This window comes from Phyllostomus hastatus, unplaced genomic scaffold, assembly GCF_019186645.2.
Source record: "Phyllostomus hastatus isolate PE091 unplaced genomic scaffold, TTU_PhHast_1.1 phas_scaffold_12, whole genome shotgun sequence".
NCBI lineage: Eukaryota > Metazoa > Chordata > Mammalia > Chiroptera > Phyllostomidae > Phyllostomus > Phyllostomus hastatus.
The window spans coordinates 22,397,849-22,467,139 of record NW_025334007.1 but is presented as its reverse complement, the minus strand read 5'-3'; the positions used below and the strand labels follow the sequence as shown (position 1 = coordinate 22,467,139).

The 69,291-nt window shown below is 60.6% G+C and overlaps 1 protein-coding gene across 1 annotated transcript; it reads left to right on the top strand.

Moving 5' to 3' along the window:
* The first annotated feature begins 57,651 nt into the window (after positions 1 to 57,651).
* Positions 57,652 to 67,219, top strand: SHOX (short stature homeobox). The gene is made up of 5 exons (XM_045856126.1): positions 57,652 to 57,928; positions 61,144 to 61,352; positions 65,351 to 65,408; positions 65,516 to 65,604; positions 66,974 to 67,219. The coding sequence occupies exons 1-5, from the start codon at positions 57,652 to 57,654 to the stop codon at positions 67,217 to 67,219; spliced, it is 879 nt and encodes a 292-aa protein (XP_045712082.1).
* Positions 67,220 to 69,291: the final 2,072 nt, after the last annotated feature.

The window sequence follows — 69,291 nt, the reverse complement described above, 5'->3', positions numbered from 1 at the left end:
GTCCTCCTGTCCAAGGTGTGAGGGGCCAAGGTGGGCAGCCAGGGCTCAGCCGGGGGTCTGGGGCTTTCCCGGGAGCGGCTCACCTCCGGGACCCCACACACCCACTTCCTGTTCCTGTGGGTGCCTTCCAGCAGCTCCTCCTTCCCACCTCAAAAGGGTGAGAGAGGCCACACACACACACACACACGACATGGTTCTGTGGTGTGGATTCCGTGTGTGGGAGACGTCCAGAGCAGGCAAACCTGTGGGGACCGAGAAGGGGTCAGTGGCCATCAGGGGCTGGGAGAGGAGATGAGCTGACTGTTCGTGGGGTTGGGTTTCCCTGGGAGCGAGGAGAATGTTCCGGAACCAGACGGGAATGGTGGTGGCACGGCGTTGTGAAGGTCTGAAATGCCATGAATCGTACACTTTCCGGAGTGACTTGTACGTTACCTACCTTTCAACACCCCCCCCCCAAAAAGACAGACAATGAGCATCCCGTGTCCCAGGTCCGTCCACGCTGCAGCCCGAGTCAGAGCCGAGCTCCTGTTCAGGGCTGCGTACTATTCCACCACGTGCGTGGGCCCCACTCTGTGCCTCTGTTTATCCAGCACATGAGTTTGGTTGTCTCTTCTCGGCAATGTCTTCTCTGTGGCCCCTCTGACCTGCCTTTCCCACCTGTCTGTGCGACTATTGGTTATTTTAAGTCTGGAAATTGGAGACCGCCCGGGAACCAGCAGGGATGCTGCACCCACCTGGGCCCTCGGAGGGAGCCGTGCACCCCTGTCCCACCGTTGCCAGCTGCTGCCCCACTTGGTTCCTCGTTGGACTCCCCCACTCCCCTCCCCCGGCCCCCTTTCCTCTTTCCGTTCGGACTTCCTGGATGCTTGTGTCTTTGATCTGCGGCCAAACGCCCGTCTTGATGCTGCTTCTCATTATTTTCACGATCGTCTTTCATTGCAGTGCGTTCCTCCGTCTGCTGGAATGTCACGTCTTCCCCACAGGTCACCTGCCTGGGGGAGGGGCGGGGGAACACCTTCCCGGCCGCCCCTGCAGGAAGAAGTGGGCGGGTTGGGGGGCCTCCCCGAGGACATGTGGGGCGCTCTCCCCAGACTCACTCTTCAGTGAGACGAACTCCCGGCAGAGTCTGTGGTTACAGGGGTGCTTTCACGTCCCTGCGTCGTCCGTCCGTCCCGACGAAGGTGGCGTCCGGCGTTCCGGGGCGGGGGGGTGGGACTCACGTTCTTCCTTCTCCCTGGTCTTCCCCTGCACCCCGGGCGCTGACTGAGCGGGAGGCTGCCATGGGCTTCAGAAACAGGGCCGGGAGCCTTCATCACAAAGGGCACTCTTCGTCAGAGGGACAGGAAGGGGCTGGAGCGGGGACCACACAGGTGCGTGCCGGCGTGGCTCTGTGGTTTGAGTAGCAAACCGCCCCCCCCCCATCGATGGCTGTGCAGAGCAGCCCTCGCCTGGGGGCTGGCCCCCTGCTCTGATTTTTGGGGCTCCCCTGTCCTGTCTCCTACCTGTTTTTCTCACCGTGTCTCCCCGTGTCCCGGCTGCAGAGAAAGAAAAGGCCACCCACTCCAGAAACGCCCCTGGGGCCTTGACACGCCCCGGCCACGCTCGCTGGCGGCCACCTGCCTGCAGCTATGGGGGACATCCCGGGGGCGCACGGCATCGCTGCCTTTCGATGCAGCCGAATCCTTCTTTTAGAAGCCACCTGAGCTGCGTCTGGGAGCCTCCTGGAAGATTCTTTCCTGCTCTGCAGCTGCACAGCGTCCCAGCACATTTTCTCCCACGGGTTCCCGGTTTCACACCACACAGTCAGGTCTTTAACTCCACAGGGCAGGCCCTCCCAAGGAACGGACGTGATGGGACCTCCAGGGACAGAAGTTTGTGGTTTTTATTTTTTTCGTCTGCTTGGAAGTGGGAGGGATGGAGGTGCCCATGTTCCCCATTCTACCCCAGGGTAGAAACACAGATACACCCACAGCACGGACACACACACACACACACACACACACATGCAGGGCATGTGGGAGGTTCACACGCTACCCACGGAGGACAGGCCCACGGAGGACACGCTGGGCGGTCTCCCAGGGTGCAGGTGCTGGGAGGAGGTGGAGAGGCCCCCGTGGAGGGTGAGGACACAGAGTCTCTGGTGCCCCGGGACCAGCTGCACTTTAACACAACACACAGAAAGGGGGGCGACCCCGTGCATTCTACGGCCCCAGGGGAGGGTGTGAAGTTCAAGGTCGGCTTGTCCACCGCCGGACCACGGAGCAAGGTCATCCGCTGTCCTGGGAGCCGTGAGGCCCAGGGTTCCCGACCCACAGGCTGCGCACAGGTGAGAATGTCCAGCTTCCTCGGAGACTCGGGAATTGTCTGCGGTGCTGAAGCGTCGGCGTGTCTTTAGAGGGACCTGAGCGATGGCGAACCAAGCTCTGAGAGGCGGACCTACTGGGCGTCCACCTCGCCTGGTCTTCACGAAGCTTCCCGGGCCCTGGCCAGGTGGGCAGGGCGGGACCCCAGTAGCGGTCGGAGGTTAAAAGGCAAGAAGTGCGTCTTGCAAAGAGCCGTGCAGTGCTGCTGTGAGGAAGCTGTGTTATACTTGACATGTTAGTGGGCGTGCATAAAATATACCCAATATTTACAGACATACACGGAACTGTTTTTTTAAATTTTCTTGAATTTCTGTTTTTAAAGTATTTTTTAGACTTTATTTATTTTTAGAGAGGGAAGGGAGGGAGAAAGACAGAGAGAGAGAGAGAGAAACATCCATGTGCGGTTGCTGGGGGCCGTGGCCTGCAACCCAGGCATGTACCCTGACTGGGAATCGAACCTGCGATGCTTTGGTTCGCAGGCCGAGGTCAATCCACTGAGCTACGCCAACCAGGGCTCTCTTTTGGGTTTGTTTTTAATAATTGCTTATCCTATGTAAAGTGCTCACGCATACTTAGCGTCTTTTAAAAGACGTCTCCGGTTTCTTCCCATCTGTTCATCCCTATTCTAATTCCATGCTGTCCTAATTGTTGTCGCTTTAAAATAAAACACGCTTTACCCTTTGAATGCACGAGTCTTTTCATCATCAATCTGGTGTGACACACAGACAAAAGATTTCCGAGCGATTCTCACAGATTCATTTCTCCGCATGAGCTGGGGATGCATTTTGCCAAAGTTTGAAAGAACTCCGCTTGGATTTAATTGGAACCATGCGACGCTTAAACAGTGATTATTAAAGAATCGGTGTCTTCCGAGTATGTTGGCTCCCTTTCCGGGAACTCGGTCTGTTTGTGGATTCACGGCGTCCTTTTTTTTTCTTTCTGTCTCTCCATAAAACTTGTTTATGGGCTGCACACTCCTCCTGGGGAGTGGATGCATCATCATTTTCTCTTTCTGCTGCTACCGCCAAGGGCGTCCTGTCCTTGGATACTTTGTAACTACTCGCAGTTACCAGTTCCGAGGTAACTCCAACTCTCGGGGCTTTATTTTGTATCCAATTCCCTCCTTCCTTTTGCTGATGGCTGGGATGGGTTCACGGACTCGTGCTCTTGGGTTTTTATTGGCAGCCTGTCGTCATCGCCTGCAGACGAGACACTTGCTTCTTCCCACACGTTCCCGCCACGGGTTCCCGTGGCACCGACTACGTCCTCCGGGGACGCTGCCGGGAGACAGTCGGCGTGACTCGAACGAGAGACCTTTGGGGGGGAGACGGTAACACTTCGGAGAAGATGTCTCGTTGGAAAACACCAAGTCCTAAGGGCGCTTGGGACGGGAGCCTTTGACGGGGTGACTTTTTCTTTGAGTCCTCCCCCGAGGGTCTGTTTATGGACGTTTCCGGAGAAAGGAGCCGGGGAGAGAGAGTGAGAGACACAGAGGTGTCGGCAACCTCCGTCGGCAGCCTGCCTCCCGCCCCGGCCGGGGATCAAACTGGCAGCCCAGCTCCGCTGCCCGGATCCGCTCCCACCCACCCAGACACCCGGCCACCTGGCTGGAGCTGGAGTGAACTCTCTAACGGAAACTGTCATGGTCCTGTCTGTCTTCTCACGAAGCCGGGGTCTCCTGGCCATGCCTTCCCGCTCGGGGCTCCCCAATACCCGACATGGACACCCCCATCTGAGAACTGGCCCTTTTCCTCCAGACGCTGGGGGTCAGGAAGAGGGGGGCCACCTCGGAGAGGAAAGAGGCAGGTGGCACCCACTTTCAGTTCTGTGCATGTCAGGTCCCCGGCCACGCCTCTGTTCCACAGGGTCCTCCCAGCTGTCCTCAGGGGGCTGTCCCCACACCCCAGCAGACGCCCCAGCCCAGCGTAGCTGCAGACCACAATGTAGTGGGGTTTTCCTTCCACAGACACGGCCAGGATGAACTTTAATTTATAAATCCGGGGTGGTACGGAGTAACAACAGTACCTGATGACAAAAGGCAGCAAATGCAACAATGGGAGGTGGAGAGATTTACGTGTGTGTGTCTCTCTCTGTGTGTCTGGAACCAGTGGGTGGTCTTGTCCTCAGCATTTCCGTCTATGGAAGCCATCTATGACATGTCGTTGGTGCGTTGAAACTCCTGGCGTCACCGCCCTTGCGTCCTGGGGACGTCACTAAGGAGGGAAGATGAGGGTGACAAGCGCAGAAGCACCGTGCGTCCTCGGGAGTCGATCTCATCCCCCGCGCTGGCCGGCCGCTCCGGGACTCTCGGGCAGGAGGGGCATCCATGGAGCGGAGATCCGGGGAAAAGGGGAGATGCGCCTCGTGGGCGGGGTGGAGCGGGGTGGTCCCCTGGCCGGTTCCGCCCCCTGACCCAGAAGGGCGCACGGTGCAACCCCTACGCAGTGTCCCTTGCTGGAATCTTCCGTTTGGTGTTTTTGGGCCCTGGCGGACCCCGGGTCACCGAAACCTGGAAATCGAATCGGTGGAGGAGGGCAGAGCCCTGCTGTGTGCAAACGGAGGCAGGAGACGTGTCCATGAATGACGATGCTGCGTTCCGATAAAACTTTATTTGCAGAAACAAGCATGGGGCCGGAGTTGGCACGTGGACCCAAATGCTTGCCTCTCCTGGGAAACCTTTCTGCCCAGCAGCTGCCCGACACCGGGGTGTGAGCCCAGCAGACGCAGACCCCGGGGGACCCCGGGACCCAGATGTGCACGGAGGCCGGATCCTCAGCTGGCGAGTGCATGTGTGTGAGTTCCGAAGTTCAGTTGTGCCAGGTGCAGACAGTCCCGGCCTCGGTTTCCCCCTCGATGCCCACCTGCGTGGGCTGTTCCTGGGGCGACCCCAGGTGTCTCCCTCGACGTCCTGTCCCGGGGCACAGAGATGCCCTGGTGGAGGTGACAGCAATGCCGAAGCTGTGTGTGGGCACCAGGGAGGCAGCCTGGTCAGTCGCCAGCCGTGCGGGTGCGTCTCAGAAGGTTCCCGAAGCAGGTACGCGGGACCCTGCACCCCAACCGGCAACCCTAAGGGACTCAGGGAGCAATGAATCCTCCTCCGTCCTCTGGGGTCCCCGAACAGGGCAGCTGGAAATCCCGGGTGTTGCTCAGGTGGGGAATCTGCTGGAAAACATTTATGCGTGAAAGGGGAAACGAACCCAAAACACCTCGGGGAGCGTTGGTTCTGGGAGATCCCAGGTCCAGCATCTCAGACCGAGTGTCCTCGGCCCTTGGATGGGGTCCTGTGAGCTTCCACGGTCATTTCTGGAAACTTCCATCTCCCCTTCTGGGTGTTGCACCCAAGGACGACGCCTGTCGGAGCCCCGCCCAGCGGAGGCTGTGGGCCGGGTGGGGGCCGCGTCCAGCGGGGCGCTGGGTCCTGAGGACCAGGCCGTGGGCCAGGCAGGGCGCACGTGGCGTCCCTCTGAATTCCGCAGCCCGAGGCCCCGGGCAGAGGCTGCGTGCCCAGCCCTCGGGGGTCCCGCGGCGTCCGATGGATTTCCTCTTCTTCCTCGAGGCCTGGCTGACTTCTGTCCTATTTCCCGTCATCCCGAGCTTCTTCTTGCAAGTGAGCAGAAACCTTCGTGACGCGAGCCAGCGCCAACGGGGCTCCCGTGTCTTCCTTCAGTCCCCCGTGAACGTGGGTTGTCTCCTCGTGTCCCCGGAATCAAGGTTAACCACAGCGCATTTCGGTGGAGACGCGGGGCGGGCCGCAGCTGCGGAAAACGGACCCGCCGGCCGGGAAGTTTCCCTCCCGTTCCCCTCCGCGGGCCGGCCGGCGCTCTACCCGGGCATCCGGGTTCAGGTCCCGCCGCCCTCATTAGGAAAAAAGCAGGGCCGGGCGGGCGGCCGTCTGGCCGGCCGAACGCGGGGCCTCGGAGGGCCTGCCGGATGCTTCCCGGGATTTAAATAATGAATACGCCACCTCGAGCTCCGCATGCAAAAATTTAAAAAAAAACACACAACAACAAAAAAGCGAGACTGGGGAGCCCGCGGTGGGGTTTTCCAGAAAGCCTCGGCGGGCGGCGGGCGGAGCCGCGCGCGAGGCGGGGACGCAGGCGGCCCTTTGTCATGCTAACGGCGCCTTTGTCCGCCCCGGCCCGGGTCCCTCCACCCCCCACCCCCGCCGGCCCCCGGGAAGGGACCTCCGGGGGCAGCCGGGCTGCGGCGGGACCGACCGCCGTTTAATGGAGTTTAATCCTCCTAATCCGAGCTGGATCGGCGGTCCCCCGGCGCCCCTGTGATCCCCCGAGCGGCGGAGGCGGCGGCGGCGGAGGAAGCCGGGGGCTCAGGGAAACCGGGCCCCAGACGCCGCGGCCCCCTCGGCAGGGCCTGGCATTGTGTGGGGCTGCCCGGCGGCGTCCCGGGGCCCCGTGACGCGCGCGCGGGCAGCCGCGTGAGATGGAGATCGGCCTCCAGTCCCGCGTGCGTCCCGGGAGGGGCCGGCCAGGCCCGAGGGGACCCGGGGTTCCTTCCCCTCTGCGCTCTGCACCGCCGTCCCCCCCCTCCCCACCCCAGGCAGCGCCCCAGCGCTGAGTCTTGGTGAGGCGGGCGGCGCCCCGGGTCCAGCCGCCCCCTGTGGCCCGGGTCCTGTCCAGGCCTTTCTGCTCAGTCCAGTGGAACTTCGGAGAGCCGGCTGCTGCCGCCCGGCGCCCGGCAGGAAGAGAGTGGACGGCTCTAGCTGGATGGCTCGGTTGGGACGAAAGCAAAGCCAGAATAAAGAGCCCGGCCCACGCCGTGCGTCTGGGGGCTGCGGGAAGGCCCCCACTGCACCCTGTAAAGCGGCTGGTTTTGCTTTCACGTGGGTGCTGCGGGAAGGGAAAAGGGGACAGGGTTTGGGGCCCCCCAAAGTACACGTGAGGGGGAGGAGACAGGAGAGGGGGCAGCCAGGTCCTGGGGGCTGCTCTGCTCTGCGGGCGGCGTCTGCGTGTCCCCGGCATGTTCCGTGGGCGTGTCCCGCTGTGTCAGCGGCGGCCCAGGTGCAGAGGGCCGTGTGGCGCGGCGGTGCTGGGCACGGGAGTCCGACGTGGGACACAGATGTGTCCCGCCCTGCCGTGTCCCCTGCCTGTGAGCAGGGGCTCCCTGGGGTCGTGCCCGAGCGTGGCAGTGGGGGCACACACACAGGGTGCAGCACACACACGTGTGCACACTCAGGGCACACAGATGGCTATGCACATGTCCCCACACGGGGCACACGCACGCACACACACACACACACTCACCACACGCACATAAACACTGTCCATCACGCTCACGGGATACACACATAGACAAACATACCACACAGTACACATCATACACAACATGCTATAAACACGCAGCACGCACAGTGCACACGGACCCACGACAGGCACCACGCGGCGTGCACCCCGCCCGCCCACCCCAGGCCGCACCCTCGGGCCCGTTCACCCCCTCCCGAGGCGGTCTTGTGGGAAGTGGGTTCCCGTCGTCCGGACGGGCTCCTGCCCTCGCCGTGGGGGTCGCCGCGTCACCGACACCCGGTGGGTGTCCGTCGAGCCCCAGCGAACGGCCGGACGGAGCCATCGGTGCTCTGGGGACACATGCGTGCCGACTGGACAGGACAACGTGCCCGCAGGGCTGGCTGCAGCGGGCAGACCCGGGTCATCACGCTGGCTCCCAGCTGTGCCCGGGAGCGTTGCCCCCAGTGACAGAGGGCCAGTGAGGACAGGGGGTGTGCGGAGGGGTGGGCAGTGGATCCCCGGCTGCTGGCCCTCCTGCCCCCCCCTGGGGTGTGGGGCGTGGGCTCCCTCTACACACAGCGGGGGTTATGGGCTCATGGAGGCCACGTGGGCAGGTCACCACGGCTCAGCCGTTCTGGCTTCATGGCACTCCCCACGGCCGGTCGGAGACGGGGGTCCATAGACTGACCCATGGGGCCCACATTGCCCGCCTCCATCTTGTGCCCTGCTGGACGCCTTCCCACAGGGCCCCCCCCAGAATGTCCACCCAGATGTGTTCCTAGAAGAGGGGACAGGGCCTGGCAGGGTTCTGAGCCAGGGGCACAGCCGGGGACAGCCAGGGGTGAGGTGACCCTGGACCTCCTGGTTACGGGGGACAGCCAGCGACACGGAGAGTCACAGGGAGAGGAACAGGGACAGGTGTCCCCGACGTCCTGGGTCCAGCCACCTGCTAACTGTCCCTTGTCACTCAGAAGGGGATCACCCCTGCTCAACATCATGGGCTCCATGAGCCCCCCCCCCCCCCGGGGGACACTTGGGGCCTGCAAGCCCACCTTTATTGGGACTTCCGGACAAATCCGGAGCCAGACCCAGTAGCACAGGATGGACAGGGATTTCCTTCCACTCCGCCCTGCGGCCCGCTGCCCTGCACCTCAGCCAGACTCAGCAGAAGTGACTGCCCCTCTGCCCCGGGTCCCCGGAGGACTGGCCCTGGGGGGGTGGTCAGTCCGGAGTTCACAGCTGGACACGCAGGATGGACAGAGCAGGCGCGTGGCTGCCCTGGTGCTGAACACCCACACGACACCTCATTCAATTAGGCTGGTGCTACCTTCCCGTGGCATTTACCTTGCTCCCTGAAATTGCTTTTTATTCCAATTACAGATTTCTAGGGAGAAACTGTTTGATAATAGAATAATATTTGCCCGCGCCGTCCCTCGGAGGGTGATTATGAATGTTTAATAAGACGCCGAAGTTGGCGCGGCGGCCGGAGTCTCTCCGAACTGAGGTGCCGTATAAATTAATCATGGGGATAAATTATGCAACCGCATTGTGTAAGGAGGGGAGAAAAAAAATCAATCGGAATACTTTCCACCGCCGCCGATCTGTTTTACATGCAGGGCCTTGGAGGTAATTAATTAAGTTACGCCCGGTATTAAAAAAAAAAAAAAAGAAAACAAACATGTCAGCTTTTTGCAAATTTCCTTTTTCCTGCACAAAAAAACCCCCTCGGGTTCCCATGGGCTCGGGTCCCCCCGCCGCCAGCCCTGCCCCGCTCTGATTGCAATGTGCCGGTTCCTGATGACAGTCGCCGTTCTGATTAGAAGGACGTGGGCCGCTGTCCCAAGAGGCCATGTGTCCAGCTTTGGGCAGCCTGAACGGCTTTGAGAAACGCCACTGAGGTCGCGTCCAGTTTGCGTGCTGGCCAGTGGGGGAGGGCTGAAGTCCGTTCTGCCCCCACGTGCCCGGGGGTGGGGGGGCTGCGTCCCCTAGCCTCGGTTTTCTCCCCGAGCCCCGAGTGCACCCCGGCGCTGGGGAGGGAGAGGGACAGCGGGATGCTGCCCTGCGTGTGCCTTCCTCGCCGGGGATCATTGAGAGGAAGACGGAAGCCGTGTGAGCAGAGCGGCTATTTCCCGGGACACTTTGGGGACGGGTGGTGGGTCACGTGTCCCGTCCCACCTGGCAGCTCCAATTTTAGGTCTAAGTCCCTTTTCTGTCCGCATTGTTCTAGTTCTGGCTGTGGACGGTGGCTGTGATGGCCGGGTGAGCAGCAGCCACATTGCCACCTTGAGGAGGCACGGGGTAACCGGGGGGGAACAACTCAGTGTTTTCGTGATGTCCGGCTGAGGTGGCCACCGTGTGCCTGAGGACCTCAGTCCCGGTGTCCGTGGCACCTGTCGGCCAGACCTGTCTTGGTTTATTGGTACCTCATTCCGTTTTTTTTTTCCTTTTTCCAAAAAACCAGTTTTGAATGAAAGGAGAGAGGGAGAGGTGGGATCGGCTACCACAAAACATCAGTGAAGATGGTCAGCACAGGGCTGGGCACGTGCGGAACCTGGTTAGGACGTGTTGTAGCCGAATGTCCCCCCTGGCTGAGCTGCCCTGAAAAATCTTACTCTTTGACAGAGTTGGGAGTGGCAGCCGCCGCCCCTTTGCTCTCCACGAGAATGTCTCACTGTGCTTTACTCTGTGAACTTGAAGCATTTCCATGGAAGCATTTATTTTAAAAAAGTTCTGCACCATTCTGCACCCTGCCGTGGCCTCTGTAGGGGGCTCTCCCCACCCACTGCTCTGAGCACCCAGGACGGTGTCCCACGGGGGCTGGGGACCCGTGTCACCCAGAGCAGGCACATGTGGCCGCCGGGACGTCAGGGGACTGCGGCATTCGAAAGAACAGTGATGATCATCATAATAACAACAGTAATAACAATGAGGGCTGTCCCCAGGGTGGGGCGGTGAGGTTTGTTCTAACGTAACAGAGGCGGCAGGCGGTCACACGACCTTGAGCGTGACCTAGGAAGCACTCCTATGCACACCTTCAGTGGGTGAACAGTACAAATGATATCTCCTTGAAGCCTTCCATGAACGTGCAAACTTCCACTCTGCAGCCGGACCGAGGTCCAGCGCCAGCCACACAGGCCTGGGGGGACGGTCACCGAGCCGTGTGGACTCTGGGGGCAGCGGAGATGGGGCCCCGAAGACACTGCAGGCCGTCCCACCACGGCAGCGTCTGCCCCGCCCTCCCCGGGGCCCGGGCGGCTGCTGTCACCTCAGCTGCGGTGGCCAAGGGGGAGGGTCCACATGGGGCCCTGTGAGCCCTGCTGCGGCCATTGTTGCAGTTCCTTATTTTTAAATGTTTATTAACGACGATGATGATGATGATGACTCTCCCCGAGAAGCCGTTTAATTGATCTGAGAGAGCGGGGAATGGAGAGAGAGGGAGAAACGTGGAGGGGAGAGAGAGACATCGGTCGGTAGCCTCTCGTCCGCACCCTGACCGGGAATCGAACCTGCAACCTTTCTGTGCACAGGACGACGCTCCCACCCACTGAGCCGCCCAGGCAGGGCTGGTGTGGGATTTTTTTTTAAAAACAGCAGTGGTTTTAGGCTGCAAGGTCACCGCAGGCTGGGCTGCTTTTCCCGCTCAGGTCTCCTGCACCCGAGAGCCCTGTCCTCCCTGCCGCCTCCTGGAAGGTGGGGATTCGGTCTGGTCCCCTCTGCAGGGACCAGCATGGGCGCCAGGTCCCAGTCCCCGGCCTGTGCAGGCGTCTCAGACCCGGAGGGGAGGGGACAGCCGGGCGTCTGCACAGCCGCCGCCGCCGGGATCTGTGTGGGGCAGCGGCAAGAATCCCCCAGCGCCGCCGGCTGAAGGAAGGGTAATCATGGTCCCCGGGGATCCCGAGCACAGACCTCCACGGGACCAGCTGCTGCCAGCTCCTCCGAGGGCGCAAATTAAATTAAATTCAATTACATGTGGCTGTGACATCGGGGGCCGCGGGAGCGGCGTCGGGTGGGCTGCAGACAGGGTGCAGGGGTGAGCACGTCGCCGGCCCCTGGGGGGGGGCTGGGGAGGGCTGAGGGGGGCGATGCACCCATCACGCGGCGGCCCGGGCTCCGGGTGGGGGCGCAGCTGCCCACCCCTTACAGGGGTGCATCCGGGTACCTCTGCGTGGGGTCTGGTTTCCATTGTAATGTCTCCAGTGCTCACTGGAGAGTCCGTTTATGGACTTGAGCTGGAGAGACAGACAGAGAAACATCCACCAGTTGCGCCCCGTACGCGCCACAAGCCGGGAATCGAACCCGCGACCTTTCCGTGGACGAGATGACGCGCCACGCAAGCCAGCCACGCGGCCAGGGCGACATGCACGCATTTCCGAGGAAAAGTCTCGCAGGGAGAAGGCCTGTCCAGAAACCTGGGAGGGACTCGGACGGAGGTGCCTCCTCTCACGTGCCTGGGTTTGCTACTTTTACATTTCTGGAGAGCGGGGGCGGGGAGGGGGGTGAAATGCCCGGCGCACAGCAGCAGACTCTCGGCTGTGGTTGCGGAGAAATTCACGAGGGGGAATCACTCGAAAGGTTTGTATCTGCTTACGTGTGTGCGCGCCGTGAACGAGACAATGTTTTCTTTTAATATTTTATTCAATGTTTTGAGGCAACGTGGGTTAAGAGGACCACACGGGGCTCAGGGGAGCATTTCTGGGAGGCTGGTGTTGGGAATTGTGCTGTGAGGCCCCCCCCCCACTCCCCGCCACACCAGGGCCGCCTGCTGGGCCCCCTCCACGCCCCCCTGCCCCTGGTCACCAGCTCACCGCCTGCGGTCTGTGCCTGCACGTCCCGGCGTCGTAGTTGTATCCCACACACGGGTGGCAATGTGCGCTTCTGACCTTTTTCCCCTCTGACCTTTTTCCCCTCTGTCTGTTTCCCCTGTCTGTTTCCCCTCTGTCTGTTTTCGCTCAGTGAGCTGTTCTCAAGGTCCGTCCACGTTGTCCCACACGGCGGCGTTTCGTCATTACTTGTGGCGGCGGCGTGCTGTTCCGTTGTGTGGACACGGGCCGCGGCGTCCTGTCTCAACGTGCCCCGTGGAGGACGCCGGCCTTGTCCCCACGTCTCGGCCACCGCGCGTGACGCCACGGCGAACACAGGTGTGCGTGGACCTTTGCATGCAGGTGTTCTCGAGAGACTGTGGGGCGCTTTAACCAACGCTCCAGCGCCGTGGCGAGACGGCAGGTGTCGGCGGTGCCTTCTGCACCATGTTTGGGAGGACGCCGCGTCACGCAGGTGGCCGGCGGGAAAGCACCCGTTTTGTGCTCTCGGTGGAATTGGGGTCCCCCCACCCCACCCCGGGGTGAGCAGGGACCTGCTGCAGCTGAGGGGCCAGTGCTGGGTTTCTGGGTCCAGGCGTCCAGAAGTGTGGAGCGAGGTGGCGGGAATGGGCTGCCGGGGTCGCCGTCCTCTATGGTCCCCCGTGCTGGACAAATCCCAGCTCCTGAGGTGGACGCTTATGGTCTGGCGGGGGCCTGGCTCCCCGGGAAAGACCCCCTGAGCAGGGGCACTGGCTCTAGGGGGCCCTGTGGTCGGACTTGGGTGTGGGCTGGACTCGGGGTGCTCCTTGAGGGACCCCCGGGGTCCCCAGCCCCGAGCCACCTGGGCCGTGACGCCCTGCTGCTCGCCACCCTGTGGCAGCCACCCCGCCCCAGTGGCAGCCCCTGTTCAGAGCTGCAGGCCCAGCGCCCCACCCCCGACACCCACCCCTGCAGGCTGAGCTGCAGTTTCGGGGGGGGGCTCAGGCTTGGGGGACGAGGGGGGGACCCTTTCTCGGCACCTTCACAGCACACGTCCGTGGGGGTTTCCCTCCGTGGCGGGCCCCCTCAAGACGCACAAAGCCCCCCCGACAGCAAACGGGGGGAGTGGGCAGAGCAGGCGGTGAGTTTACACCTTCTCCATGTCGGAAGCATGGCCGGGGGCGGGGGGGGGGTGGCAAGCAGGAGGAGCTCGCCTCTTCCGGAAACGGCAGCGCGGAATTGCAATTATATTTCATCCTGCGTGGCTCAAACAGGAGGGTGTTTGCACGGAGACCCGGTTCAGTGCGTTGCTGCTGCTGTACGTGTCATGGACATGTCGACGCCGGCTGTGGGGGCGGGGAGCTGGCCTGCGAGGGGTCCCCTCGCCGTAGAGCGGCCCTCCTCGGAGGCCGGGGCCTGCCCCCCGCCCCCCACCCCCCAGCCCTGCGCTGGGCCGCTCAGCATGCAGCAAGCGCCTGCCGGCGTCTCTTCCAAGGCGCCCCAGCAAATGAACACGGGACACACTCCCCCAGACAAACATGGTTTGTGCAAAGCCCGCCCGGGAGCGGGGCGGCCGAGGGCACCGCAGGGTGGTGCTCATTACCCGGATGATTTGCAAGCTGCCTCGCCGTCCCGGGCGCGTGTGGGGAAAGTGTGAGAGGGATGCGGGCGCGGAACGAGACGCCCCCCCCACCCCCGCCCTCCAGCGCCGTCTGGGTGGGCGGGTCTCACACGGAACGGCGCGGCCTCCCGGGCCCCAGGGCTGCCCCCCGTGGCCACGTCACCGGGGGCGTCCGGCCCCTGGCCCGGCCCCCCGCGCCCGGCTGTCTGGGCCGGGAACCCACCGGAAGGGCCGGGCGCCCCCGAGACGCATAGCTGCGCCCCGCGTGCTGTGCCAACAGACTTGCGGCCTGCGCGCCTCGGGCCCGGCCCCCGCGGTGCCCTTGCCGGTGACCGCGGAGAACATTCCTGTCCTATTTCGGGGCCAGCGCGGCATTCTTCCCTGCAGCGAAACCCTTTGAATGGTGCCCAGTGGTTTCCATGCCCACAGCTCTTCGCCCCAGAGGCCGGCTTGGGGGGGCGGGGGGGCGCGGGGGGCAGCGTCTGCAGGCTGGGCCTCGCCTCGGGGAGTCGGGGCGATTCTCCGAGCTCCGTGTCTGCGTGTAACTGTCCGTCACTCAGGACGGCGGGAGGGGAAATAGGGTCAACGGTGGGGCCGACGCCTCGAGGGAGTTATTTAAAATCGTTCCTTAAAAAAATTGGCTTCGATTCTCAACGGACAGCTGCTTGTTCCAACGCAACGCGAGGAGAGCGCCCCCTTGAGGCAGCCTGCGCGGCGGCCGCTGCATGTCTGTGACGAGGGGAAGGGGCTCGCGGGTGGCCCCCGCGGGGCGTCGCAGAGCCCGGGGCACCGAAAATAAGACCCAGCCGTCCGCCGGGCGGAAGTGAGGACGGTGGTCGCGTCCCCTGGCCGGGCCAGCTCGAGGATGGCGCTGGATGTGTGGCTTTGGTTCGGCTGCAGAATCACGGAGTCTTGGAGGATGCGTCTGGTCGCGTTGCAACTAAATCAGGAAGGGTGGACGGGGAGCTGGTTTTGCAGAGCGGGAAGGTCTGTTTCCCCCCCAGCTGGGGGTTTCTGCGTGTCCTCCCTCCCACTTCCAGGACTGGGGGGCGCCCTGGGGCCCAGGGACAGGGGCGCATGAGAATCTTCCTTCATTCCTCTGCGTTGTCTGGAGTCTGCTTGGATGTCATCGAAAAGCACACCCAGGAGGAATGAAAACCCCACAAAATTCTGCTACTTGGTGGGAAGCATTTCTGAGCAACGATACGGTCGTATAACTTTTCCCTTTTGTTTTCTCGAAAGGGATATGGAAGCTGCTGGCAGGTTCCTTCAGCTGCAATAACGCGTAAAAAAAAAAAAGTTTAGTCTGGGCCACATCTGTCCGGCTAAGGTTAAACATAGAAAATAGTGGCAAAAAAAGGTAATTATATATTTTAAAGATTTTATTTATTTATTTTTAGAGAGGGAAGGGAGGGAGAAAGAGAGAGAGAGAGAAACATCAATGTGCGGTTGTTGGGGGACCTGGCCTGCAACCCAGGCATGTGCCCTGACTGGGAATCGAACCTGCGACGCTTTGGTTCGCAGCCCGTGCTCCATCCACTGAGCTATGGCAGCCAGGGCAAAAAAAGAAGTCATTATTTTAAATGAAGAAGCACAAAAGGAAAGAAATCAAGAGGAAATGAGCAGGGGTATGTTGACTTTGTCCGAGTGCTGGACGTGGGGACATTGACTGGCTCTTGTGTTTCGCTTCGTGTGGAGAGAGCTTTTCTATGAAACAGACGCTCAGCAACTGGGGAGGTCGCACGCATTTCGGGATGATTGGGGGGATGAGGGACCATTGTCTCTGTCCACAGACCCACGTTGTGGCCCCACGAAGGACATCCTCAGGCAGCCTTGCAGCCAGCAGACTCTGGCCAGGGGTCTAGGCCTCTTGTCCTGGCTTTCCTTCCTCCTTAAACGGGATGGACCGGAGTGACCTCGGTTCCGACCGCCGACTCCAGTCCCAGAGCGGCGTGCGTGTGAGGGCCCCGGGGCCACCGCAAGAAAGGTGGGCAGGCTGGCGGCGGTTGGGGGGGGTTGCACGGCAGAACTGGGCCCCCTCACCACCCCGGAGAACAGGCGTCCGAGCTCGGATGTGGACGGACACACTCCGGCCCTCAGAGCTGCCGTAATACGCACCACAGATCGGCGGGCTTCTGAGCGAGAGAAGCTTTTTCTGCATTTGCTCGCGGGTCTGCGGAGCTAACACTCTGGGCTCAGGGCATGCGGAGGGTCTCCAGAGGCCGTGATGCAGACCTACATGCTGCTGCGTCCCGACACGGGGGAGGGAGGGGGACCTCTCTGTGTCCCTTTTATGAGCAACCCAGACCCGGGTCCCCTCTATCTGAGCTGCTCCCCACCTCTCCGAAGCCCCACCACCCCACACACCAGCAACTCAGGGGCGGGGGCTCACACGTACGAAGTTTGGGGGCATTCACACGTACAGTCCATGCAAACACCTTTGGGGGGGTCGGGTGCCGACCCCATGGGGACCGGGGACACAGGTGAGTTTGAGATGATGACTCAGCTGCCGCAGGCCCCTCTGGCTACACTAGCCCCATGATGCCAGCAGGTAAGTCACGGGAAAAACCACTCAACTCAGTCTCCGAGTTAAGGGACCATCAGAGCTGTTACCTTCAGGAGCTGCTGCATGTCGTAGGACTAGTTAATAACGGGTGCGCAGCTAGGGATGCATGGCGATGGTTACCGTGACGGTGATGTATGCCTTGACTCGGCGTTTCGAGGTCCAGGGGCAGGGAGACGCTGGGTTTGTGTGAGGATTGTACGTGCAGAGACACAGGAGCGGGCGGGGACAGGTTTGCAGGGTTGTGCACCTGCACTCACTGTCCCCAGTGGAGGTGTGGGACGGGTCGGACACACCTGTACCCCAGGTGTGTGGGGGGTGGTTTCTCCTGAGCAGTGGTGGGGCTGGGTAGGGGTCTGGCAGCTGTGGCCAGTCAGTCACGGCTTTCCAGAGGGGATGCAGTGAAGGAGCTGAGAGGAGGGCGTCCTCGGTCAGGGTGGCCCTGCGTCCAATGACCGTGTCCTGAGAAGAGACAGAAGAGGAGATGCAGACTCGGAGGAGAAGCCACGTAGAGGTGGAGGCAGAGACGGGAGGGACGTGGCCACCAGCCCAGGGACGCCTGGAGCCCCAGGAGCTGGAAGAGGGGGGAAGGGTCCTCCCTGGAGCCTGTGGAGGGAGGGGGCCCTGGGACCCCTGGACCTCAGACATCTGGTCTCCACGACGGGGGAGGGTGAATGTCTGTGGTGTAAGCCCATTTGTTACGGCTGCATCAGGGCACTGATGCCCCGTGGGGGTGAGTGGTGGCCTCAGCCGTGCTGGACACTCCGGGGGCCCAAGGACACGCATGAAGGTTTGGAGTACACACCCAAGCCCTAGCTTGCAGGGAGAACTCACAGCAAGCCTCCAGCCCTGGGCGACTTGGGGAGCCCCAGGTGGAGCCCCGGGCGGGGCGGCCGCCCCTGGACTTCCGTGTGGAGAACCAGCCGGGAGGAGTCGGGACTGAGGAGGCCAGGGGGCGGCAGGGTCATGGGGAACCAGCAGGAAGCCTGGTGGTGGGGCCGAGGGTGCGGTATCGGGGGGCCTGGGAGCAGGAACGCACTGTCTGAGGCTCCGCCTTCCACTCCTGGTGATGGAAGCAAGGCAGGTGCCCCCGTGCAAGGCAGGGCGTCGGGGCCAAGCAGGGTGACCCCCAGCTCTGGGTGCATGGGGACACAGGGTGAGGGCAGGAGTCCACGGGGTCAAAGATGTGTCCCGTGGCTACATCACTCTCTTGTCTCCAGAGAGCCGTGCGCCCCACCTCCATAAATCTGCGCAGACCGCCCACCGGCCGGGCCCTGCGTTGCCCTCACGGGGGAACGGTAGCCCACGCAGCCCCCAGACAGCGGCTCGCCAGACCCTCGGGCCACAGCCCGGCGCCCGGCGGTGGCAGCGCCCCCCAACAGCGGGTGAAGCGTCAGACCCGAAGAAACAGCCTAACAGGATCCCAAGGCGTAAACGGCAACGTCGTTTCTTTCTTCGGAAAAAGGGGAGCGAAGAGGAAGAGGCACGCCACCCCCCCAGAGCCCGTGCGCCACCCGGAGGTAGCCCGTGCTGAGCCCCGTGGTCTGTGATGACGCCCCGTGTTCTCCAGGGGTGACTCGGGGCTGCGCGCACTGACGCTCGGACGCTCCCCTCCGCGGGGCCGCGGGGCCCACGCAGGGGAGCTCCGCGGGCTGTGAGACGCGCCAGCTCCGTGCTGCTGCTGCTCACGACGCCTCTGGATGACCCTGGTTCACGGGGACGCCGGGCAGACCTCCCGCTCCGTGGGGCCGGGGGCTGGCGCAATGCCCATGCGCCCTCAGCACCCTCCCTCCGGGGACTGTGCGTCTATCTGTGCATGGGAACATCAGCGCCCTGTGGGCAAGGACGCCCTCGGAAAACCCTGGCAAGGGGCTTCTGGCGCACACCCACAGATGGACGGTGTCCCCCCAGGGCGGCGGACACGACATTCTGGCCCTGCACAGAACGTGGTCTCAAATCTTGACCACGGGACGAAGGAACCCGCCCCCTCCTGTTCTGGACGATATTGGGGATTGGCGGGCCGTCTGGTGGGTGTTGCCTCTGAGGCCGGGGCGCGTGCTGAGTCCCGGAGGCCGCGATGGGGAGTGGGCACCCCCGGTGGGCTGGCAGGCGTGCCCAGCGGCGGGAGGAATGGGGGCGTTTCCAGCAGCCACGGGGAGGGGGGAGGGTGCGTGGGAGGGAGGTGGGCCGCGGAAGATGGGAGGACGCCGTCTGCTGGGGCGGCACGGAAGGGTCCCATGTTCTCCGGCTTTCCCCAGGGGCGCCCGCCGTCCAGAGGGCCGAGCGCGCGCTCTGCCCGGCGCCGCTGTCCTTCCCCGGGGTCTTGGCCAGCACCCGCCCCGCGCCCCCCGACCCCCGGAACGTTCTGTCCGTTCCCTCCGGGTCCATCCTCGGGGTCTGCGGGTTTCTTCCCGGCGTTCAGCAGGGAACGCGGGCCTCCGTCTGGGGCAACGGGACACAGGAGTTCCGGCGCGGACGGTTCCTAACGCGCCCTGGGAGGCAGGATGCCTCGTCCGTCCGCGTGTGCGTCCGCACGTCTGTCCGCAGCCGGGTGCGGTTTCTGTCTCAGCACGCGGGGCACACGGCTCTGGGAGGGCTGGTTTGCAGTCCTCCCTTGCTTCCTCCCTGCTTCCTTCCTCCCTCCTTCCCTCCCTTCCTTCCTTCTTTCTTTCCTTCCTTCCTCCCTCCTTCCCTTCCTTTCTTCTTTCCTTCCTTCCTTCCTTCCTTCCTTCCTTCCTTCCTTCCTTCCTCCCTCCATCCCTCTTTCCCTCCCTCCCTTCCTTCCTCCCTTCCTTCCTTCCTCCTTTCCTTCTGCCCTTCCTTCCTTCCTTCCTTCATCCCTCCCTGATTCCTTCCTTCCTTCCTTCTTTCCTCCCTCCCTCCCTCCCTTCCTTCCTCCCTCCCTTCCTTCCTCCTTCCTTCCTCCCTCCCTTCCTTCCTCCCTCCCTTCCTTCCTTTCCTTAAAGGAAACACACCCTCGGCCAAATGTGGGCAGCAGGGCCCACGGGCAGGCGGGAGTCCTGTGGGGTCTGCGACGGTGTCAGGAGAAACGGGGTCCACACCTGGGCAGCCGTATTTCCGCGTTTCTATTCGGGGGACAGAGGCCAAGGGGCGGTGCCCTGCTCACCTCACGAACAGCAGGTGCTCGGGGCTGAGGCGTGAGCGAGCCCCAGGTTCTGTGCACGCACTGGGGGGCCGGAGGCTCTGGCATGCGAGCACTCGCTGTGCGTGGTGTGGGGGGCGGGTGGGGAGGCCGCCGGATGTCCAGGCCGGGTCTCGGACTCAGCTCCCACAGCACTGGCCACGCTCTCTGTGTGGGTTGCATGCATGTGTGCAAACTGACCCAAGACACTCTGTCTCTGCGTCTTTCGGGGAATGATGGAATCGCTGCCCTGGACCAAGGCGGGGGGTGGGGGGACACCATTCTGTGTTCAAGGTAAGGGAACTCTCTCTGGAAAGGTCCGTCCAGTAGACGGCACGGACTCGGGCGTGGGGTCCCCTGCTCAGCGGCCCCTTGGCAAGCCCATGACTCCGTGCGGGCCGAGATGCGGGGAGACGGCCCCACCCCCGCCCCGCAGGGGAGATTCTGTGGGAAACTCCAGCCCGGGGGACAGAACCCCGGGACGAGGGCCGCGCTGGGTAACCACATCGGAAGGCAGCTCAGCCCCGGCGTTGTGAAACAGGCCGGGGAGAACATAAAAAAAACCCCAACTCAGCAGTGTTTCAGACAACTCCGCAGAGGGGTCATTTACATGCCGTGACAGGCACCGTTTTTGAATGGGCACTTCAGCGCTTTTGAATGTGTTTGCAGAGTTTGCAACCGCCGCGCCACCGCTGTAGTCTCGTTCCGGGGACATTCCCATCCCCCCCGAGGGAAGTCGGGGGGGACTGTGTCGGGTGAATTTCCTGACCACCCCCTCACCACCGCCAGCCGCTCACAACCACTGACCCCCCCCCGTCCCTGCGGACGGGCCTGCTCTGGACGTTTCCCACACACGGAGTCCACACCGCGGGACTGTGAGGGTCTGGCATCTCTCATGGAGCCTCCTGTGCTCCAGACGCATCCACGCTGCAGCCTGAGTCAGAGCCTCGCTCCTGTTCCTGGCTGCGTAATATTCCACCATGTGTCTGCACCTCCATTCACCTGTGCATGGACCCTGCATTCGTTCTCAGCTTTGGGCTGCCGTAAATAATGTCTCCGGCAACATGTACTTACAGGTCCTCGTGCAAACACATGTTTTCATTTCTCTTGAATCAACACCCCGGGGTGGAACGTCTGGGTCGAATTGCAATGGAATGTTCACCTTGAAAAAAAAAACACAAAAAACCCCACCACTGCTGTTTCCCCCAAAGTGACGGATATTTAACCTTCCCACCAGGAGTTCACGAGGGTTCCTTTCTCTCCACGTGCTCCCAAATACTGGCGAAGCTCTGTCTTGTAAAAATCTGTAGCTATTTTGGGGGATGGTGGCGTGGTCCCTTGTGGATTTAATATTCCTGATGACTCATGGCATTTTCCCATGGAGTCTTAGTGTCCACATCCAAAGGGCTCGGACATGGCTGCTGCTGTCCTCCCACTGGGCGCAGTTTTGGAGCTGACCTTGGGGCGTTACATGACTGACACTCACTGGGTTCTCATCCGGCTATTGCGTTTCCCCCTAGAGAGACTGTTTGTCCATCGACGCTGACGGCAAAATGTAAGAAGAGCTGATGAACAATGTCCAGTTCAAAGTGTTCATGCGTACTCCAATGTAACGTTACTGTTTCGTTTATTAATTTATTCACTTGGTCGTCACCTGAGATGTTTATTGATTAGAAAGAGACAGACAGACATTGGCGTGAGAGGTACACATCAGTCGGTTGTCCTGTCCCTGTCCCGATCGGGGACCGAACTTGAAGTCTGTTGGCGCACGAGACGAGAGACACTCCAACCAGCTGAGCCGCCCGGCCGGGGCTACACCGCCGTTTGCATGATCTCAGCGACAAGGGCCGTTTCCCTCGCGTGGCAGTGGCCGCCCTTCACTCCGTGGCATGCCTGAGGCGTCTGCTCTCTTTCTGAGGTGCCTCATCGACCCTCGTAATGTCGATGTGTCTAAGACCAGCGTGACTCCCAGGAGGAAACGCCCAGCTACCGCCGTACAAGAGATGCTGGCCTCTCCCTCCGTCGTCAGAGCCAGCCCAGGTCGGTGAACCCATCCTGCTTCCTTCCCCGGTGTCCGAGTTTATTTTCTGCTTGCGTGGGCCTTTCTCTCCTCCTGGGCCGGCTCGTTAGCCTCCTGAGCACATTCCAACCGTTCCTATTTATTTCCTCAGGCAAAAAAAAAAAAATAATAGGAGATCCTTCAGAGAAAAGATGTACCCTACTTGTAACGACAAATAAGGCTTGGAGAGTGAGCTGCCGCTTAAAAATTCCCTGTGTGACAAAGCACACACCTCACCTTTGCGCGATGCAAAAATAGAGCCTCCTGCCGTTCCACAAACGAGAGCACATGCAGTCCCGGCGTGGTGGTGAAGAAATCTGGGGAGGGTTCCAATCTTCAAAAAAAAAAAAATTAGATAGTCTTACCATCTAAACACGCACGCACCATTTTTCTTACCTGTCTACCCACCCATGCTGCATCCACCTGTCCATTCATTCACCTACCCATCTATCCACCAGTCTGTTTAGGTGGCAGTCTGTCCATGCATCTATTCAACGCCCCTGTATCCATCCATCTATCCATCCATTTATCCACCAATTTATCTATCCATTTATCCATCCATCCATCCATCCACCCATCCACCCAATAATCCAAATATCCATCCATTTATCCACCCATCCATCCATTTATTTGTAAATTCATCCCCCCCTGCATTCATTCACCATCTATCTATTCATCCATCCACCCATCTGTCCACTCATCCATTTTTCTTCCATCTGTCCACCCAGAAAGGCATTTATTTGCCATTTTAGCCACCTCTCCATTCATTCGCCATTGACCCATCCATCCACCCACTCCTCAACCGGCCATCCATCCTTCCCCTCGTTCATCTTTCTGTCTGTCCACCTGTCATCTACCCTCTGACCCACCAGCTTCTCCACCAATCCACTTGCTCACCACCCCTGTGTCCGTCCATTCCTCCACTCACGAGCCCCCCACCCACCCCTGCTTTTGCCTTCTCCCCAACCCTGGGGCTCACCGCACTCGCATGCCCAGAGACACACCGCGCTAAAAACGCGTGGGGAGCAGGTGAGTGCACAGCACCTCACATCTCCACGAGAGACAACCGGCAACTTCAACACGGGACTGACAGAGCCAGCCAGGTACGCGTGTGAAAGACATTTCAGTGTGGAACCCGTGCTCGCTCAGAAAGAAACTCCCCGTGTCGTCTGCACTGCTTATCTGACAATGGATGGGCGGGCGCCCGGAGCTGTGGCCGCCGTGCCAGGGCCCGGTCCTGTGGGCGGCCACTCCTGCTCTTCTTCCCTGGGTCCCCGTCCAGGCCTTTCCTCCCAGTGGCTCTGTGCGCCCAGGCGCACAGAGGTGCCCAGTGCCCGGCTCTCCGAGTCTGAGTCTTCCTTCTTAGGACGAGGATCTGCGGTAAGCCCTGGCCCCGGGGGGGGGGGCTCCATTGCTTGCAGCATCGCCCTGTGCCCCAGAAGGCCATGGGTCCCATCTCCCCATGAGAAGGTCAGGGCACACACCTAGCTCTCGGGTTCGATTCCCAGTTGGAGTGCGCCTGGGAAGCAACCGATCGGTGGTTCTCTCTCACGCAGATATTTCTCCGTCTGTCTCTTTCTCTTCTCTCTAAACATCAATACACGTATTCTCCAGGGAGGATTTTTTTTTAAAAAAAAGAAAGAGCAGCAATAAAAGTTTGGGGTCACCAGGCTCTCAAAGGACTTGCAGGCCATGACGTAAAAAAGATATTTGGGGAAGGGTGATATTTTTCTGTTTTTCTCCCTCCCCCCCCCCCCCCCGCCCCACCCAGATGAGCGCTTTGGGCCGCACACAGCCAGAAGCAGTGGGGGTGGGGGAGGCGGGTCTGCTGGCGTCCCTGCGTCCCGCCTCCCGGAAGCAGGGAGAAAGCCCCGCAGCAGCGCCCGCCGCCGAAGAAGAGAAGAAGAGAGGTTCCGCGTTCCCTCCCCGCCCCCACCCCCGATAACCTTGTTAGTAGCCCCGACGACATCCAGTCGCCTTGGGCCAGCGGCGTGCGCGCCTCTCTCATTAATACCCATCAGCCCTGCCTGATTCTCTCAAGGACCCCGGCGCGGGTCCCGAGCGCAGCGCTTTGGTCCTCCCCCGGCTGTCCCAACGACGTGTCACTTCTGGTTACGGCGGCTAAACGTACGAGAATGGATGGGCCCTTTCTACCTAATGCTGTTACCCCGACCGGGTTTGTTTATTTCATGAGCCTCCCGCCACATCCCATCTGCCTCCTGCTGACGCCCGAACCCCTGGCAGCTGCTGGTGGCAGGTTTTTCTGGAGCGGGGAAGCTGGATTAACTAATTCAATTTGCATGGCGTCCCAAAGTAAAAGCAGTGGAATACATTAGCTAAATTTGTTTTCTTTCCTTCTGTTTTTGTTGTTTTTTTAAAAAGGAGGCGTCCCAAGTGTCATCGGATGGGGGACCCGTTCTGACTCCCTCCAGTAAGGGGGAGCAGAGGAAGCTCCCCTGTGGGATGGGAGAGGCCGTGAGTCGGCCTGCGCGCGAGGCAGGCTTGGACAGGGCCCGGCCTTCTCCTTCTCACATGCGGCGAACGCAGGGACAGACGCTGTGGCCAGGGCCAGAGGCCCCCTTTGCAGAAGTGACACGTTGTCCCTTCGCAGACCCATCCATCCAGCCCTGAGCCACATCATGACGAGGAAGCCGTGTCCGCAGGCTGGAGGGCCTGAGCAGCGGGGTTGCGCCATGCGCGCTGGGCACTGGTGCGCGCCTGCGCGCGTGCGCCACGGTCCCAGGGGCCAGCCCTGGCGTGACAGGCCCCCTTGGGTGGGTGTCAGGAGAAGAGGACAGGTTTGGGGTGGGCTCCCTGGCATGCACACCCGCCAGGCACCCGGTTTGGGCCTCGCCCTTGCGCTTTGCGTCCTGACCCGAGACCCCAGCCAAGCGCTGCTCGGTGCGCGCTCCGTGACAGCGCCCGGGCTCTGCCGCGTGCCCCTCCCAGACCCAGTTGCGAGAGTGTCTGGCAATTAAAAATAATTGGGGTGCAGGTCCCGCTCGGCTCTTCCAAGCACGCCAGCGCCCCTGTAACGAGGTTTCATTAGACAAACCGCACGCGCGCGCGCGCGCTCCATCTGGCAGCGGCAATTAACGAGGATCAGAAGCGGGAAGAAAGGCAAACATTACACACGCCCCGGCTAGGGTTCGCGCGGCGGATAATGGCCACTTCATTAACTAATTGATTTCTCATTAGCGGCTGCGAGCAGGCGCGGTTCGAGGCTCGCCTCTCGCACGCACCCTGACAGGTCTGCACGCAACGAGCCGGTTGTTCCTGCCGCCGCCAAGCACGCTCGCCAGCCAGCGCCGCGGCCCAGCCCTGGGCCACGCGACCCACTTTACTTGATTTCTCTCGCTCGCGTTGCCCGAACCTTGCCGTCAAAAAATTCTCTCCCGCCCCCACCCCCCCTCGCCCCGGGCGCCACCCTATTTAATCACCATGTTAAAGGCACAAAAATAGCACCGCCCAGGCCCGGGGAGGCTGGACCTTTCTCTCCATCCGTCCTTTTTCAGGTTCTTTGCTGGGTCTCGGAAAGCCATCCTCTCTTGCCTTAGGGTTTCCGCGGTTCTGTCCCCGCTCCCACTTCTAGCGTTGGGAGGATTTTATCTGGCGACGGGTGGACGCAGTGGCGGGAAGCTGGACCCTACGTGTCTGTGTGCGGAGGGATCCCGGACTCTGAGATTCTGCGCGCTGTGCGTTCTGACGCCGGAGACGTGCATTTCGTAGCAACTGGCCACGGACAAGGTGCTGGGGCCCCAGCAAACGTTTTTGTCACGGGTCCCCGGGGGGGCTGTTCAGGTGACTTCTACTTTGCAGGCGGGACCCAGGGTCGCCATCGCAGGAACGACAGTGTTCCGCTGGTGTCTGTGACGGCCTGAGTTGTGTCCCCTCGGTTCACGTGCTGGAGGACCTCACGATGGGGGCTGCGTTTGGAGGTGGGTGCATTTGCAGAAGGGATGCAAGTCAAGAGAGGTCCCTGGGGTGGCCCTGGTCCCACAGGACCGGGGTCCTTCTGAGAAGAGGAGAGGGGGACACAGACACACCCAGAGGGACTCGGGTCCACGTGCCCAGCAGAGAGGCCTCAGGGCGGCCAGCCCTGGGCACCCCTGGGTGTGAGGACCCTGTCGTTGGCTGCAGGGCCGCCCTGACGCAGTATGAATTAATTCACTAAATGACACCTGCCAACACCCCCTTCGTCCCCCCCCCCCCCAAATAAGCCCACATTCACAGCTGGCAGGGCGGCACATCCCTGGAGGGGGCCGCCTCTCAGCCCAGGACCCTTGCCCCCCTGCTCTGTGGCCCCACCCGAGGAGGAGGAACCGGGGTGCTGCCTGGGTGATGTGGGGCCGGGAAGCACGCAGCCGTGAACTTGGGCCCACGCCGGCCCTCGGGGCTCAGGTGCACGAAGCTGCGGCAGGTACGTGGGCTGTGGCCCGGGTCTCGGTGGCTGGTGTGCCCCGTCTTCCCGCCAGAGACGCAGCCGGAGCCCCTCAGCACCTGGACGGGTGCAGGCAGACGCACCAAGGAGCCGGGATTCTGAGTTTGACTCTTCAGGGAAGGTGCTGCCCATCTACCTGCCGCGTGTGTGTGTTTGCCGTGTCCACCGTTCTTCAGGGCACGGCCCGGTGGCATTAGGGACATTCCCGTGGCTGTGCAGCCGCCCCCGCTGTCCTCCCCAGAACTGTCTCATCGCCCCCCATGGGAGCTCCCTCCCCCTCCCGCAGTCCCCGGCTCCCCCCACCTGTCGCTGTGCGTTGGGCCCTTCTAAGGGACCCCCCGGGAGGCAAAGCCTATGGTGTGTGTCCTTCTGTGCCTGAGTCTCATCACCAAAGGTTCTCAAGGTCCCCAAGGTCCCTCCACACGGTGGTGTCTCTCAGAATGCCCTTCCTTCATAAGGCTGAGGGGTGCTGAAGGTGTAGCCAGGTGCATTCCCGTGCTGCTTACCTGCTCCCCGGGGATGGGCGTTTTGGCTGCTCCCGCCCGCTGCTGCCATGGGCACTGCAGTTACCGACCAGGGCCTGCTTCCAAATATCCCCTCAGTTCGTCCGGGGCCAGCAGCGTGTTCCTGGGGACCCAGGTGCCCACCAGAACCCCATCCTCTCTCATCTGCTAGATAGACATCGTCGTTTTCAATAAACCCTGAAGCCCTTTGTTTTTATATTCTGTCGGAGCTCAATCCAAGGTGTCAGCGGCTTTTCTGCAAGGAAGAGGAGCGATTTGGGCTCAGTGGTGGGGGCTGTGGCAGCATCGTCCAGGGAACTTCCGGGGCCGGGCACGCCCAGGTGGTTGCCGCCTGCTGGCAGACTGGCCGTCAGAAGAGGACTCTCTCTTCCTGGCCGGGGAAACCAGGCATCAGCTCCCTTTGGGGTCGCCGGACAGTCAGTCTAGCTGGTGTCTCCCCTCGCACTCAGCTGCCGTGTTGTAAATGATTATTGACCTGCTGTTGTGCCCAATACTCCGGTGGACAAATGGCCTCACCTGGGGGGGACACGGGACGGTGGCTCTGTCAGTGGCTGTCGCGGGCAGACGATTGGGTCCGGCCAGGACACATCGAAGGGGAAACGATGCCCACAGCCGGAGGGCGGGGCCTGGGAGGAAAGCGGGGGGGTAGAATCCTGTAAAGCAGTTCCCTCCGTGCTGCTGAAGCTCCCTGTGATACACCTGTCCCCAGTTTTATGAAGTAGGGATAAGTCACGCTTCACGCGGAAGTGGCGGGTCTGGCAGAGTCTTGTGAAAATATCCTCCCTGTCACTGCATATCGTATTAAACACGTCCAGGGTTTTTGATGAATACCGTTTGGGCAGGCGATCCGATCGTGTGAGAGACAACGATATTTAATCCCGTATTTTTAGATGCCCCCCCCAAAACCCCCAAAATGTTTCTACGCTCCGGGAAAATGCCACACTCCTAAGTCATCCTCACTCCCCTCCTTAGCCTTTCTGCCGTTCGCTTGCTCGGAGAGCCTGCCCCCTCGTCATCGCCACGAGATAAATTCCAGCCCCGACTCTGAATTCATGAGGCCGTAATTAATTAATGAGGTTTTATGGAAAAGATGTCTTGTTCCTGATGTCATCGGAGTGGCTTTGTCATCCATTATCCGTGGAGTCTCCCAGTCCACACACAGCGAAGTTTAATTTGTTTTTATCACAGCAAACAAAAGCGAGAAAGCGAGAGAGAGAGAGAGAGAGAGAGAGAGAGCGAGAGAGAGAGAGAACGAGAGAGAGAGACAGGGTGGACTGATTAGGGGGGCAGACGCAAACCCACCCCGGCCTCCAAGCTGTGCCAGGCACCGCATCTATTTTTAAAGAGAATGTGGCGCAGGCGGCTCCTGGTTCCCTCTCCGGGGACGCAGGCACGAGGGCCCTCGCTGGGCCACGGCCCGTCTTCGGGGACCAGGCAGCGCCTTGTGGGGATGACCCCGGGCTCCCTCAGCAGCCTCGCGTCCCCACAGGCCTGCCGATGGAAGAAGAAGACGGCACTTAGCCCGCTAACGACGTGGCTCCTGGCTTTCTCTGGGCGTTCGGCCTCCGATTGGCTGCACGGGCACCGCGGCCCGGTGCGGGCCAGGAGGCAGGGGAGGCCCCGGGTGGATGCGCGGGGAGAAGGGTGACAGACGTGAGGGTGAGACCCGAAACTGCCATGCACGCAGAGGACAGGTGAGCACGCAGCTCCTGCACATCCGTGTCGGGGGTGTGCATGGGGGGGGTCGGCACAAAAGCCCAAGCGGACAGGGGGGAGCCCAGCACACTCATGAGCTTCTGCAGGCCACAGGCAGCCATCAAGGACACAGAAGGGGCTTTCGTGATGGAGGGGGAAAAGGTTGTTGCACATTTTAGATCCGGTGGGGGGGGGTGGCTGAGATCCAAAACATATAAAGCATGCATGCTCGACAACAAGAACAAGGACGAAAAAGCCCGATTGGAAAATGGGCCAAGGAGTGGAAGAGACACTTCTTCAAGGCAGACACGCAGGTGGTGAACGGACCCAGGGAAAAGGGGCCCAGTGTCACCGGCCATCAGAGAGACGCAGATCAAAACCAGAGTGAGATACCACTTCACACCGTGAGAATGGCTGTCACCAACAAAGCCACAAACAACAAGTGCTGGTGAGGTTGCGGAGAACAAGGAATCCTAGTGTGTTGTGGGTGGGAGTGCAGCCTGGGGCAGCCCCTGTGGAAAACTGATTGGAGTTTCCTCAGAACACTAACCTTGGAACCTCAGTATTATCCAATGACCCCTTCCTGGGTATGTACCCAGAGAATATAAAAATAATATGCACATCTGTGTTCACAGCAGGGTTACTTATAATAGCCAGCCCATGGGGACCACCCAAGCTCCCACCGACAGAGGGGTGGATGAAGATGATGGAGCCCATTTATACAATAGAAATCTGCTTGGCTGTGAAAAGGTGAAATATATTGTCATTTGTAACCACGTGGGTGGACCTAGAAGGTGTTATGCTCAGGGAAATTAGTCAGACAGGGAAACAGTTACCCAATGATTGCATGTATGTGTGGATGAGAAAGAAGTAAACAAAAGGAAATGAAGCCCTGGCTGGTGTAGCTCAGTGGATTGAGCTTGGGCTGCGAACCAAAGCATCACAGGTTCGATTCCCAGTCAGGGCACATGCCTGGGTTGCAGGCCACGGCCCCCAGCAACCACACATGGATGTTTCTCTCTCTCTCTCTCTCTCTCTCTCTCTCTCTCTCTCTCTCCTCCCCTTCCCTTTCTATAAATAAATAAAAAGTCTTAAAAAAAAAAGGAAATGAAAAACTCTGGTAGATGCAGAGAAGAGGCTGGTGGGTGCCCCAGGAGAAGGGGGAGGACAGCATCTACACCTTTGGGGCCGAGGAGGATGTCCAGGGTGTACAGATGTGGATTACAATGTTGTACGCCCACCAAACTGATACAGTGTTACAAACCAATGTAGCCTCCATTTAAAAGGGCTACTTACAAAATGTATCCTGCACACTGGTATTTCTGTGAACACCAATAACACCCACTCTGTGGGTATTATTGCATGGAGTGCTGTGTTTAAAAACCCACTTAAATGCCCAGGCTGGTGTGGCTCAGTGGATTGAGCGCCGGCCTGCAAATCAAAGGATCACGTGTTCGATTCCCAGTCAGGGCACATGCCTGGGCTGTAGGCCAGGCCCTCAGTAGGGGGTGCACAAGAGGCAAGCACACATGGATGTTTCTCTCTCTTTCTCTCCTTCCTTTCCCTTCTCTCTAAAAATAAATCCTTAAAAAACCCCATTTAAAAAAAACCATTTAAATAAAGACATTTACATAAACCCATTTAATAAAGATGTTTCTAACAAGCTGACCATTGGTTAGCCTGACGGGGTCTCTCCGTCCATGCACCGTCTGTCCATCCAGTTACCTGTTGTCTATGCAGACCTGGCACTACGCCGTGCCCCTTTCTTCCCGAGGGTGCCCTGTCAGGGAACGGCCGCCTCTGTTCTCAGCGGCAGGACAGATGCTCAGATACGGTCAAGGCTTTGTCCCGGCTCACGAGAGCCCGCCGACCCCTCGGCCTCCTCCGGTCTCCAGTCCTTCTGAGGCCAGAAGCCTTCTCACCACACCCCTTAGTCCCTCGCGCAGACACTAGTGGACACCCTCGTTTAAAACCTGGCCTCCCTGGGAATCGGGGAGAGGGCCGTGCGCGTCTGAAGGAAAACAGCTGGAGGGGAGGTTGGGGCTGGGGGTGTCCGGACGCACGCGTTTCCGGAATGTTCACGTGTATCTGAGCGTGCGTTCAAATGCGTTAAACTGCGTGCGTGCAGGCACCAAGTCCGCTTGACTTTCTGATCCCGGAGACTTTCTGATCCCGGAGGTGCAAGTTGTTTCAAAGCAAAGAGACCCACGCAGGTTTCCCGGCCTTACCTGCAGTGTCCTGAGAGCTGCTCTCTGAGGTGGGATGCAAAGGTTCTTTTCTTTTTTTTTTTTAAGATAGTTCATCCTTTTTTCTTAATTAAGTAATTTATTTATTTTTAGAGAGGGAAGGGAGGGAGAGAGAGAGAGAGAGAGAGAGAGAGAAACATCCATGTGTGGTTGCTGGGGGCCGTGGCCTGCAACCCAGGCATGTGCCCTGACTGGGAATCGAACCTGCGATGCTTTGGTTCGCAGCCCGTGCCCCATCCACTGAGCTAGGCCAGCCAGGGCCCAAAGGTTCTTTATCAGAAAGAGCCTTGGAGTGCACGGGCATCCCGCAACCATGAATCTTTGCGCTGCCTGATTCCAAAGACCGATGCCCACCAAGCCGTGGTGGGGGAGTTTTGTTAACCTGCGTTTGTTCATTCTCGCCGTCGTCGTCGATGGCAGAGGCAGAAGGTGAGGTTCTGAGCCCACGTTCCCTGGGCTCCCCTGGCCTGGCCGTGGTGTTGCTGCCGTGGGGAAGAGGCTCAAACCCCTGCCTCGGACGGCCCCGCCGCCCGCCCGTGATCGCGTGAAAAGAGCAGGAGTGGGGCCCAATCGGTACACCGTGGCCTCCCGCGCCTGCCCAGATCCTGGCTTAGCTCTGCAAAGCTCCTGCAGGCGCGCGCCTCCAAGCGTTCTGCGGGCGTTTCCTGGCTGCGGGGTCGGTGCACAGACGGAGGGGAGCAGGGCGGGGGGAGGCAGGGCAGAGGATGTGTGTGTGTGCGTGTGTGTGTGTGTGTGTGTGTGTGTGTGTGTGTGTGTGTGTGATGAGCCCGGGGAACGGAGGGGCGTTGCAGCCCAGGGGCACCGGTGGGCGTGGCCGGGGCGCGTGCTCCGCGCCGGAGCCCGCCGCTGGGGGGCGCTCCTCTCTGTCTGTCCGATTCCTTACCTACTACGGCTTCTCCGCCGCAGCGCTGCTGGCGTTTGGGGGGTCGGTGCTCCCTGTCGTAGGGGCGTCCGGGACACCGGAGGGGGTTGAGGGACACGCTTGGAGCCTCCCCTTGTCCCTGGTGGGGGCGAGGAACTGTTGTCAGTGTCCCCTGGGGGGGAGAGGCGCCCCCAGTAATGCAACCCTGCAAGGACAGAGGCAGGTGTCCATGGACACACATAACAGGTTGGATAGAGAGACCGCAGACGCGCAGACGGTGGGTAGCGGCCCATGACAGAGACAGGGAAGGATAGATTACAGAGATGGACGGTCCGTACAGACACATGAATGATAGACAACACCGGTACCCGCTGATACAGATAAAGAGATGTCACTCGTAAGCACACAGAGGTGACAGACACAGGACAGACAAACACAGACAGGCTGGTGGATAATAGCTGACGGACACGTGCATGACGAACAGACCCAGAGAGAGAATGTGCACACACACTTGATCGGCAGGTGTGTGCGTATGCAGGGAGGTATGTGTGGGAGGGCCAGCTGCCTGAGGGTGGTTGGCAGGGTCCTGCTGTGGGTGTGACGATTCCTAGTCTTCATTCGAGCATGTCACCCGCACTGTCCCGGGCTGTGCCTGAGGGTGACGCTGTGTTACCGGATCCCACGCCCGTGATTTTGTGGGAGAAGCCCCCCCTCCTTCTGGGAGGAGTGGGTTTGCTCCTGTGCGCACACCCAGGTCTGGCTGCCGGTCCCTGCCTGCTGGCGGGAGCTACGAACTCGGGGCATCCCCACCCACAGCGGACATGGGGGGCTCTTCTCCGTGGAGCCCCGGTCTGCAGCACGGCCAGCAGCGCCTGCTGCCGGGATTCCACTCCGAGACGGCGAAGTGTCCGCAGTCGCCGTGAAATCTGTCCCCGACGACCCTCGCGTTCATCCAGGGGCACAGCCCTCGGGGCAGCGGAGGGGACCCCCTTCCCTCCATCATCCCGGGATTCTGCGAGGCCGGATGACGCACTCATGCTTCTGGTTGGGCGGCCGGGGGAGAATAACTGATCACGGTGACCAAGTCTCACTTCTCTCACGGTTTCCGAGCTTATATTGGACTTGCGTTTTTTTTTTCTTTTCACCCCACACGTGCTCCATGAGAGCAGGAAACGGTTTCAGCACGACAGGAAGTGAAAGTCACAGGCGGCTGTTGGGTCAGTCTCTGTTTTCCATGCTTCGCGATTTTGGGGCACGGTGGCTGGTCTCTCACAACGCCTCGCCGCCACCTTCGTGACTCTTCCCGCTCGGGGAGCTGTGCTGAGTTTCCCGTTGGCGTCCTGAGTGAGATAAGGAGGAATCTGGGGCTGCCCGGGGCGGGGGAGGAGCCCGCCCCCCGGGGATGGGCAGAGCCCGCCTGGGGTTCCTGCCAGCGGGAACAGGAATTACGCTGGTTCACCACACGGAGGATGAAGCCCGTGTCCTCTGGGGTCTGCTGGCCACGGGCGCACGTGAGTGACGATCCTCGGTGGCGTGTCAGGGTGCAGGTGGGTGATGAGCAGGAGTGAGGAGAGAGCGAGAAACTGGGGGACGTCCGCCCTCCCCTCTCCCTGCCACTCAGCCAACCCCAGCCACGCAGGCCTCTGTGCCACACCACACAGTTGAAGGGTCTGTTGCTCACGGCTCCCCTGCCCTCCCTCGCCGATCGGGACCAGAGCTCTGGCTGTGAAGGGCAGGGCATCCACCTGCCGAGGGCTCACCTGCCGGGGGCTGCGTGGTGCCCAGGAACTCACCTGTCGCGTGAGAAGGCACGGGAGTTCCGCAGGGGTGACCACGTTCCGTCTTCACCCCCGAGAAACCCGGAAAAACGCCAGGCCCTCCGTGGGTGGGGCTCCCGGTCCGTTTTAGCAAGATGACCGTTCACGAGGGGAACACACGGCCGACCCAGACCTGGCCAACATGGTGCTTTTCAGATCGAAAGAGCAGGAAGGATGAAAGATCACCAGAGAGGGCGGCAAGTGCATTCTCTGTTTAGCTTTTATTTATTTTTCTTTTTTGTAGAAGCTAGGATATGGATAAGAATGGGGTTTCAGTGTTTAACTTCCCAGCTGCAGGACGATGCTGCTTTCACAGTCCACGGAGATGCTGGTGGGCACGTCCGCCGTGGGTCTCACGCTTTGGGCAGCAGACGTCACCGAGGGGAGGGCCCTGCTGCGTGGCCAGGGAGCGGGTCCGCCTGTCCTGAGCGGTGACCTATTTATCCCCGCCGTGGCCAGGCCCGGTGACATCCGTGGGCGTCGATGACACATCACTGGAGCACTGGGTCCCCGTCACATGGTTGCGGAGAAGGAGGAGGAGGAGGAGGAGGAGGAAGGGCAGGGAAGCAGGACATTGGACCTGTGCCCCCCTGTCTCGTGGAAATGAGGGCCTGGTGACGTTTTTGGTGGGGAAAATATACAAATCTGTCTCTCTGTCCCCAAACGCCCCGTCCAGCCACGTCTGTGATAGATCGCCGCCAACCTCCCGCTGGCCACCCTCCTGGGGCCCTGGAGGGGAGTGGGTCTGCCTGGGGCCCTGAGTCAGACCTCCGCTGCCCCTTCCTAAATGGGGGCACCCGGCCCCTCTGCAGTCCAGCGGAACGGCTGTGAGCTTTGCAGCCCCAGCTCCCTGCATGGCTCTGCCTCGAATCCACACCCCCCCCCCCATCGCCGGGCAGGCACCTGGCCGGCTGGCTGCCCCTCCCCCAGGACCGCTGTCTCCTGCCTTGACTGTGTCCTGCAGAAGGGCCAGCCCCCCGGGGGGGCCTCCAGCTGGGGAGGGCGTCCGCAGTGCCCAGGTGGACGCTGTCGGTTCTGATTTGTGCCCCACACCCAGCTCGGGATGTGACCCTCTTTCGGGATGCTGATTTTTTTTTTTTTTTTTGTGGAGTTTGCAGATGGCTTTGCCCCAGATACAATTTTCTCTGACATTAAGAATACACTGCGAACCCGATGCCTTTTTTTTTTTTTAAAGTGTGCTTAATAAGATCCATGCCTTTTAGAGGAAAGAACAGCGCTTTTGGGGCACGCAGAAATTGGGGCAGATTTCGGCCAACGCCTTTGCCGTTTGCAGTGAAATCACTGAACAGACCCCCTGCCCGGGGCATCGGAGACACTTGCCTTGGCCCTCCAACCACCTAATGCACAGCGCTCACTTTTGCCCTCCGTGGACAAGATATTTAAGAAGGACGTTACCTGGAAGGGGACCAATGCCTGTGTTGGAGGGGTTTCTTGGGACACAGAACTTTCAGGGCCAGAAGTGAGGGACTCTGGGAACCCTACATCTCGGGGAAGGGCAGTTTCTGGGTGCTTGTGACATACGAAATCTTGGCTACTTCTGCATGTCCCAAAGCGGCTTTAAAAAAAAAAGCACAAAGGAGGCTTTATTTTTCGGAGCTGTTTTAGACGGATGAAATGCAGAGCAGAAAGTAGGAAGCGGCTCTGGCTGGTGTGGCTCAGTGGGCTGAGTGTCCGCCTGCAGAGCAAGGGGTCGCCAGTTCGATTCCCAGTCAGGGCGCGTGCTAGCATTGTGGGCAGGGTGCCCAGTAGGGGGCGCTCGAGAGGCAACCACACATGGATGTGTCTCTCCCTCTCTTTCTCCTTCCCTTCCCCGCTCTCTAAACACAAATAAATAAAATCTTTAAGAAGAAAGAAAAAGAAAGTGGGGAATGTTCTCCGTGTTCACACCCCAAAGAGCACCTCGGAGGTCAGGTCCCAGGCCCCGCCCACCACGCCGGGACTCTCCCCAGTGGCGCCGTGCAGCTCGGGCAGCCACGGCCCACCTTTGTCACGGTGTTCACAGACGCTTACGTAGTTTTCACCTTTCCTTATTATTATTATTATTTTTTTACCTGATTTTTTTTTCTTCCTGATTCGGCAGGAACCCTTTGTACCTTAAGAAAGTTAATGCTCTGTGCTTACGTCTTGTAAGTTGTTTGCCCACGTCACCTTTTCATTCTGTTACAGAGGGTTTTAAACATATATGTATGGGCCCCGGCGGGCGCAGCTCAGTGGATGGAGCGCGGGCTGCGGACCAAAGTGTCACAGGTTCGATTCCCAGTCAGGGCACATGCCTGGGTTGCAGGCCACGGCCCCCAGCAACTGCACATGGATGTTTTTTCTTCTCTCTCTCTCTCTTTCTCCCTCCCTTCCCTCTCTAAAAAATAAATTAAAAAAATTTTTTTAAATGTATGTATGCACACAGAAAGATCACAGTTTCACGGAGCTAAGTAAAACCCCATTTCTCTGTGTGGCTCCTGGCGTTGCTGGTGTCTTTGCAAAGACTTTTCGGCTCGAAGACGACAGGATGTTCCTTTGTTTTCGGTGGTTCTGCCACGGTCCTGCGTTTCCCTTTTCCTTCCTCTGGAGTTATTCTGGGGTCAGCACTGAGAGGCAGGTCCAACCTTCTCCCCTCCAATTTCTAGCCACAGTGAGCTATTCCATAGTGCATCTTGTTATGGCGGCTAGAAATATTTAGTTCGTCCTATAAGAATGACTAAATGCTCATCTGTATCTGGGTCGCCTTCTCTGTTTTTGAACCCGAACCCCCCCCCACCCCCACCCATTGTACTGTTACAGTATATTTTATCTTAGGTGACATGACTTTTGCAAATTTCTATCCTTCCTCACTATGTATTATCTCTGACTACATTTATATCATACTTTACATGTTGACATCTTACTACACTTATATGTCTTGCAAACTTTGTATCTTACTACCTTTATATTATATCGCATGATATTTATGTTTTGCTACATTTCTATTGTATTTTATTATACTTTGTATCTTACAGTGCATGCATGTTACCAAGTTTATATTGTATCTCATGGTATTTTTTTAAAAGATTTTATTTATTTATTTTTTAGAGAGGGAGGGAGGGAGAGAGAGAGAGAGAGAGAGAGAAACATCCATGTGTGGTTGCTGGGGGCCGTGGCCTGCAACCCAGGCATGTGCTCTGACTGGGAATTGAACCTGTGATGCTTTGGTTCACAGCCCGTGCTCAATCCACTGAGCTACGCCAGGCAGGGCCTTGTATCTCATGGCATTTACACTGTATGTTATTACATTAACCCTGCATCTTAAGATACTTGTGTTGAATCTCACCTCTCGCCGGTGCAGGGATGTTTCCGTTTTCTCGCCCAGGCTCTGCTTTCTGGCTGCGTGTTTCCGATGACCTTTGGACTATATTTTCCACCTTGAAAAACTTATTTTGATTCCAGAGCTCCTTGATAATTTATGAATTATTTGGGGGAAACTGGGTGGGGTTCTTTTACCCGGGAATGAGACATGCCTTCCCACTTCATTGCATGTTGCTTGAGGTGGTAGCCCGTGCCCGGTACGAAAGCCGGGGCCAGCCTGGCGTCTGAGGGGGGCGGGCACAGGTGTGTCTGTCTGGAGAAGCCCCCGGTGGTCCAGTTCCACGCACAAGCGCCCACCATCCCCTCGCCTCTCCAAACAGGAAGTCTCAGGTCGGAACACAGAGAAAGTGAGAAACACTCGAAACAGCTACCTTCGCTCAAGACCCAAGTTTGAATACAGGTGTCCACGCTCCTGGAACACACCTGTCATTTGGAATCCCTTTCTCCTTAAGGTGACAGGGGACGTTTATGTGAACCCGTCACCCAACGGCCAGCCCCTCCGAGCCCCAAAACCACAGACGACCCATCGGCCACACAATCGAAACACGCGGAGGAGTCAGCCGGCCTTGCTTCGGGGACCTGGATGAAAAAACCCACACACGAAGTCCCACGGCCCACCCCAGCTCTTCACGTCTCACTCCTACAGGCCTCCAGCGCCCAAGTCCCACAAGTGTGGAAAGGCAGGGAAAAAACACACTTTCTAGTGACAATTCTCATGGACAGCATGTGTCTCGTGGAGCCCAGACGCCCTGGGGTGAGCTCTGCCTGTGGCCACGCACCTCGAACACACAGGGAAGTCCGCTCACAACATTGCTCAGACACCACACGGCGGTGGCACAAGACGCGGGCACCCGAGGACACTTGGCTCTGCCCACGGTCTCTCCGAGACACCGGCCACTCTTTGCTTTAACGACGGGAAGGATGCGCTCTGTGGGAACCCGCAGAAATGACCCTGGGGTGGGGTAGCTTTGCTGGAGACGTGAACATACACCTTCGTACCTGTTGTTTCCGTCCACGATCTTTGTGTGTGTGTGGGGGGGGGAGATCCGTTAAAAGCCACTCTCTTTGTTTTCCTAAGTGTCTAGCCTTGGCCCTTTGGTAGGGTAACTTCTGCAGATAGGAGATGCTAATTGGGCCTTATAAGCATTCCTGAGTTCTTTACGCATTCATTCCGGCCAGCTTGCAGGGAGGCGGGGAGGGAGGGAGGGGGGGAGGGAGGGAGGGAGAAGGAGGGAAATGCGAAGATGACAGGCAATGCGGTGATATTTTTAGTGGCCATCATGTGCAACAACAGTGCAGGCAACCGCTACCACGTAACAAATTGGAGATGATGATTAGGGTAAAACAGGGCCCCTAAGTGGGTCAAAGCAGGGTCGCTCCGTACTCCAGGCTGCAACCCCCCCCCGCCCACCCCCCACCCCCAGCAGAGGTCGCTGACCTCTCATCAGGGCCCCTCCGCCCTGCCCGTCCTTTGGCAGCCACTCAGGACCTGATTATCTATAAATTTATGGGGATCTCGCACCGCCGGCCTTCCCCTCCTGATAATGTTTTCTGACACATTTCAGGAGCCGCGGCTGACGTGCGAGGCATTATGTACGCGGGGGCCGGCGGTACACAGCCGGCGAGGGCCCGTCCGAGACCTCTGGCTGCAGAGGAACGCGCCAGGCAACTGGTTTCCATGGCAACGTGCCCCACAGCGGTCGGGAGACGAGAAAAAAAATAGTTTTATGATTATTTCAATGAAGTTGGGCCTTTTTTTTTTTTTTTGGCCTTCTTATTTTCAAACTTGATCGTGGGTTTTTTTTTTTTTTTAATTTTTTCAGGGACTGGTCTCTAAATGAGATCTTGCTGTCTGTGTGTGTGTACGGAATTGAGTCTGCGTTCTGGGCGGGCATCCCAAGTGGGATGGGAAGCCAGGATGGGTGCTGGGGGTGAGGGTGGTAGGCTCTTTAATCAAGGAGCCCCAAAGCGGGAGGCGGCCAGTGCAAAGAACGGTGGTCCTGCACCCTGGAAGGGGCATTTGCATACTTCCTATCCCTTGCTGGGTGGGTGCGCCCCTGGACCTGCCTCTGCCCCGGGTCCCTCTCCCTCCAGCCCCACCGGCTCCCCGCTCCAGGCCGAGACACAGGACAGAGTCACCCCCAGGTCTTGCGCTGGGAAACCAGGACAAGCCCATCCGGCTGTGTGCAGCCTCCGTCTTTCCTGACGGGTTCGCTGGCTGCGGGGCAAGCCGCCTGACACCTGGGTGCAGGATTCATTAGCACACCTGCCCGCCCGGAACAGACACCGCGGTGACAGGCAATTGCGAGCCTTGATTTTTTTCTTTTTCCCTTCGGAGCCACTGAACGCGGGCTCTGGCTGTGCCCTCCCGTTGGCGCCGGGTCGGGGAGATTTCACAAGTGATCACTCCTCTGTAAACGGCCACGTGTCACGGAAAGGAGGTGGGGAGACAGGGCTCCCCAAACTCAGTGGGCTGCCCTAACTGGGGGGGGTGGCGGAGGGCTGTCCGGAGTAGAGCCTCACGGTGCGTGGGTCCCTGACTACAGACCGAGTTTCTTTGTTCCTAAGAAATTGTTTCGGGAGAGGTCCGAAGCACAGAAGCGAGCATGCAGCAAAGGGCCCGGCTGGGAAAGTTAGTACAAAGCCTTGAGAGGTGGTGGCGGCTTCCTTGTTCTGTTATTCCAGGGGTGGGGGGCCACCTCAAAGGAGGTCAGCGCTAGAAATCGCTCGCAAAGCTCTCCAGGGGCGGTACAGAGGCAAACGGAGGCGAACTCACGTAGTTGCTAGGACGGCATGCCGGGGAACATCCTCATCGCTTCGGAGCGGAAAACCCTGTCTCGGCCGCCAAGGAGAGTACGGGTGTGATGGCCCCACATGGTTACGGACAGGACGACAAAGTGTGGACTCAACACAGTTGCAAGGGCAGCGACACAGAGAGAATTCCTCAGAGCCACCCTTTACAAAGAGCTTCTACAAAGCGTCGAGAAACGCCCCCGTCACTCAGGGGAGAGCGGCAAGGAGAGCCTTTGTCGGCGCCACGAATACTTGTTCGCACGCTTGCTCCGCTCAGCAGCTGAGCCGGGGGATCCCAGCGCTGGCTCGGTCTCAGAGCACAGTCACTGTGTCTGCCCCTGGGCCGCCTGCCGCTCTCACCTGCCCGTGGTCGGCCCTGTGTCAGGATGACCTCTCCTTCTCTTCTCCTTACAGACACGCTCTGTGGCAAAAACACACGCGGCGACTACAATATCTCTGCCGTCAGAGGCAGAAGCTGCAGGCTTACCTCTGAAGATTCCGTGTATGTGGTCTATGTTTCTTTTGTTTTTAAGATGTATGTATTTATTTATTTTTTAGAGAGGGAAGGGAGGGAGAAAGAGAGAGAGAGAGAAACATCCATGTGCAGTTGCTGGGGGCCGTGGCCTGCAACCCAGGCATGTGTCCTGACTGGGAATCGAACCTGTGATGCTTTGGCTCGCAGTCCGCACTCAATATACACCAGCCAGGGCTTGTTTTTTGTTTTTTTTTTTAAAGCACAGAGCCTTCTATGGAACCCATTGTGGTGCAGAGAGGTGGTCCTCAGTGGACAGGTGTGTTTGTCCACCTGCGGTGGTTCCCATAAACCTGGTGTGGGTCATGGGTCCACATTAGGTCTGCCCTGTGATAAGCACCGGTGGTGCCTCCTGCCCTAGCAGAACTCGGAGGTGAGGACGTCAGCGACCACTCACTGCATGCACGATGGTGCTTTTATTTTTGCTTTCGAATTTGACTTAATGAACATATTCATTGTTACCATTCCCTGAGGACATGCATATTGATCTTAGAGAGAGGGGGATGGGGGGAGAAAGATAGGGACAGAGAAACATTGATGTGAGAGAGAAACACGGATCGGTTGCCTCTCGCACACTCCCGGACCGGGGATCGAACCTGCAACCCAGGCCTGTGCCCTGACTGGGAATCGGATCCACAATCTTTCGCTTTGCAGGGTGATACTCCACCTAACTGAGCCACACGGGCTGGGGTTTTAATTTAATTTAATTTAATTTTTTTTAATTTTAAAAGATTTTATGTATTTATTTTTAGAGAGGGAAGGGAGGGAGAAAGAGAGAGGGAGAGAAACATCCATGTGCGGTTGCTGGGGGCCATGGCCTGCAACCCAGGCCTGTGCCCTGACTGGGAATCGAACCTGCGACGCTTTGGTTCACAGCCCGTGCTCAGTCCACTGACCTATGCCAGCCGGGGCTTAATTTTATTTTTTAATTACAGTGCACATGCACACCACGGAGATTAACTGATTATACACCGTGCAAAGTGATTCCGCTTGGTATTTTCAGCGCCCGCCTGGCCCCACACCCAGGTACTACAACACTATGGACCCTGTTCCCTGGGCCGGACTCTGCCTCCCTGGTGTGTGAGTGTCCTTGCAAACTGGGGCTCACAACCTCAGCAACAGTGGGGGCTCATGCACCCTCCGGAGAGTGCAAGGAGCAAAGTGTCTGTCTATGATTCCAGTCGGCCCCGAGATGGCTGCTGCAGTTTGCGGTGGGAGGGCGTCTCTTGCCAAAACGACGAAATCCACCAACGACAGCGTGCACCACGGAGCCTCCTCGATTCTGGGCCGGCTCACGTGGATCCGGAAGGCCACGCACCCTCTCCGTGGAAATGTGAACGGCCAATAAAACTCCGTGGAAGGTACAGGCGGAAGCAGGAACTAGAATGGAAGCTGGCCCGGCTGCCTGAGATTCTCAAAATTCCTTGTATTCTTCAAGATAGCCCTTTCCCTCCAAAGAATCGATTTCAACCTGGCTGGCGTAGCTCAGTGGATTGAGCGTGGGCTGGGAACCCAAGTGTCCCAGGTTCGATTCCCAGCCAGGGTACATTCCTGGGTTGCAGGCCATAATCCCCAGCAACTGCACATGGATGTTTCTCTCTCCCTCTCTCTCTCTCTCTCTCTCTCTCTCTCTCTCTCCCCCTCCCTTCCTTCTCTAAAAATAAGTAAATAAAATCTTTTTAAAAAAAGGATTGATTTCAAAAGCTTAACACAGCTGAGGACTCAGAGCTAAGAGGCCTGAAGAGAAATGACAGTGACCAGCAGGGAAGTAGTTTGGTTATTACGGAGACGGGTTTAGGGTATTACCCCACGGTTCAGGTAAATTATGCAACGTCACAAAGTGAAACAGTGCAGATTCGTTGCCCTTACGTTTCAGAAAACCTCCCTGTCGAGCCATTTTGTGTACTGAGTGAGAATAAAATGAAATTAAAAAATGCTGAAGAGCTGCTGGGATTATAGAGAAAGAGAAGTTGGTGGGACACAACGGATTTTTGGAGCTGGATCTGCGCTTCTCCTGTATCTGTGCCCTGAATGTGCTTTGGTCGGAGCATCCCGGCTTCTACTGAGAGATTTTGTGTGTCACAAGGTTTGGGCATCTTTATTCTTTAAATTCTGTTTGCATTTCTGGTCGTCTCATGCGTTTTCAGGGCTGATACATCCTGACGCCGGGGAACGATCTCTCTTGTCTCGTGGAGAAAAGGGGCCGCACAGCTCAGGAAAAGTTCAGTGAGAAAAGAAAAGCAAAGTTGTGTTCTGCTCGCGGAGCACAGTGTGGATATTTCTGGGGGTGGGGGTGGTGCATGGCGTCGACCCAGCAAGGAGGGGGGTTTTCCTGAGATGCTGTGAGTGTCAGTGTGTGCTGAGAGCCCCGGTCCTAGGAGGGCACATGGTCCGCTGCTACCTTTTCTCCTGAACCGCCCCCCCAGCTCACAAACTTTTGGGGCCGAGATTGCCTCCTGTCAATCACACCGTTCTCTCTCCCTCCCTGCCCCCACGCCCCAAGTCCATTTTCTGAGCCTCCTGGGACCCACAGGCTGCCGTGAAGACGCGTTAAATCGGAATTACGGCTCGTGGGGATGTCCTCAGAACTGCAGGCTCGTGGCCCCTTGCCACCAGCATGTCCCTGGAGAACTCAGGTCCAGAAAAACGCACAAACTGCAGGAAAACTCTGTTGTCACCTCTGCGTGGGACAAGCTCAGAGCCATCGGGTTCCAAGCGTTTCCTGATCTGAACCGGCCTTTGTCTGTGGAGGGGGCCGTAGAAATGACTCAGAAAGAGTTAAATAAGGAATAAAAAAGCCACGGGGTGGGGGTGAGTGGGGGGTGGGCGGCACCATTAAAACCCAAAAGGCCGCAGGCGCTGGGTGCCCTGGGCCTGGACTCCGGAAGTCCCGGGTGGCCCTGCCCCGCCGGAGACGCGGCGGGATTACCTGCAGGGCACAGCGGGACGCACGGTCCTGAGATCCTGCCTTTTTCGTGGATGCGCAGAGCTTGCTTGGAGGTGATAGAATGAGGCCAGGTTTGATGGCGTGGCGCTCGGGGCCCAGATGGGGCTGATGCTCCGTGTCGCTGAGAGGCCAGGGTGGACCTGCGAGTTCTGGCGCCCCAGGATGGGGCCGTGTCTAGGTGGGCAAAGCTGCAGAGACAGACGGAGAACCTATGAGGGGTCGATGAGCTCTGCCCAGCGGGTGGGCACGCGTGGGTGGCGACAGGGGGCACACAGTGTCTTTGTGGGGTGACTGACCTGTTCCAAATCGACTCCAATGAGGCTGGGCACCCCCCTAAAACCCACCCAGCCGTGTGCGCCTCTCACAACTCTGAAGGCCTCATGCAGTCTGGGAAGGACACCCCACTAACGCCGTTTCCCCAAGGACACACAGGAAGTCCATGGAAATAAAGAATACATCCAAGCGATCGACAATTTGTTGTTTTCAAAGGATGAGCTGAGTGTGATGAGGGTGGAAGGGTTAAGTCTGTTCACCCAGCCCTGGTCGGGGAGGCTGGGTGGGTAGGGGGGGGTCATCCCCAAACCAGAACGTTGTGGGTTCTGTTCCCGGTCAGGGCACCTGCCCGGGTGGCGGGTTTGATTCCTGCTCGGCCTGTGGATAGGAGGCCGCCGATAGATATTCCTCTCTCTCTCCCTCCCTCTCTCTCTCAAAGCAATAAAAAAAATGTCCTTGGGTGAAAAAAAATAAGTAAAAAGTAAAGGGCATTATTCCATGTGCCCTGTTCCAGTGGGGCGCCCCATGGCTAAATTCCCCGAAACCTGTCCCTCACTTCCCCACGTTCTGTTCTGTACCGTTTCACGGTATAAACATTTTAACTGCTCTCAGAAGGTCTATCGCATGGGTGCAGGTCACATCCAGGCATCGGAGTCATGGCTTTGCTTTTAAATCCTGGTTATAAACATCTAGCCGCCTGCAGCCTGGCTGGACTCAGAGCCAGGTGCTCGGGACAAATTGGGACGGTGCCTTTTTTTTTTTTTTTTTGGTTGCTATTGGTGGTGAAATCCTTTGCCTTAGAAAGCGAGGAATGCAGAATAGAGAAAAATGCTGTTCTACCCAAGATGCGTTGCTGTTCTATTGTTGGGGCGAGTCCCCGATATTCCCCTTCCTAGAACATCAAAACGCTGAAAGCACCCTGTCCTGACATTAGTTTCATGGGTCACTTGGTCTTCGGACTTCTTCTGTGGCTGACGGGCACCCTGCCTGCACACAGGGCCGTCGGCTGGCTGGGCACATTTGGTCAGGTGCCATGGGTTACTCGACATTCTGATCTGCCCTGGCTGGTGTAGCTCAGTGGATGGAGCTCGGGCTGCGAACCAAAGTGTCGCAGGTTCGATTCCCAGTCAGGGCACATGCCTGGGTTGCAGGCCCCGGCCCCCAGCAACCACACATGGATGTTTCTCTCTCTCTCTCTCTTTCTCCCTCCCTTCCCTCTCTAAAAATAAGTAAATAAAATCTTTAAAAAAATTCTGATCTGTGCACTGGCAGCTGCCTCATTCCATGTGCTGCAGCCACTGGGCAAAACAGGGTTGCGATTCCTGCAACAGTGAAACGCAAAACTGCCTTATGACCCAGCGACCCCACTTCTGGGTGCTTATCTGCAGAATCCCCAAAACTGCTACATTCATAGCAGCATTGTTTATAATCACCAAGGTATGGGAGCAGCCCAAGTGCCCGTCAGTAGACAAGTGGATATAAAAGCTGTGGTACATGTATGTGGTGGAATACTACGCAGCCACGAAAAAGGAGGAATCTTACCCTTTGAAGCCGCCCTGCATGCGACGCATTGTCCTGGCACCGCAGACTCATGTGGGGTGGGCAGCCTCATCCGTGCTTGGTTGCTAGGGACCACCACCCTCCTGGTGGCGTATCAGCCCCCACCTCTGGGTGCCAGAAGTCTGAATCAGGACAGGCAGGGCTGCTTCCATCGGAGGTTCTGACGGGGGGGAACCCAGGCTGTGTGTCTCCCCTTCATTTCGTGGGGTGTTCCTCAGTGTGGGGATGCATCGCCCTGATCCCCACATTCACACGGACTTCTCTCCCTGTGGGTCCCGTCCTGCAGGAGGACAGGGATCTTTGTAGGTCCCCAAAATGTCTTGTCTAGTCAGCTTGCCCAGAGCTTGTCTTTTGCACTGAATCCTCCGTTCTCCTGGGCACAAGCAAGTATCGGGACCTTGGAAGGAGCCCTGTCCCTTTGTGCAGAGACACTCCAGCCCGACAAGGACCCCTGGGGTCCCACACAGGTGTCCCAAAAAGCCGCCAGCCCTGGAAGCATCTATGTGTTCCCAAAACTCCATGAACAAAATGAACAAGACAGGGTTCCTTTGTTTGGAGAGAAAAACCACCCTTCAGCCTGGCTAGGAAGAAAGATTTCCTAAGAACCCCCAAGAGTAACCGAGACAGAGGGGAGGGCTGGGGCGTTCCCGGGGGGACCTGTCCCCAAGGACCGTCTTTCCAGAAGCGGTCGCGGGTGGGTGCGCAGTCTCCCAGCCCGCCCTGCGCCCCACAGCCTCTGATGTCTCCTTCCCTTTCATCCGGGGAAATGGGTACTGGCTGAGGGTCAACCTAGATTTCCCCGGTTACTTAAACACCACGTCATATTATCCCTCCACGGGGATCATTAGTTAAATTCTCCGACTGTCAGGGAGAAGGGATGAAACCCCCCCGAGAAAAACAGCTCCCCTGATGCAGACGGTGTCTCTTCCATTTCCATCCGTCACCCCTGAAGTGGTTTGGGGGGGTGTCCCCCGAGGGTCCGTGGTGAACGCCGCCTCTCGCAAATGGGTGTTCGGTTTTACAGATGTTCCCGGCGCCAAAAGGCACCGGGAGATGTGACCGAGAGAAAAGAAAAAACGACAAATTGAGGATTCACTCTATTTTTGTCTCGTTGAGAACACTCCCCCCAAGAGGGGCTGGCAGGCGCGGGTTACCTAGTTTCGGGGCGGCGCGCCTGCAGGCCCCGGGCCTCATGGCGCCCGGTTCTGAGTGTTTCCCGATCTACATGCTGGTTTTTGCTGTGTTCTCGGGGGGTCTCTGTCGGACACCCTGGGGGGTTTTCCGCAGGAGCGTGGCCGCTGGATGCACCCCAAGGGCGGCGGCCACCTGCTTAGCTGGGCTGGACGCGGCCACAGCTGCACGGTTCTGTCCATGCTTCACGGATCAAAGACGGTCCACCCTGGACAGGCCCTGGACGCTCTGTCCACCGTCCATCCACCCACGCCCACACCCACACCCACAGCGGGAGCTCACGGTCACCTACTGAGTGCGGACGGTTTACAAGATGAGCACCCTCGAACTAATACGTGGGCTGGTGGGATCCCAGGGGGTCCCTGGCTGGTCCGCGGGCCCAGGACATTACGTGACCCTGGCGAGGGGGTGTTCCAGCTTTTCCCGAGGAGACCACACAGCGCCACCTGCAGACGAAGCCGTGAATCCTTCAGGCACCTGGGGGGGGGTGCTTCTTGGAGGGCGGGGGCTCGAATTCACGAAGGAGAGCTGTTGCCTGGAGGGTCACCCCCATTTTTATCTGGAAACATGTCTGAGTCAGGCGAGCAGGCATTCTGGGAGACGGGTTCCCTTGGGTGAAAAGCTGCCTGGTGCGCGTTCGAACGCACTTCTGAGAGCCCTCAGGGAACGGCATCGTGGTTTTTTTGTTTCGCTTTTCCTCCGCTGGCCTCGGTGTCCGTGGGAGGCCGCCGCCCAGCCTGGGTCCCACGGAGGCGGCTACATCAGAAAGCAGAAGCATCATCGGCTCATCCCCACGTGCGGGGGCTGCAGGGATGGGGGGAAAAGCACGGCAGGGTGGGCTTTCGTGGACATGATGTCATGTCCAGGCTGAGGGTTTCTCAGCCTGTCCGGGGGGCCGGAGGGCACTGGGGGGATCACGAGGCTGTGTCCAGGGAAGAGAGAGAGTCACCCTGCACACAGACAGACACAGCTCAGTGCTGCTGCCCCGCCACCTGTTGCCCCGTGGCCTCGAACGCTTCCCTGATTTGTGCACCCCACTCCCACCCTGCGGCGAAGCAACCCCCCACCCCACTGGGAGTCAGCGCACAGGGGACCAGACCGGGCCGCCTCTCCTGGGTGCACCTCTGCAGCTCGAGGTGCTAGAGACGGGAGCTCCCGTGTCCCCTCCGTGAGGCGAGAAGCGTTATGGGTGCCCTTTGGGGCTGTTCTGAGCAATCGCGATAACGCACGGAAATCTCCAGGAGACCGACAGGGTGCTCCGAGGAGCTGTGGCTGCTTTGGATTCCGAGAGAGAGACCATAACGTGCTCTTTTGCCGGGTGGGCCACGGCAGAAAGGGCGGTCTACGCGGAGGTGTCGGCCCCGGGTGAGGGGGCCATGGCGGATGTCTGGGGCTTATGGGGTCAGTACCAGGGGGGCAGTGCTCCTGGGACCCGGCAGGTGGACACTAGGGAGGCTGCTCAGCACCCTGCACTGCCCCGGACGCCCCGAGGACACTGCTTCAGCCTCGAATATTGACGATGCTTTTGCAGGTGGAACTGCTTCTCGTATCTACCAGCTACCATGTCTACCACCCATCCTCCATCCATCCATCTCTCTATCGATTCACCATCCATCCCTCTGTCCCTCCCACCACCCACCCATCCATCCCTCTGCCCACCACCATCATCCGTCTGCCAGCGTGGGTGCCGGCATCGCCCAGGTGCCGTGTCTGCTCTCTGTGCTGGTAGGTGTTCGTGGAAGATCCCAACATCTTCAACTCGACTCCAAACCAGAGACCTGGAAGGAACCGGCAACAGTCATGAAAACACACGAGGTTCCTTCTTCCGGAACGCGGTGAGGTTTCCTTTCGGGGACGGTGATGTGCGCAAGGTGAGTGGACAGAGTTTGTCGAAACGCTTCAAGTTTCTGCTCAAAACTCGACTTCTCCTCCTCCCCGTTCTCACCTGGCCAGGGGACTCCCAGCCTTTCAGAGAGCTCCGTCACGTGAAGTTACGTCTGGTTTTCAGATTCGTGCATCTGCATATTGTCTGCGTTCCCCCATAAACCGTGCGCATCATGAGATAGGGAATGTACCTATGGGCCTCTGTATGCCCAGCACCTGGCACAGGTGTGTTGCAACTGTATCACCAGCACCTGACACAGGTGTGTGTCACCTGTACTGCTAGCACCTGGCACAGGTGTGTGTCAGCTGTGTCCCAGCACCTGGCACAGGTGAGTCTCACCTGTATCCCAGCACCTGGCACAGGTGTGTGTCAGCTGTGTCCCAGCACCTGGCACAGGTGAGTCTCACCTGTATCCCAGCACCTGGCACAGGTGTGTGTCAGCTGTGTCCCAGCACCTGGCACAGGTGAGTCTCACCTGTACACCCAGCACCTGGCACAGGTGAGTCTCACCTGTACCCCCAGCACCTGGCACATGGCCGGAGCTCGCACGAGTGCGCGCATTACCTCCCCATGGCTGCTGTGACAGACGGTCACCCACAAAGTGCCTTCGCACACACACCATTCTTCGTCCCACCCTGGTCTGGGGCCTGGAGTCTGGGCCCCCGAGAGTGGCTCACCTGTGTCCTCTGCTCAGAGCCCCCACAGCCGAGGGCCTTCGAGGAAGACCTGCCTGCAAGCCCACGCAGGTTGTCCTCGGTCACCTTCTGTTCCTCTTGGGGTGCAGAGCCGAAGCTTCTCCCTGGCTGGCTGCGGCCAGGGCTGCTCCTGGCCGCTGGGTCCACGCACATTCCCGGACATGCTTTCCTGCGGCCATTTCCAGCCTCAGTGGGCGGAGTCCCCCCCCCCGGGACTCCTCCTCCTGCCTCACCTGTCGCTCCAGCTGGAGAGACCTGCCTGCTGTCCGAGGACCTGCGTGCTTCCTGGCGAATGTGGGCTCACCTGCCCACCCGCACGCCTCTTATTTCATCCATCTGCAGAGTCCCTTCCGCCACACGAGGGGCTCACAGCCACAGATGTGGGGTTCAGGCTGTAGCCACTTGGGGGGGGGGTGGCGGGAGGGTGTGGTCAGTAAGTTCCCGCAGAAAACTCACCGAACACGTAAGAAAGGTCCTTTCACGGAAGGCCAGTCCCGAGGGCAGGCCTGTGGGCAACCCGGGCACCGTGGTGGTCCCCTGGAAACCCTTCCCCCATGTCCGGACGGAGTCCCCCCACCCCGCTCTGTAGGACCTGGTCATTCTACCCGACGGCGGCCCAGGTGGACAAGGGGCCCCAAGGAGCTGGGACACCACAGGGCAGACGGAGGCTGCAGGGGGGTCCAGGCCTCTGATTCTCCCACCACCTGAGGGGTCAGGACGGCAGTGGGCAGAGGTGGCCATCTCTTCCTGGACTCTTCCTGGTGGGGGGGACTGCCCCGGCCCCTCAGGCCTCCCTGCGTTTCACCCCCCATCTCCTGTCCCTGGGGGTGTCTTAGCTGCCCCTTCTCTCCCAACGTGTGTGTGTGGGGGGGCTACGGCCTCTGTGGTGCCAGGGAGACAGAGTCCAGAGTCACACCACGCGGAGGGACCTCAGGGGGCCCGGTCCAGCCTGGCTGTGCCCTGGAACCACTGAGACCCAGGGGTCGGAAAACAGGCCAGGATGACCCCCTGCCGACCCCCAGCTCCGCAGCCCCTCCCGGATCCAGCCCCTAAACGGCCTCTTAAATCCTCACAGAGCTGTGTCAGAGCTGAAGGACGTTTTTGCGCCGGGGGGGTCCTGCCAGATTCTGAAGTGCAGGAGGGGGGCGGGGTGTCCAGGTCTTCTTCGGCAGGGGTCTCTCTTTGCAGCCAGAGGCCAGCGCGTGAGTGAGTGAGTGAATGAATGAATGAATGAATGAATGACGTCCAGGGCTGCCCTCCGGTCCGAGAGCAGGCCACGCCCCCTCCAGCCCCCAGGGCGCCCAGCTGGGGCGCCGCCGCGGCCAGGGGAAATGGCCCTGTGCGTTCGCCTGCCCAAGAGGCCAAGTCTCGTTTCAGTTCTCATCCATGAGCCTCCAGGCCCCGCCCCCGCCCCCCCCCCCCCCCCTTCCGTCCTCCTAGACCGCATTCGGACGGGTGAATGAACCAGGGGGAGGCCTACGGCTCCCCGGCTCCCTGCCCCGACCCCTCCCTGGCGCGCACCCCTCCCCTGCGCGGTGGGCGCCGGAGGAGGGGCGGAGGAGGGGTTGCTCGGCGCAGAGGTGGGCTCCTGGCGCGCGTCCAGCCGGTCAAGCTCAGCCCTCTAGCCCCGAGCTTCGCCTCAGGCCAGGAGGCTGAGCCGCGGGTGGAAAGGCCTTAGGCCGGAGCCGGGGCGCGCCCCTCCCCGCTGCCCTGGGGCCCCTCCCCCGCAGTCTGGCCCAGGCCAGCGCCTGGGCGCCCCAATTAGCCAGCCCCACGCCCCCGCCCTAAAGCCTGGTCCCTCCCGCTCCTGCCCTCAGCCCTGCGGCCCTCCAGACGCCCGTTCTCTGCCCTCGCCGGCTTCCCGGAGCTGGCCAGGCCAGCGACTGGCTGACCGTAGGGCAGGGAGCAGAGCCCGGGCCCTCCACGGGCAATCCTGGGCAGCCAGCCTGTGTGCGCCTCATTAGTGCGTGCGTGTGCGTGTGTGTGTGTGTGCGTGTGTGTGTGTGAGGGGGTGCAGAGAGGCCTCAGAAGACCCCCGCCCCACCTCACCAAGACTCTGATGAGTGCAAAGCCCACCCGTCCCTTGGGGGTGCCCTCCGCGGGAAATCGGGTCTGACAATGAACTGGGGGGAGGGTCGTGTGGGGGGGAAGGGAGACCAGCTGTGATGCCCCCCCAACCCAGCTTGTCCAGCTCCAGGCCAGTTGTGCCCAGGGAGCCTGGTCAGGGTCTCCAAGGGCTCCAGGGTCCCTGGGTTTTCAGGGATGAGCAGGTTGGGCAGCAAGCATTCTTGGGGGGCCCCCAGCGTTCTGGCTCGGGTTGGGGCCCAGGGGAGCAGTCTTTCCAGAACGTGCCCTGGGCACATGGACTCGGGCCTGCTTCCCCAGGGGATGCTGGGGTGCAGGGTACTCCCCGGGGTGGGGGGCGTGGAGGATTGGGAGGGGGGTGTCCCCATCTTCTGCAGAAATCAGACAACTCATTCATGCCCGCTCCCTAGAGGGTGGCGGGTCCCTCCCTGGCGTCTCCTTCCAAACCCATCGCGTCTGGAAGCCGAGGACTGCAGGAGTCTGCCGCGGCGACGAGGTTTCCCCGACCCCGGGTCCCCACTAGTCTTTCTTGGGAACTGCAGCGGCAGGCGACTGTGGCTGGCCGAACCCCCTGAAAACTTGGGGCAAGCGGACGAGGGGAGGGGAGCCGCGGTGTCCCGGCCTGCCAGCGCTTCCTGTGCCGGCAGAAGCGCGATGCTCGCCGGCGCTGGGGGGGGGGGGGGGAAGCGGCGGAGCCTCCGCCGGGGCGCAAGGCAGCGCGCGGCCACCGGCCCAGCACGGCCTGCGGGGACAGCGCCCTGGGGCCTGCCGCTTGAGCCCGGGAGTCCCGGCACCCACTGTCCGTGCCGGGCCACGCGGAGGCGCGTTGCTTCCCGTGGAACCTTCCGCCCAGGGGCCGCCGTCTGCCGCAGAAAACGCTCCCTCCCTGGCCGGCTGTGGGCGGGGATGTATTCGTTGCTTTCATTTGCATTTTGGAACGGCAGAGATTTGGGAGCCCGGTTGGGGCCGGGCTGTCTCTTAACCGGGCGATCTTTGGCGCGGTCCACCGGGGGGCCAAGGGGACGCCCATCCGGCGCGGGGGCAGCGGCGGGAAGAACTTAGGCCTCCGTGTTCCCGCGCTCTCTCTGCCGAGGCCGTGCGCCAGAAATGAGAAGAAAATCAAAATACACCCCTCAGATTTATTCCTGGGGACGTTAATTACCCAGAACGGCTCCCTGCGAGCGCCTAATGTATTCAGCGCGCAGGAGAGCTGGCTGCATTGTTTGTTGAGCGGTGGTCTCCGGAAAACGACCCTTTTTAGGTGTCCTCCGTGGTCAAATGCTTGGCTCCTGAAAAAATAATGTTTTTCTTAAATAAAACATAAAGTTGGGGGTCCCGTGATTCAATCTGAAAGGAGCGAGGTTTAATGCCCACCATATGTTCGAAAGTACGCGGAGGGAGGGGAAATGAGAGGCAGAGAGAGAATTCCACAGAAAGCAAATCACATACCTTCCCACAAAATATATTGTTAATAATGCTTTTTTTTTTTTTTTGCATGCAGGGCTGTTTGAGAACCTCCCCCACATAAATCCTGGGATTTGTTGCAAAAGTGAGAGCAAATGAAAGGAAAATAACCGTACATTTTCTGGGCGGGCCTTTGGCAGCTCGGAGACGGCCCACCGGCCCACCGGCCGGCTGGCTGGCCGGGAGAGCCGGGAGCCCTCCACTCCGGGACCTTTATTAATATCGTCGATGATGCCGTTGCCCAGAGAATCAATCTCTCCCATTCGGGAGCCGGATTCTCGGAGCCCATTGGCCCGCCGCGGCAAACACGGATATTTTGGATAAATCAATAAACAGCGTGCATGCTCGGGCTGATGACAGATGCAAGTTTCTCCACCTCAAAGGTTGGGGGGGCGGGGGGGGGACACAGAGAGGGGGCCCCTCCCCGTCTGCCAAATGTGTGAAGCTGTCGGGGAAAGTCCAGAACCTGGGGATCGATGCTGATAAATATTTAATGGGCGGGGAGGGCCGGGTCGTCGCCATTACAAAGGTTCGTGCGTCAGCAAAAAGCATTAACACCCACTCTGTCCTTTTTATTAGCAGACCGGGGCGCTCCGGACTCAGAGGGGCAGGGAGCAGGCCAGGGGGAAGGGGCCGACCTGGAGACCGCCTTCCTCTGTGGCTGGAGACGCAGGCCTGCCCTCGGTTGGGGTGTGTGTGTGTGGGGGGGGGTCTGAGTCCCTGGGTCCTGGGCCACAGGGCGTGGGCCGGGGACCCCACGGTGTGGGAGCCGAGGCCGCCCTGCAGTGAAGAGCTCAGGGCGTGAACGCTCATGTAAAGCAGGCACACTCGGGTCAGAAGCAGCTCCGTGCCACTGGCCTCAGAGGGAGACGCCCCAGCCGTACCTTTTAGGCATTCAATAAGCCAAATATTCCATGTGTGAATGTTCATGGCCGGCTCTCCCTGGGCGTTGGAGATGAGGCAGAGGCCGAGGGGTGGGCTGAGGGGTGGGGGTGGAGGTTAGGAATTAGTTTGTTCACGGAAATGTACCTAATTCACGGGCAGAAGGTCAGATTATTTTGTAAAATGGGAAGATGCCCAGGTGTGTTTGGTCCTGCTGCCCCAAGCCTGCCCCTGGGGGCTGTCTCCTTCCTGGGGTCACCCCCACTCCACTGGGGGCATTGAGGCCTGGGGCTTGGGGTGTCTGGGGTCAGCTGTGCCCCCTGGCTTCTGCACCGGGTTTCTGGGCGCCCTGGGCTGGCTTGGCCAGCCTGGACATCCCAGCTGAACTCTTGTGACTCTCAGCGGGAAGGCCCCGCCGGGGAGACGCAGAAGCCAAGGAATCTTCTGGCTGGTTTCTCCCTGGCAGGTGGGAATAAAGAGGGAAGAGGGGGGGACGCCCATCCCACCAGCAGAGCTGGGTGGTCCTGTGGGCCTTGCCTGCTCTGACCGCCGGGGCGGCCCATGAGGGCGAGGTGGCTCCAGCCACTTCCAGCTCCGGACCTGCGTGCGTGCCTGCGTGCGTGAGCTCTCTGGCTGTGCTGCGGGCTGCCCTGGCCTGGCCGGGCCAGAAGGACTCTGGCTGGGTGAACTCGGGGTGCATGGAGTGCTGCATCTCCAGGTTGCAGGAGTGAGGATACGCAGAACTGGGGGGGGGGGTGAGTCTGAGCCAGGGTGGGGGGGTCCAGCTTCCCGTGGGGGAGAAGGCAAGAAACCTTCCCACCGCCATCGGGGGTGCTGGCCTGCAGGAGGTGTGGACCCCATCCCCATGGGTGGGCCGCAGCGGCACCCTCCTCAGTGGGGTCGCTCCCTGCTCCCCAAACGGGGAGTGCTGGCTGGCTGGCTCAGCCCGGCCCGTGCGCGGCAGACTTGACTCCGCGGCTGAGACGCCCGGGTGCCTCCCGTCTCCAGGAGCGAACATTTGCTTTAAAACCACCCTGCGGCCTTCCCCCTGTCACCCAGGCCTCTTTCCCGGTGCACCTACAAGGTCTCCTGGCATTTTAAAATGTCTTTTCAGCGCATTGTATCCCCCTCACAGGTCTCCCCATCGGACACCGTGGCTTGGGAGGAACCCTCGGGCCTCCTGGGCTTGCTCGCGGGCCTGTGCCAGGCGGGGTCGCCCCAGCCCCCGGGCCTGAGCCCACCACCAGCGTGACCTCCGGGGTGTGTGCGGAGCCCTGGGTGGGAGCCACGGGGGAAGGCCCCTTTCCCTCCCCAGAGCGGACCCTCTGTTATTCCGCTACCCCACCCATGACTCCTTGCTTTTCGCCGCCTCTGTTTCCGGGGAGCAGACTTGCTTTCTTTCCGTTTCTCTCCACCACGTGCGCTGACACCCATGTCTTCTGGAAGGGTGGGCCGCAGGGGTCAGTGCACCCACGTTCTCAGTGGACGTGAGGATGAGGTTGCCAGGGGCCCACCCGCCCCCTCTCCTGGGTCCCCCTGCTCAGAGCCGGCTGGGGGGCTGCAGCCAGCCGGGGCCCCTCCCAGAGCCTCCTGCTGGCCGTCTCCCAGCGGAAGTGGAACATTTCACCGTCCCGTCCCCCCGTGGCCTCTGGAGCAGGCCTGGAAGCAGGCGGCCAAGAGAGTCCTTGCGCGGGCGAAAGTGGAAAGAATAACACGAATGGTTGCTGTTTGGTGTTTCTGCCTTTGAAAGGGTGTCAGCGGGGGAGCCCTGTGCACTCTTAGTGCAGGACGTGAGGGGGTTTAGGGCTCACGGCCGTGCCGGGTCCCCAAGAGTTTGAGAGGGAGCCCACGGCGTTGCTCAAGTCCAGAGAGAAAGTTTGATTGGGGCACCCAGTCACCTTCCCGAGTCTCAGGAAAAGTGGGGCCTCCCGGAGTGAGGAGAGATGCTGGTGGGGGACCCTTTCTTTCATGGACGGGTTTTCCACAACCCTTTGGCACCCTTGGGGCCTGGGGATGGACCCGGGCTGTGTGGAAGTGGTTTTAAGTTTCTCCCGGGCTTGAATGTCCAGGGTCCCTCCTGCTGCTCGTTAGGGACACTCCTGGAGGTCTTCGACCCCCGCGGGAGCAGCGTCCCTGCGAGCGGGGGTGGGGCCGAGGCAGGGGACAGCGCCGGTTCTCGGGGGGTCTGCGGTCGGCGTCTGTGGCTTCCCAGCGAAGGAGCCTCAGGCTGCGCAGGCCCCTGCCCGCTGGGACTCCGGGGGAAGGCGAGTGCCCTGCAGCTTTGCCCGAGAGGCTGGCTGGGCAGCAGCTTGGGGGTCCACCCGACCATCTCCCTAGGGAGGAGGCTGCTGCACCTGAGGCTGGAGGCTGTTGAGGCTGGGAGGAGGGCAGCGGTTACCCTGAGCCCGAGGCCCCCACACAGTGAGTGGCTCTGCTCCCCAGCCCCCTCGCCCTACACTTTCTCCTTCTCGCCCGTTCTTCTCTCTCCGCCCACCAATTTGGGGCGTCTGTGGGGTGCAGGGCTTCCCCCCGGGGGGAGGGCCAGCAAGGCCCGGGCCGCCACAGGCCCGCGCCCCGCGCGCCCCTCGCGCGCGAGCCGCCGGCGTTCCCCCCCGCTGACCTGCGGAGGCGGCCTGAATAATGCATCACGGGCTATTTGTCATTCCGTGTGATATCCCTGCGCCTCCGCTTTGATTCCAGGGCCGCCGTGACAAAGACCTGTTTGTTAAGTTTCAGGGCTCCTGCGCCTTCCGCCTTTTAAGTCCGACGGAGGCGGCGGCCCCCAAATCCCTCCGTTTCCTGCGCACGCAGCACGCGGGGCCGAGCAGAGCAGCCCGGGACCCGGCGGACCGGCGCCTGGCGCGGCGCTGTCAGAAAAGGGATGCAGGGCCGACCCGGGAGCGGAGCAGGCAGGGGGATGGAGAGGAGGAAGGGAGGGAGGGAGGGAGGAAAAGCGCCGGTCTGTTCCTCCAGTTCAGCTCTGCTCCTCCTCCTCCCCCCACCCCACTCGCCAGCATGACGCCCCCCTCCCGCAGCTGGAGGACCCCCCCACGAGAAGCCGACCCCGGCCCCGCGGATTCCAGAGAAACCCTCCACGTCCCTCCGTGCCAAAGCAGACCACGGCTGGGCTCTCGCGGCCTCCGCGCGGGGCAGGGCGCCGGGTCCCGCCCAGCCCAGGGTGGCCCCATCCCGGCTCTGATGAGAGAGAGACGCTTCCACTTAGGAAAATGCAACATCAAGCTCTCCAAAAACCCCTCAACACCACCCTTCACCTCCCTGCCCCAAAAACCTCTTCCCCATTCCAGCGTGGGAATTGGGGTGTGGGGAGCGGGGGTGGGTGGGTGGGAGGAGAGGCGAGGGGAGAGGACAGGAAAAAAAAAAAGAGGGAAAAGGAGAGAAAGTCAACTTTATTTCCAGATGGAGTTTTGCGGAGGATGACAGAGTGGCTTCCCAGAGTGTCAAATGAATTTCCTATCGCAAAGGAGCGAAGCGGTTTCTCCTGAGCGCATCGGAGAGGGGTGGGTGGGAAGGGGCTCTTCGGGAAAACCAACCGTGACACAGCCCGATGTACATCTATCCCCCCCCCTCAAATAAATATCCTAGACACCAGGTTGACAGAGCAGGTCTAAAGCAGGCGGCACCGGTCCGGGCCGAGCGGGCTGACGCGTGCCAGAAAGATTGCTGTTGACAAATTAGTTCTTCCAGCCACCCAGGGGCATCTCCGCGTCTCCACCGCCGCACTCCGGGGGGCGGCCGGGCAGCGCTCCGGCCCCCAGCCTCCGCGGCGTCCGCCCCAGCGAGGTCTGCGAGTCGCGTCTCACCGTCATCGCCGAAGCTCCAGCGCCCACGTTCGGGGAGACCTGGGCCCTTCCTGTCTCTCTCTTTCGGGGTCCTGGACCTGTGCCCCAGTCTCGCCGCGCCCGCAACCGCTCCTCCCGTTCTCTCCGTGGGCCGTGCCGGCGGTTCCGGCTCGCAATCCACCCGCATCCGCACCTTGGAGTGAATTCCCGTGTGCGATCGCGCGTCCCCGCCACGCGCGGGCCCTCGGTGTCGCCGTTCTGCCGCCCTCGGGCCCATTCCGCCCGGATGCATCCTAGGCGCGGGGCTGTGCTCCTGCCGGGGCCGGCCGGTCGGCTAGGACCTCCTCGCCATCCATAAACTCCTCCTCGAGTTTCGTTTCCGCTGGCCATGGAGAGCTCGCGGATACCTGTTTGGGGCTCCGGCGCCCGCGCCCGCCCGCGCGCGCGCGCGCTCTCCCTCTCGCTTCAAAAATCCGATCTTTACCTCTCCGCACCAAGGTGCACGGACGCCCAACGGTGATGAAATGAAAAGGAAGCCAATTGCCGGACTGGAGGTGGGGGAAGAGATAGCGTCTCTGCGTGCGCCCGCCGCCGAGCCGGGAGTCTTAATTGCTGCCGACAGGGCGCGCGGGGGGTTGGGCGGAGGTAGCGGCGTATAAATAGTGAGATCTCAAATTGAAAGGCATAAATAACGGCAGCAGGGACCTACCCTCACACACACCGACCTCTCCGCGCGCGGAGGCGTGCGGACCGCAGCCCGGCTCCCAGGCAAACCCGGCCGAGCCCCGCGGACCCCCGCAGCCCCAGCAGCCATGGAGGAGCTGACGGCTTTTGTATCCAAATCCTTTGACCAGAAAACCAAGGAGGGCGGCGGCGGCGGCGGCGGCGGCGGCGGCAAGAAGGATTCGACCACGTACAGGGAAGTTTTGGAGAGCGGACTGGCGCGCTCCCGGGAGTTGGGGAGCTCGGAATCGAATCTGCAGGACATGACGGAGGGCAGCGGTCACTGTCCGGTGCATTTGTTTAAGGACCACGTGGACAACGACAAGGACAAACTGAAAGAGTTCGGCACGGGGAGGGCTGCGGAAGGTAAGCTCGCCGGGATCCGGCTCCGGGCCCCTCCCGGGGACCGAGTCTGCTCGCCGCCCAGCCTGCCCGCCTGTCCCTCGCCCCTGTGCGTGCGGAGGCTCCGGGCGCCGCGGCTTGGCTCTCGATTGGATCCCAAACTCGGAATGTACAGCCACGGCTCGGATGGAGAGGCCTCGGCAGTCCGTCGTCAGCCTTTTCGTGAGAGAGAGGAAGGAGACAGGGCGGGAAGGAGACAGGCCGGGAAGCCAGGGTGGGCCGGAGCCGGCGCACTCGCCGTTCCGGGCGGCGGCACCGGGCGTCGTACCGGGAACTTTCCCGGCTTGGGGTCGCCCGGAGGCATGTGCCTGAAGACCGACCGCGGTCGGCTGTAGGGCCGCGGGGTGCGCGTCTGCCTGCCTGCCTGCGGGTCTTCCTGACAGGCACCCACAGGCGCACGGAGCGGGGGCGCGCACACGCCTCTTGCCCTCACTGCCTGCCGGCTCCGAGCTGGAAGCGGCCGCGTTGAGGACGCGCGGGCCGGGGGTCGGGCGATGGACCGTGCGCCGTCCCCTTTTCCGCCGCCCGTGCCTCTCCGCGGTTCTCGCTTCGGGGAAACTTTCCCCCGCGGAACCTTGAGACTTGCTCTTGATTCCCCGGGCCTGTACATGAGACCCACCCCCGCGCCTGCAGGTGGCCGCGGTCTGGATACGGCCGGAAGGACCCGAGGAGGCTGTGGCCGCACCGCGCGGCATCCCCTACGCCAGGGTGTCCGAGCCCAGGCGGCCTGAGCTGGCCAGACGCGCCCAGGCCCGCTTCGCCCCGCGCTGTTCCAGAAATCTGCGCCGAGGGTCGTCCGGTTGTTGGGCCTCGGAAAAGGCGCGTTTAGGAGGTGGGGGGTGGGGGGCGGATTTTGCAGCGAGGCAGGGAAGGTCCTAAACGGGGAACCTCCGCACACACCGGGCAACTGGCGGCCATCAGTCAGAGGCCCCAACACGTAGCCAGGCTTCCTCAGGAAGCAGGTTCTGCAAGAGGCACGGGTGTCCACTTTGTTTTTTTTTTTTTAATGACAAACGCAGGGAAGAGCGAGGTTTGCCATTTCGATCGCGGGGTCCTGTTGCGCTCGAGGCGGTGTGGAGAGAGGTCAGCGGGGTCTCCCCCAGACGTGGGGCCCTTCCCCCCACCACAGAGCCTGCCTCTCCTGCTCCTCCCGACCCAGCTCTGTCAGGCCGTGTCCGGGCTGTGGCCTCCAGGCCCCTGTGGACGAGGCTCTGACCTTGGGGAAGCAGGAGGGGGCAGAGGCTTAGCAACCAGCCCTGGACGGAGGCCCGGGCCGGCCGGCCGGCCTCGCCTCGGGACCTGGCCTCACCCGCGGCTCTGTCACCCGTACAAAGATAGCTGGTGTGACGCGGACCGTGGGCTGCACAGAACCGGGGGCCGAGGTTTCACTCCCCAGGTTTCCCAGCACGCATTGGGGCCACAGCCTGGGGGTGCTGAGCTGCCACCCCAGCCCTTTTTCTCGGAGGGGCCCCCTCCTCTCGTCCACCCAGAGGACCGGGGGCCTTTAGGCAGGACAGCCCCGCGTGGGCCGCCGTGGAGGCCTCCTGAGAGTCCGATGAAAACGAGACAGCGTTAGTGGAAGGGACAGAAGGACCGACAGGACAGGACACACGGGTGCCCAGCTGCCCCCTCCACCCTCCCCCCTGCCCCGGGGCTGCATGTGCCAGGCTGAGCCCCAGGCTGGTGGCGGTGGGGACCCTCTCGGGCCAACGAGGACCCCAGGAGGCCTGGGCTCTGAGCAGCGAGCCTGTGGCCACTGGGTTTTGCAGAGCCTGCTGCTGGCCCCGAAGGACTTTGACCGCTGCTTCTCAGCTGAGATCCACCCCTGAGGGTCAGAGTGCAGAGGTCTCAGCGGGAAGCACCCAGAGGCCTCTGGGGAAGCACTCAGGTGGGGAGGAAAACAGGGAAATTCGTGTTGGGAAGGCATGCCTCTTCAGGGGTGCGGATACGCTTCACGGGCAAGGTGGGGTCCAGTGTCCAGCAGCCGTGACCCTTGAGGGGAGCAACTCAGGCAGAGTCAGGGCTTGGCTTCTAGTGTTCAGCTCTGGGGGCGGGGGGGGGGGGGGAGTGCGACCCTGTCGACGGGAGACCCCAGGGCCTGCATTTCCCCGTGAAACTTTCTGCGTTTGCTACTCAGGGGCCTCCTGGGCTTAGTCTGGCTGCTGCACAGTTGGCGGGACCACAGCCTCTTTGCACAGACGCTCCCGAGGTCAGCTTCCTGTCCTCAACACCACCGAGGGGACGTGGGATGAGGGGAGGGAGTTGCTTGGTGCCCCTGCCCCGCTGCCGCATCTGGGGAAGCAGCAAAGGGGAAGGAGAGCTCAGGGCTGGTGGAGGGGCGGCTGCCAGCAGCCTCAGGGTGCCGGGACGCCTTGCCTTGTGACCCCCCCCCCCAGCAGACACAGACACTCTCCTAATTTCTGCAGGGGAGAAACGGTCCCTTCTGGCACCCCCGGTGTGGCCTGTGCCTGACCTCAGGCAAATGTGTGGGAAAGGGAGAGCGTGACACTCAGCAGGGAGCGGAGGTCCGGGCTCCCACGGCACCCTCATGCAGGTGGGGACGGAGACCAGGGTGCGGGCTGAGCGCCGGCCTCCAGCGGCTGGAGGGAGTCTCCGGCTCCGCGGTGGCTGCAGCAGAGGGCCGCGGCTCTCCTGGGCCCAGATCCCGGCGTAGTCTGCACCTCACGCGGCAGGGGAAGAGGGTGGGACAGAGAGGGAACAGAGAGAGAGAGAGAGAGAACGAGAGAGAGAGAGAGGGAGAGAGAGAGAGAGAGGGAGATGCTGCATGAATATGCCAGCACACACGAAGTGCAAAACCGAGGGAACTATTCGGAGATTAAGCCAAGGAACACGGCGCCCCCAGTGCCCGAGTTATTATTTAAAAAAAAAGGAAAGAAAAAAAAAAGCGCGTCCTCCTCTGGCGTTGGTTTTATCAACTTGACACAGGCTGGGCTTCAGGGCGCGTTGGTTGCCCGGGCCCCTCGCACGGCAAGCACACGCTTAGGTTTTTGACGAGGTCACGCCAAAGCGTCCGCCGCGGGCCATACTGCGGCGACCGTGGGGCGCAGGGCGCGCGGGGCGGCAGGCGGGACCTGGTGGAGGGACTGGGGCAGCCCCGGCGGGCCGGCGCCCCGGGACCTCAGCGCTGTGCCCCCGGCCCGGCCCGCCCTGCCCCGCAGGCATCTACGAGTGCAAGGAGAAGCGCGAGGACGTCAAGTCGGAGGACGAGGACGGGCAGACGAAGCTGAAGCAGAGGCGCAGCCGCACCAACTTCACGCTGGAGCAGCTGAACGAGCTGGAGCGGCTCTTCGACGAGACCCACTACCCCGACGCCTTCATGCGCGAGGAGCTCAGCCAGCGCCTGGGGCTCTCGGAGGCGCGCGTGCAGGTAGGATCCTGGGCCCCGCCTCAGGTCCCGGGGCGCGCGCCCGGAGCACGCCGCCGCCTGGGCCCGGGTCCCCTTGCTGCTCCGGGGTCGCAGGGAGGCTGGGGGCCGGCTGCAACCCGGCTCCTGGGAGACGCCCCAGGTCCTCACGCGCTGGGGCGCACGGTTCGCACGAAAGGCCCGCCTGGTCCCCACCTCCAGGTTGTCGGGAATTTGGGTCACTTCCCCCCCCCTCATTTCCGTCTTTTCGGGTGTCTTCTTCCCTCTCTTGTACAGTTTCAGGGAACGGGAGAGGCGCGGAGTGGGGGGAGGCTTTTTCCCCACACGGGGCATCTTAATGAGCTCGGCCGCTGCCCGCGCGGGGCCGGATTAGCCCCGGCCCCAGGGGCTCCGGGCGCGGTGGAGGAGGGGGGGCGAGCGCGCATGAATCCGTGATGCCCCATCTGGCGAGGCCCGGTCGGCGGCGCCCTGGGCCTGCGCAGCACGTGCGCGGAGGGGCGCTTCGCGAGCCTTCCTGGGCCGCGGGGAACGCGAAGTTACAGGTATATTCATTTATCGATGGGGGACAGTGCCAAAGATCCGCTTGCTGCAGGTCGCGCGCACACCTCCGGGGAGGTTGGGCCTGCGCCCCCCCTCCCCGTCTTCCGTGGGTCATTTCCACAGTTCAGAGCGTCATAGGAGGGCCGCGGGGAGAAAGGGTAGAGGTCAGGATCTCGGGCTCTGGGGACTGGTTAAAAAAAAACCAAACCAAACAAAACAAAAAACAACGAAATTCATCGTGGTAACCCCGGGGAGCCCAGGGCTTTCTCCGCGGGAGCCGGTTTCCTACTGGTTATGGTGCCCACACCTTCTCACGGCACTTTCCCCGGGTTTTATTTCTGAAACGAAAACACACATGGGCTTTGACGACAGCGCGTCCTCCCAAACCTGCGCCGTGGAGAGAGTGTGTGTGGGCGTGTGTGTCTACAGTTCTGGGGACCCTTTGTGGTGTGGCTGCGCCCAGACAGCGAGGGTGACTCCAGAGGGAACCCAACGCTCCCCCCGGGGTGGGGGGACTGTTTAGGCCTTCCCTCCCCCCCCCCTCCACCCCGTTGGCATCCGTTTCTAGAACCTTCCAGGATAGGCGGCACCCGGGGGCAGAGAAAAACTCTGGTGACCCTTTTTCCCCAGCTGAGCCCGGGCAGGTCTCTGGCCACAGGGCTTGGGGGGCGGCCACCCTTCTCTGGGAAGATGAATCGGGCCCCGCCGTCGAAATGAATGAAAAGATTAAACTTTGGCTGCAGGGAACATCAACTTTTATGTCATGTCCACCGCCTCTGCCTGCCCGGGATCGGCAATATCTCCCCGGCCCTTGATGTACTGTTTCTATAAAAATAAATTACTCGTAATTGAATTCCACACTATTTCGTCCAGTAGTCTATTACTGGCTAGCACCTTCCCGGGGCCCACCGAGGGGTGGAAAATCGGCTCTTGGGTGGCCGGAGACCCTGAAAAAAAAACACAAAAACCCTAAAATAAAGCAGGGGTGGGGTGGCCGGGTGGGGAGGGAGGGGAGAGGCCTGAGCCAGGATCGATCCACGAGGCGAATTAAAATTTAATGACTGTAAATAATAATAAAAACAAACACGGGGATAAAAGCCGTGGCTTGGGCCACAGGGAGAAGAAACGCGGGGACACGGGGAGGAGGAGGAGGAGGAGGAGGGCAGAAAAGTGGTCGTAAAAACCAATTAGGGGAACCGTGTGGGCCGGCCGGGGGGAGAGGGCACAGGGGCCAGGGGGACGGGGGAGGGGGTGAACCGGCATTCGCACCCCGTCTCCGGTCTCCGTCTCTCGGAACGGTGGTGGTGTGGCGATCCTTCCCGGCACCGCCTGTGCCGGGGTTGTTGTTCGAGGGTAGAGTTTCAATTTCGTGTGGAAATTCGCTGTAAATAAATTGAGGCTCCTATGATGCGGGTCCTTATTAACCTTTTATTTTTAGTGTTGTACTGGAAGCTGCCGTGGCCCAGCTGTCAGGGTTATAATCGAAAGTTATGAGCCGGCGGTGAGGAGCAGGCCGTAATTTAATTACAACAAATATCTTTGGGTTTATGGCGCACAGCTAAATTAAATGTCATTATTCACTGTCTGTAATGGAAATCAAAAGGAAATCAGATTACCGCGTGGGTGAGGCGAATCAAGCGACCGGCCCTTAATGAAGAAATAAGTGTCTAAACCAGTGTACTGAGCTTTACTTAGCATATTCACGACTAATTGGAATTGATCGCGCATCACCCCAAGACTGATTTATTATCGCTTAACGCGGCGGCTAATTCATCACTTTTATACTTCATAATGCTCCCCCCCCCCCACCTTTCCACCCCGCAAGGGGAAGTGAGCCTGGCTTGTCGTATTTAAACAGGGTTCTGTTTTTGAAAAATGCACTTCCAAGTTGGGGGGGAGGCCCGGGCTCTGGCGCCTCTGGCTTTTTTTTTTCCTCCTCTCAAGGACTGGGGTGCGGGACCCCAAGGGCCCCGGCATGCCCGGGACCCTGCATAAGGTGGGGGCGTCCAACGTGGGGGGTTGCAGAAGGACACTTTAGCTAGGTTGGGCAAACCTGGTAGAAAGATTGGTGAATTGCAACCGGTAGGTCGGGGGTCCTTTTCGGAATTGCTTTTCAGCAGAAGGCATGAAAGTTTTTTTTTTTTCCTGCCTCCCTGCAGCCTGGTGGGCTGGAGCGTTGGAACGTTCTGGAAAGCCAGTTCCGACCTGGCAGGCGGGCAGACGGCTCTGCCCTGCCCCTGCAGAGTGTGAAGAGTCTGGGATGGAAAAGTGCAGGAGTCTTAGAGCACCTCCCCCTCCCCCTGCCGCCCCCTGTCCTCCAAACCCCCGGGTTTCCTGGTCAACAGTGGTGTGGCCGTAGGTCCATGAAAATGGGAGCCAGTTAGGAAACAAACAAAGTGACTGGGAAGTTTGTTTTTGGGAGGGGGGCTCCAGACTTTCTGTGATGCCCAAGGTTGTGAGGCACAGTGGGCAGGTGTGGTGGGGAGGGGGTGGGGGTGCCTGTGCACCCCAGTCTTGACATGAGGCCTAGGAACCCAGCAGGGCTAGCTCAGGGGCCCAGGGCCCTTCCCCCCCAAACTCTTTTTTTTTAAAAATATATTTTTAAAAGATTTTATTTATTTATTTTTTAGAGAGGGAAGGGAGGGAGATAGAGAGAAACATCCATCCATGTGCGGTTGCTGGGGGCTGTGGCCTGCAACCCAGGCATGTGCCCTGACCGGGAATCGAACCTGCAATGCCTGGTTCGCAGCCCGCGCTCCATCCACTGAGCTACGCCAGCCAGGGTACCCCCAAACTCTTGACCAGGTACCCCGAGAAGTAGCTGTCTGCAGAGAGACCAAGCGCCTGCAGAGCAAAGCCTGCGTTTGGGGCGGGGGCATCCGGGGCGTCTCAGATGCCATAGGCTCATGACCCTGTAATAGTAACTCCGACCCTGCCCCGCGTCCCAGGCGGACGCAGAGGGCGTGGAACTTTCTGGACTCAGGGTGTTCCCAGCTGGACTGGGGTGGGGCCCGGATTCTGAACTGTTTGTCCACCTGGGAGCTCGCTCCCTTCCTTGGTCGCTAAAGCCCCAAAGCGTCAGACGGGGTTCTCCGGGTTTGGTAGGGGGGGCGGTGAGGCCCACACGGAACGCTGGGAGGTTCTCCACCTCCCTGGCCAGCCCGGCACCTGCTCCTTTGCTTTAAATGTTTGCACGTCCAGCTCCTGCTCACCTCGTGGCTCGGGAGGACCCCCCACCCCACCCTGAAGTGGGGCTTCACAAACTCCAGCCCCAGATACCCGTTAGGAGTGTCGGAGGGGCAGGGGATTAGGGAGGCGGAGACGGAGCTTTTCCCGTGCGCCCCAGCGGGGCCTGAGCGCACCTTCCAGCGTCCTGGGGGAGGGGGGCGAGGCCGGGACACCCTGGGCTCCAGGCCTGGGCTGGCTCACTGGGCTGCCTGTCTCTGTCTGCTCCGTCGCAGGTCTGGTTCCAGAACCGGAGAGCCAAGTGCCGCAAACAGGAGAATCAGATGCATAAAGGTAGGCACTTGGGGGGCGGGGGAGGGCGGCGCGTGGTGGGGGTGGGGGAGGGCGCGCGGGTCCTGGGAGGAGCGGAGTGGTATTCACACCTCGGTCTTTCTTCGCAGGCGTTATCCTGGGCACGGCCAGCCACCTGGACGCCTGCAGGGTGGCGCCCTACGTGAACATGGGCGCCCTGCGGATGCCTTTCCAACAGGTAGCCGGGTTTTCTTCCCGCTGAAACGCGCGGCAGGCGGAGAGAGGGGTGGCGCGCTCCGCCTCCTCCTCGGCTTCCTCCGCTCCTCCCGCCCCCGCGCGGAAGAAAGGAGGCCGCTTTTTACAAGAGAGCATTTATAGACCCGTTGGCACGCATTAAAATCACGCCGTAAAACTCCAAGAGTCACCTTCGGGAAGGGCCGGGTCATAAAGTGAAACAGTGTTACAAAAATCGGAGGGAAAGAAATCCCACCTACCCTGGAACCACCCACAGGCTCCCCGCCTGCAGCGAGGGGGCCATGTCGACACCCAAACCCTCGCCTCCTCGCGGGCTCGGGGCCTCTGCTGGCGGTGGCTGCGCCCCTCCCAGGCTGGCCTCGCCCCACACCTTGGGGTTGGGGGCCTTCTTGATCCCACACCTTAGGGTTGGGGGCCTCCAGCCCAGCTCCCAGCACAGCCCCAAGCGGCTAGAGCGCGGGGTGTTCGGCGTGGACATGGGGTGGCCACGGGGTTGAAATACACCCGTGGAGTCCAGGTATCCAAAGGGCCCAGGAAGGGAACAGCGCAGAGGGATGCAGGCAAAGGCAGTGCCCACCTGCGCCCTACCTTGCTTCTGCGCAGTAGCCGCGGTGCGCAGGCTAAGCCCCCAGGTGGGGGCGGGGCTGTGGGCTGCTCCAAAGGGAAACCCTGGACGGGGCAGAGCCATGGCCGCCGCGCACAGGTTCCTGTGTGCACCGGTGTCTGCTCAGGGGCCAGACAGCTGGGGGTCCGCCCCCGCCCTGGCTGGTCAGCTAGGATGCCTGTGTGTGTTCAGCTAGGACGCCGTTGTGACTGGACCCCTGGGAGAGGGGTGGGGGGCCGGCTGTGTTCTCAGATCCAGGCGCTAAAGGTGGCAAGGGGGATCCGGGGCCACCTCCTGTCCCCCCCCCCCAGACAGGGTGAGCCTGATGGGACCAGCCAAAGCAGCCAGAGGACTTGGCTGTGCACCTCAGGGATTTGGGGGGGGGCGGGAGGGGTGGTGGGGGGAGCCCCTGAGTCTGGAGGCAGATAGAGAGCCTGGGGCCTGGCGAGGAGCAGCTGGCAGCCTGGGACACGCCGGTGCTGGAAAGGCCTTGAGGGTGGGTGTCCGAGGGGGCAGCGAACGGGTGGGCATGTCTGGGGGGATTCCAGTCACCCCACCCCCATAGGGTCACCAGAGGGCGGCACGGACACCCCCCGCGGAGTGGGTGGCGGTCCCGAGGTGGGAGGGGAGGGGAGGGGGGTGGCTCCGCGGGAGAGAAGCCGCCCTTGGGGTCCATCCAGGCGGGGAAAGTCGCCTCCAGGACCTAACGGTGCCCATTCCCCTCCACCCCCCGCCCCCTGCCCCGCAGGTCCAGGCTCAGCTGCAGCTGGAAGGCGTGGCGCACGCACACCCGCACCTGCACCCGCATCTGGCGGCGCACGCGCCCTACCTGATGTTCCCGCCCCCGCCCTTCGGGCTGCCCATCGCGTCGCTGGCTGAGTCCGCTTCTGCCGCTGCCGTCGTGGCCGCCGCCGCCAAGAGCAACAGTAAAAACTCCAGCATCGCCGACCTGCGCCTGAAGGCGCGCAAGCACGCCGAGGCCTTGGGTCTCTGACCCGCCGCGCGCCCCGCTCCCGCCAGGCCCCGCGACCCCGCCCGCGCTGCGCCCTGCACGCGACCCCTGCGCACCCCTCGCGGCCACACGGACGCACGGACGCTCTCCCCCACCTCCCCGCGCAGCGAGGGCATGGGACAGACCTAGCGCAGCGGCCTCCTCCTCGCCCTGAGTAGCCAGGGGGCCCCTGTTTGGCCTGGGCTGGGGGCTCCTCCCCGGAACGCATGACCCCGCCAGCCCTCCGCAGAGACTGCAGGGGAGAGAGAGGAGGTGACCGCGAGCCCTGGACCACGTGCAGCTCGGGGCGCGCTCTCCTCTTCTGCCGGCGTCTCTGCCCAGTGCATGCGGCCTCCTACGCACCTTTCCAAGATCCTCGAGTCCATTCAACACCAGGCCGGGGCTGGTCTCCGCTGAAGACGCCCGTTCTCCGTCTCCAGCGACGGTGTTCTGGGCCAGGACCTCGCTTTCCTCTGACGAGCTGCAGGACCCGCGTGGATTTGTGTGGACGGTCCCATCCCGGGTGGGCCAGGGTCTGCTCCCCGCCCCCCCCCCCGCCCCCAGCCCCTCCCTCTACCCGAAGACAGCAATAACGAAAAAGGCATCTGGTGACCTCGCCAAGGTCGGCGCGGGGGAGGACCTGGGTCTCCCGAGCTGGGACCCTGTGGAGGACCGGCTTTGTGACACTGGTCTTCGTGTTCAGGTCGGGTCCCCCGAGCACCGGGCGGAGGGTTCCTCGTGCCACGGAAGAGGCGACTTTATAACTTTCCCAGTCTTTGACCCCGGAATGGACACGCTTCGCTGTGTTTCCGAATTCAGACTCCAAGGACTTGCAGAGAGAGAGAGAGAGAGGGAGAGGGAGAGAGAGGGAGAGACGGAGAGACACGCAGGGGCGCGGGGTGTCCACGGAGGCCGCCGGGACTGTAGTGAAATGCAGTGAGGTGCAGACAAGTGCAATACTGTACATACGATAGAATTTAAGAGAAACTGGCCGGGCATTCTTGACTGGCCGGCTTGGGGACTTCGAGGGGGCGCCGTGTCCCCTGCATGCCGTGGGCCCGGCCGGCGGGGGGGCCCTCTCCCACAAACGGCAGGGGTTCTGCGTGCTGTAGACGCGGTGCGTGGCCCGTGCGGAGTGGGATGGGGGTGGGGGGCGCAGGTGTGACGAGGGTGGCGGGCGGCTGAGCTGTTTCTGGAACCGAAAGGGGCGCAGACCGGGTGGCCTTGGCCCTGGAGGGCAGGGCGTTGTAAGGTGGCATCTTGCAGAGGTAGGCTGTGGCAGCTTCTCATTCTTCTTCCCCCCCCCCACCCCCACCCTGTGGCCCCGATCGGTCATCACGTAGTAGCAGCTGACGTGGAAGGGACTTTGCACGATGCTACGGAAGGGGTCCAGGCCGGCCGCCGCGCACCTGAGCACGTGCTGGGCTTGTCCACCTGGGAGACAGGTCTGTGCGTCTGCCTTCAGCTCCCCCCCACCCCAATCCCGGGGCCAGGCCGCCCGGAAACCTTTCCCCGTCTTTCTGGTCTTTCTGTCTGTCCTCCGCGCCGGCCGGCCAGTCGGCAGAGCGGGCCTCGCGCCGAGGCGTCGCTGTATCCAAAAGAGGTTTTGTTCTTTCTACACTTACCCGTGGCCGTGCTCTTTCCTGCCCACCGATGTGGGTCCATTTCTCCCAGAAAAAAAAAAAGAAAGAAAAAAAAGAATAATCCAGCCGTGTAAGGGAACACTTTCTCCCTTGGCTGCGAGCTGCGGCGTCGAAGCGTTTGGGCATCTCGTGTTTGCATCATCTGAAAGTCTTTAGACAAATCAAAAGGCTCCTTCAGCTTGCTTTTTTTTTTTCTTCTTTTTTTTTTTGGTTGAAATCTTAGAAAAGCTCTAAGATGACAAAGACGGAGGAGGAAAGCAGGGTCAGTATTTTTCAATCACTTGCAACATTTTTTTTTCCCAGACGTTAATGGCATGATGGAGTTCGCCTCAGACGTGCCATTTTGCTCTTAAACAGCTGCGGCTCCGAAAAGTTAGCTCCTCTGGATCAGCGAGGACTTTTGCTTTCAATGCAAAAAAAAAAAAAAAAAAA

Coding starts and splice junctions, on each gene's coding strand:
- SHOX (XM_045856126.1), top strand. CDS start 57,652: ATGGAGGAGCTGACGGCTTTTGTATCCAAATCCTTTGACCAGAAAACC. Junction 61,353..65,350: donor TCTCGGAGGCGCGCGTGCAG/GTAGGATCCTGG, acceptor GCTCCGTCGCAG/GTCTGGTTCCAGAACCGGAG. Junction 65,409..65,515: donor GGAGAATCAGATGCATAAAG/GTAGGCACTTGG, acceptor CTTTCTTCGCAG/GCGTTATCCTGGGCACGGCC.